Consider the following 70,983-nt stretch of genomic DNA (forward strand, 5'->3'; position numbering starts at 1 on the left):
ATTTACTGAGCGCTTAGGATGTGCCAGGCGCTGAGCTGAGGCTTTTACGGCCGTCAACTTGATCCTAATGCACCCAGCCCAACGAGGAAGGTGCGAATCTCGGCAAGCCCGCGCGTGTGCCCAGTGAAGACCAGCCACCCTCCGCGGCTTGGGGGCCGCGCTCCTACGGGGCGGGGGGGCGGGAAGGGGGCAGGGCGCAGGTGGGGCGGGCCGGGGGCGGGGCGGGCCGGGGCGGGGCGGCGCGGCTGTTCCGGGATCCGGGTCCGGGTCTGCGCCTCCGCCTCCGGGCGAGCCGAGCGCTGGCCCCAGCTGGAGGGCTCATGTGGGGGCGCGCGGCCTGGAGGCGCTGCCCGCGGGGGCGGCGGCGCGGCCGGGAGGCGCTGCTGGCGGTGCTGGCGCTGCTGGCTCTGGCCGGGTTGGGCTCCGTGCTGCGGGAGCGTCGCGGGGCCAAGGCGGCCGAGCCGGGACCCCTGCGCACCCCGCGCCCGGGGCGGCGCGACCCGGTCCTGCCGCGGCCGCCGGTGCCCGACGACGCTCTGGGCGCGCAGGGTGAGGCGGTGCGGTTGCAGCTGCAGGGCGAGGAGCTGCGGCTGCAGGAGGAGAGTGTGCGGCTGCACCAGATCAACATCTACCTTAGCGACCGCATCTCACTGCACCGCCGCCTGCCCGAGCGCTGGAACCCGCTGTGAGTCCTCAGGTGGCCGGGGGAACACTGCCCGCGGGGTCCCCGGCCCTCGGTTTCTGCATCCGTGAAGAGGCGGGGTGGAACCTGGGTCTCGAAATACCTGCGGATCGCGCGTCTTACTCAGTCTTTCTCAGAAGTGGGCAGTGGCAGGGGGTCATGTGGAATGGGGAGACGCATGAAAGTTTAAAAAAAATGAAAACAGAAAAAAAAATTTCAGAAATTGATGAATCTTTTACTGGGTGGTCTCTTGTCTCTGCCCCTCTTGAGAAGGTCTGTCATTCGGCTCTGAAAAAGTGGCGGCGGGAGGGTCAGGGCTAAGCAGACAGGTATAAGATGAGACCCCCTTTGCGTGCTCTTCCTGGTTTCACAGCACCTCCTGTCCAGCTCTGCCGGTATGGCCCTACCTTGGTGAAACTAAGGACTGTTAGAGTTTGAGATAGGGTCCACTTTCACTTATCTGTGTGTGCCAGGCCCTTGAATGAACCAGGAGGGGAGGGCGCTCCAGCAGGAGAGATAAAAGGTCGCCAGAAGGCCAAGTCGGAGGCTTCCCCCTCACTGGGAGCTGGATTCCTGAGCATTAGGCAGAGGAGAGCCGGAAGGAGGTGGCGGGAAAGGCTCCTTCTGGCCGAGGTTCAGCTCAGCTCACTCTTGTGGATGGTGCAGGCCCTGAGCAGGTGTGGTTAGAGGCCTAATTTCTCTGGGAGCTGCTGGCTGGGTGGGTTGTGCCCACTGCCTAAGTGAGAAGAGAGCAAGCTGGTAAAAGGACAGAACTTCTGGCCTTCTCTCCCCTTCGTTCCATTAGTGGGGATCTTCCACCTCCCCGCTTTGAGCCCCATTCTTAAAGACTTTGAGGAAGAGGACTCATAGAGGGGTTTCCTGGGAGTAACCGGTGGGGAGGCCTCCTCTATGCACTGTGCACTTTCCGCTCCTTCCTGTTCCTTGGCGTGCCTGCTTTAGAGATGTGGCAAAGGTCTCAGGGAGGACAGGTGACTCACCTAGGGCTCCAGAGCTGGAAAGCGGTGGAACTGGCTATGGGGGATGGGACCCTCCTGGCCCCCTTGGCATTGTGCTGATTTCAGAATTTGGGGATCCGTGAATCCTTGGGTAGAGAAAGCATGAGTACCTGCTCCAGGAAGTGATCCCCACCCCACTTCGGCAGAGCGGGGAAGGACTTGGGATTCATCGTCTTCCCTATTTTCCAGCATCTGTTCATGTCTAGCCTCATGCTTTTGCCTGAGGCATTTTGTCTCTTCATCTTTTTGAGTAGAACTTTATTAGTGCTGGTCACAGTTCCCTCCACTTTCCCTATCTGCAGAATAAGGAATGAGTAGAAATAACACAGCCTAGGAATTAATACAACGTTGAACACACCGTGTACTCAATTCTTACTAGTGTTCCCCCCTTCCCTAATGCCAACGGGGTACTCAGGAGGCCGCTTTTAGGAGTCACAGAGGGATTGGTTGTAAACTTTTTCTTTTCCGGGTTCCAGCTTCCTTCATTGTCCCAGGTTGAGAAATCTCTTTCAAGCACTGTGGATAACCTGTGGGGCTTATGGCATCCCGTCTCCATGGTGACACAGCTGCCCTGTGTCCTATCAGGATTTGCTTATAGATCCTGCTGTTGCATTGACTCTGGGAAGTTAATCCAGACCCAGCATGATAAGAAGTATGAATGCCTCCTGCCTTTAATTCCCACAGCAGGGCCTGATGGATTATTGTTGCCTAGCTGGAAAGAAAGGTGAGCCTGATCTGGGTCGCTCTCAGCCAGACCAGGCTGTGAAGCGTAACTTCAGCGTGGCCCGTAAGGTTGGGGCCTTTCATACAGTTCATACAAATGTGAGCGCCTAATCAGGTCTGGGAAACCAGAATGGCAGAATATAAATTTATAATTGGAGTGGCGCTGCGTGCCAGGAGTTGGTGGGGGGGGGTGTCTCTTGGGACTTTGATTGATAAGCAGAGGGATGGTTAAAATCCTTGAATGTCACAAAGGGAAAGGCCCTAAGGGAGATCCAGTCTAACCAGAGAAGAAAAGCCATGCCCCCAAAGTAACACGCAGATCCCGGGCAGAGCTGCTCTAAAACCCAGATCTTTGATTCTCTCCTCCTTTTTAGTATGCAGGCAATTATTTATCTATTCATTTTATTTTATTTTTTCATTTATTTTTAAAGATTTTATTTGTTTATTTGACAGACAGAGATCACAAGTAGAGAGGCAGGCAGAGAGAGAGAGGGGAAAGCAGGCTCCCCACTGAGCAGAGAGCCTGATGTGAGGCTCGATCCCAGGATCCTGGGATCATGACCTGAGCTGAAGGCAAAGGCTTTAACCCACTGAGCCACCCAGGCACCCCAATCTGTTTATTTTCATTATAAAAGCAATATATGTTCACTCTAGAAATTTTAGCATATGCAGAGAAGCAAAAATTAATAAATAAATAAAAACCATCTGTAAACTTACTGCCCTAGGAGAACCACTGTTAACATTTTTCTGTGTATTCTTTTAGACTTTTCCAGGTATAGAAATAGATTTTGAAAAATATGCCTATGGGTATGTGAATGAGAACATATTCAAACATGAGTATGTACATGGGTTCATACACGTATTTAACTGGTCTTTACACTACACTGGATGAACCTGTTACCATAGGCAAGGAGCTGGGAATTACCAAGGGACTCCGGCTTCTTCTTCTTGGTGTCTGCAAGCCTGGAGACTGCATCCACTCTCTTGGACTGGCCAGACCCATAAAGATGCTTCAGTGTTGGCTCTAATTCCTTGAAACTTGGTGTTAGACCCCCGCTCTTCTGTGAGTCTGATAATTCACATGCCAGTGGACTAGAGCACAGCTTTACTTCTGTTATTTCTGTTTCTGTTATTTGTTTTTGTTTATTTCTGTTGCATAACAAATACCATCTCCTCTGAGCTGGACGAGGAGATGGAACTTTCACTCTGAGATGGCAATAGGCCCAAGTGTGGAGCCAGAAAGCTGGATTTGTGGCCTAGGGGAGCGTTGAGACATATTGATGCTAAGGACTTTCCCCACAATTTCTGTACGTAGGCCCTAGGCTGAGGCTGATGTTCATCTAGGGTTGAAATGTACTGTCTTAGGGTCTCTGGGGTTTAAATTACTCAGAAGATGAAGGGTGGGTGCTTTTAATGCAAGTGGGAGAATACTAGAATTAGACAAAGCAGGGATTCAAAACAGATCACCTATTGTTGAAACTAGCGATGACATCACAGCCCCTTTAAGGTGTGTCACGAGGAAACGGTTGCTAATGTTGTACCAATATTTGCAGAGTTTGTTTTTATAGATCCATGAAAATCCTTGAGATAATCACAATAATGTCATTCTTGTTTGTATTCTGACCTATGTAGCCAGTGAGAAAGATGCTGTGGAGTGACTGTGCCCTTGGGGCTGTGCATTTCCACAGCCACATGGTTGGAGATGGCACCTGTGACCATCAGACATTCTCTGCCGTAACAGAAGGATTTTGAACAGCTGTTTAGGAAAGTGTGCCAACAATACATAGGTGTTTCTTGAATCCTTGCCTCAAGGTGTTAGCCTCACTAATGCTAATATTGCAAATGTGTATCTGAGTTCGGGGATCAGGACTTGGGTGCTGGGATGGTGAAGAATTTTCCAAATAGCTCTAAGTATGTAATTTAGCAAAAGAAAGCATGTCTTGCTGGGGTTGGCAGGAGGGTGGGGATTGGTTAGGATTTCCCTTCTTGCAGAGAGGTGGCCTACTTGACTGTTCTTGTAACAACAGTATCTTTGGAACAACATCACGCATGGTGTGGAGATGAGACTGATGTTTCTTGGCTTCCCCAGCAAGGTTGTAAACTGCAGGTTAATTTATTTTTATTTTTATTTTTAAAATACTTTTATTTTTCTTTTCAGTGTTCCAGAATTCATTGTTTATGCACCACACCCAGTGTTCCATGCAATATATGCCCTCCATGGGGCATCTGGGTGGCTCAGTGAGTTAAAGCCTCTGCCTTTGGCTCAGGTCGTGATCCCAGGGTCCTGGGATCGAGCCCCACATTGGGCTCTCTGCTCATCGGGGAGCCTGCTTCCTCCTCTCTCTCTGTCTGCCTCTCTGCCTACTTGTGATCTCTGTCTGTCAAATAAATAAATTAAAAAAAAATATATATATATATGCCCTCCATAATACCCACCACCAGGCTCACCAAACCTCCCACCCTTCTACCCTCCAAAACCCTTAGTTTGTTTCTCAGAGTCCACAGTCTCTCATGGTTCGTTGCCCTCTCCAATTTCCCCCAACTCACTTCTCTCCATCTCCCCATGTCCTCCATGTTATTCCTTCTGCTCCACAAGTAAGTGAAACCATATGATAATTGACTCTCTCTGCTTGACTTATTTCACTCAGCATAATCTCTTCCAGTCCCGTCCATGTTGCTACAAAAGTTGGGTATTCATCCTTTCTGATGGAGGCATAATACTCCATGGTGTATATAGACCATATCTTCTTTATCCATTAGTCCACTGAAGGGCATCTTGGTTCTTTCCACAGTTTGGCAACTGTGGCCATTGCTGCTATGAACATTGGGGTACAGATGGCCCTTCTTTTCACTACATCTGTATCTTTGGGGTAAATACCCAGTAGTGCAATTGCAGGATCATAAGGAAGCTCTATTTTTAATTCCTTAAGGAACCTCCACATACTTATCCAAATTTGACCCCTCTGTAACTTTCCCATGTGTGATATAGTTTTCCTAATGAAAGAACAAACAAACAAACAAACAAACAAAAAACCTCAGTATATATTTCCTTCCTTCCCTTTCAAGTGAGAATACATTTAAGGAAAGATATTATCCTATATAATGGTACTTATATTGATAACAGCAAATCCTTCAAATAGATTTTTCAATAGCGCATTTCTAGATTCCAAGTCAACCTCCCCCCCAAATACCCAGTGTATCAATGACCCAATTTTAAAATGTTGCCCGAACAAAGAAAAAATATAGATGTGGTTTGGCAGCTTCAAACATGGTGCCTTTAGATTTTTACAATCTGACCCATATTTCCATTAATGAAGCCAACTCATTAGTTTTTTTAATAAAGATTTTATTTATTTATTTGACATACAGAGATCACAAGTAGGCAGAGAGGCAGGCAGAGAGAGAGGAAGGGAAGCAGGCTCCCCGCTGAGCAAAGAGCCCGATGCCCGGCTCGATGCCAGGACCCTGGGATCATGACCTGAGCCAAAGGCAGAGGCTTTAACCCACTGAGCCACCCAGGCACCGTTATTTTATTAATTTTTACCAGACCCATCTGTGGTTGTCAGAGTAGCATCTTTTCTTTGAATCAGTGCTTTCAGCCTGCAAAACATAATCAGGTTTAGTTAGTGTTTTTGTGATACCATTATCCATCCTTTTACTCTCATTCATTCTGTGTCCTTATGTTGTGGGCGTATCTTTAAGTAGCATGTCACTTGATTTTGTGTGGTCGTTAAAGAAAACATCCAGGCTGACAATCTTTGATTTTTAACTAGTAGGTCCATATACATATATTTTTTTCTCATGCTTACAAGACACTTGGGGTTTGATTATTTTGATTATGCCTTCTTATTTTATACTTTCTAATTGTTTTTGCCTCCCCCCCCCCTTTTTTTTAATGCTGCTTTTTGAGTCTATAGAAGTTTTTTCTCTCCCTCTCTTATTCCACTTTTTCTTCCCTACTAATTTGGCAGTCCTGTTGTTCATTCCTAACTTCAGCGATCAGTTTGAAAGTACATATTCAAGTCCTCAGGATCTAAAGTTAATCACTCGCTGTGGGCCTTCAGATGATGCTTTAACATTGGTCGGTTTCCTTCCCGATTTCTGTGCCATTTTACTCCAGGGTTTTAATTCTTTCTTTTAAACCAACACATTAAAACGTTTAAAAAATGTGGGTTTTTTTTTTTTGTTGTTGTTGTTTATATTTACCCGCAAAGTGATCGTTTTTCTCTGTCCTTCATTCATTCCTGAACTCTGGGTGGTCTTTGGATCTCAGAGAACTTCCTGGGGTTCTTTTCCTTCTTGAAGCATGTCATGTATTCATTACCGTAGAGAAATTCAGTTTCATGAATTCAGTTTTACCTATCTGAAAATGTTCTTACTTTGGTCTTGTTCTTGAAAGATAATTTTTTTTTTTTGGGTATGTAATTCCAAATTGATAGTTTGACATTTGAAGATAATATTCTGTTGCCCCCTCACATGTACTATGGCTGTGAGATGTCAGTTCTGAATGAGATTTGCCTATCATTCTTGTATTTTTGTTATTCATTCTTTTATTTATTTAAGCATCTTAAATATACTTATGCTCTGTGTCTCATAACTCTAGTTATTTTCTTGTTGTTCCTGGACTCTGAGGACTTTTTTTTTTCCTTTTCTGTAAGCTGAGGCATGCATTTAAAAGGTTTTTCCAAAAGTATTTTATCAAGAATTTTTTCCAACAGGGTTTTCCCAGGCATTGTAGTCTTCCATATTGCCAGAAGCGGAAGTCCTATATTCACTTAAAAAAAAAAAAAAAGACCTATTTTTCTATTAGTCATATTGCTATTGTTGCTTGAAAGTGACTGAAAACCCAATACAAACTGACTTGAATATAAACGAAAATATATTAACTTCTATCACAGAAAAGTCTAGGGTGAGGATTAGGTTCAGATTATTCTGGGCCCCGGATTCAGTGACTCACCTGATGTCATCATGATGGAAAATGTTCATTGATCAGGCCTGGGGAGCATGTGACCTTCTCAGAGGGGTGTGCATACGTGTGTGTGTGTGTGTGTGTGTGTGTGTAGCCTTGCACAGACCATGTGCACTGAGAGTCCAGGAGACATGGTTCCTGAAAGAGAAATCAAAATGCAGTAATGTGGAGAAAGGAAAAAGGATTTTGGGTGGGCAAACACACCAAGGTACATTATGACCTTGCTGGCCCGTTCTGCAAAGGATATGGGTTTTCCTTTTTTTTTTTTTTTAATTTTATTTATTTATTTGACAGAGAGAGATCACAAGTAGAGAGGCAGGCAGCTGCTGAGCAGAGAGCCCGATGCGGGGCTTGATCCCAGGACCCTGAGACCATGACCTGAGACGAAGGCAGAGGCTTTAACCCACTGAGCCACCCAGGTGCCCGGGTTTTCCTTTTTTTTAAAGGACATTTATGTGATAACTTGAATATAAACATAAAAGAAGATTAGGAGGCATTGATCTGCAGAATATCCCATTCATCCACACCCTTATAATACCTAGATTCGTATTGTGCTGGTGGAGATTATGGTCTCCACCCAACAGGGTTGGAGGGCGAGTGGAGTAATGTAGGTGAGATGCTTAGCAACACTACCCATGATGTCGGCAGCACGCAATACATGTTATTATTACCAGATACAGTACAGAGCATGCAGAAAGTACAGCAGAAACCAGAATTCAGCCGCTGCCCTTACAAAGCACATGAATTATACCAGAAAGTTAAGGAGAGGACGACCCACTATGATTTAGCAGTGAATTTGGCTGTGGGCTCCGTTTTGTCCCCTAGGCAAAAGTGGAACCCTGAGTGATGCATGTGTAGCTGTTCTTGTCTAATTAGAGGCTGCACCACTTTTTATCAGTCAGGAGAGTGAGAATGAGCAGTGCCATATAATCATTTTATATTTCATCATAGTGCCTAGGATAGGGATAAGCATATAAGCATTGTTAATAATTTTTTCAGTTAATTGATTCAGACTGAAGAGTTGGATAATTGAATCAAAGACAGTTAATTCACAATTCTAGAAGGTTAGACTTGTACATTTGTAAAAATCTTTCAACTTGTTTTGGTCATGCAATGAAAGTAAATTGCATATTTTCTTTTCAGGAGAGCATTTGTTTTGCAATCTGAACTTTTGGGAACTTGCTTTAAAAAAAAAAAAAAAAGGAAAAGGGGAAAGTATTTTTCCTGGAAATAAACTTAGACATTCCAGGATATATTGAACTTCATGAAGGAGAATGCCTTTAAGGTATGTTTAAAGAAAGAAGGGGAAACTCTATCAGGCCAAGAGAAAAGGAGCGGTCAAAGTGTGATATTATTGTCCAATGAGGACATTTGCTATGGGAAGCTAAAGAAATAGGATCCAGCCTTTTAAAAATAATCTTTCTTTGTGATTATAAAAATAATGCATGTTCGGTGTAGAACAATCTTAGAATGCAGAAAACTGCAAAGGGAGCAAAGAATCCCACTGCTCAGAGATCTCCATTGTTAACATTTTTGGCATATTTCTTTCTACTATGTATTGTTTGTGTGAGAGCGCGCTTGCTTTGCACGCCCACTGCTGCTTATAGATTTGTACCCTGCTTTTTTGATTTACCGTTACAGTAATTATTCTCCTTTACTTATGGTCTCTGAAAATGTGGTTTGGGATGGTCTCATAGCCTTTCTTCAGCTGCCCCGTGTGTCACATTTTCTTGTTGGACTGTTGGAATTGTTTATAGCTTTTTGCTGTTATAAATAATGTTACAAAGAAAAATTGCTACTGTGGGCTTCCTTCAGGGTATCTCTGATGGTTCCCTTAGGTGAGAAGTTCTTCAATATGTTGATAAGAGATTAAAGAGAAGAGGAATGTTTTGAAGCTCTGTGTAGGTTTGCTAGCTGGTACCCAGAATTTTTGTGATTTAAAGGGACACAAATAGAGAAAGAACCTAAACATTCTAGAACAGTGGCCTTGAGCTTTGGGGTTTTGCAGAGCAGTGAAAACATATAAACAAAAACATTGAGGAGGGACAGACATCTGGTCCTGGCGTTATTTGGTCCAGCAGAGCTTTTTCCGCCCTCCTCCTTATTCCCATTCTGGAAGAAATACATTTTAATACCAAACAGTAAGGATGTGATTTCACACGAAAGGACAGTTGTTTAAACTGAATAAAACTTCATTTTTGAAAAACCTCGGTTTACTGTCCTTATTTCCATTCATTCCTCCTTGGACCTGTGTACATTTGGATCTAAATTTTTGCTTTTTTTCTTAAATAAAAAAGTCTTTATTTTTAGGTTGCACAGAAACACATTTTTTTTTTCATGGAGTATAAACAATTAATTCTTTCCAAAGCTTCTAGTGGGCTCTGGCTCAGCGCTACATAGCTTTTCCATGCACCCTGGCTACGAGTCAGGGGCTTTTAAAATGCAGATACACTTATTAATATGTTTATACATATATATGTTTTCCATTTGTCGTAACATGTATTTGGAGGAGGGCCGTGATTTTGGAGGAAATGGGAAAGAGTGAGGTAGGAGAGGGACTTAGGGCCACTAAGCTTAAGATACATATTTTGAGAATCAGAATTGGCTTGGTGTTTGGACATACCGTTGGCAATATTAACATTTTTTCCTCCTTATTGTATTACACGTTTGATTTTGAAAAAATTCAAAGCCAGAGAAAATTTAAGAATAGCATAAGAAACTCCTGTTTGTCCCTCACTGAGATCCATTCATTATCTTGTTCCATTTACTTAATTTCTCTCTCTGTGCTACAGTATTATATACATTTGAGTGTAAATTTCAGCAGTAAACACCCTATAACCTTTGTTACTTCTGCATGCATTTTCTAGGGACGGGTTCATTCTCTTATGATACCATGACGTAGTTATCAAATTGAGGAAGTTTATACAACACTGCATTTTTTTCAACTGTGCCAATTTTTGGAGCATCTTTTTCTTCCTCACCCAGTATCTAATCGAGAATCAAGGGTGATGTTTAGTTCTTGTGTCTGTTTAGGCCTCTGTCTGTCTCTTAGGACACTGGCATTTTTTAAGAGTACCAGGCCTGTTGGTTTATAAAACATCTCTCAGTTTGGGCTTAGCTGGGAGATTCCTTGTGATTTATTTCGGCAGATGCAGTACCATAAACTTAGTGACTTAAAGCAACAATAAACATTCATGATTTCACATAATCTCTGTGGGTCAAGAATTCGGGAGTGGCTTGGCTGGGTGGTTCTGGCTCCAGATCTCTCATGAGATCACAGTTGAAAAAATGCTGCCCGGGCCTTTCATCATCTCAAAGCTTAACTGGGGCTAGAGGATCTGCTTTCAAAAGGACTCATCCCAGGGGGGATGGACAGTTGGGACTGGCTGTTGGCCAGGGGCCCTTGCCGCAGAGACGTCCCCATAGGATGCTTGAGTCTTCTTGCTTCACTGCATGGAGCTGGCTTCCCCCAGAAAGGGCGGTCCATGGGCGGGAACAAAGAGTAAACCTCAGCACCTTAGGACCTGACCTTGGAAGACTCATATTCTCACTTCTGCTGCATTCTGCACAGTGGCTTTAAACATATCCACAAAGTCTTTGCTCTCCTTCCCTTCAAAGGATGGAGCCTCCTTCTCTTCCCCTAGAGTGTGGACTGGATTCCCCTCTGGGGGGCGCTGTGCTAAGTGACGGCTTCTGTGCATTGGGCTGGAAGTCTGTGGTGTTCAAGGACTCAGGTTCTGTGGCTGGGGCTCCTGGGGATGCCCTCTCGCTTCACGACACCAGAGCTGCCATGCTTCCAGCCTCGGCTGACTTTTCCTCAAGTGTCCAGAGCCAGGCCTGCAAACACAGCAGGAATAAGAATGTGAAGGGGGTTGAGAAGAGCCAGCCTCCCACGGAGTCTCCGGGAGAAGCCTATGCGAGAGCCATCCCAGGGACAGCCGCGCTGTAGGAAGAGGACTTGCAGCGGTACCCGGAGAGGAAGCACAGGAGAAATGGCCTATGGCTTGTCAGAAGGAGGGCTAGGCAGGGAGGGATGGTGTTGGGATCTTTAGCTGAGCGCCCTGGTGGGGCAGGAGCAAGCCAGAATCCTGGGACAAGGGCCCTGGGCTCAAGGACCTCAGCCAGGTACAGACTCTCAGGTGTTCTGTGAACTGCCCAAGTTAGTCACCTCGCTGAGCCTAGTCTCAATAAATGCCAACGTAGCATGTGTTTTTGAGTTTAGGTATTACCTGTCATTAATTATAAGTCATTTTTTTTCATATTTAAACATTTCTGAGATTTGTAGACATCTTAAAATCAAGACATCCTGAAGGTAGGCGACATGTGTCCTTAGAGATTCTTTAAAGAATGCTGTGTCTTCCAACCATGGGCATCTTAATTTTTATGAAATATTGTAGATTGGAGATATGGTAGCACTAAGGAATCGCTTGTTTTTTTTTAAAGGGTTTTCAGTTTTATTATTAAAAAAAAAAAGAATCCTTATCCCTTAGGTCTGTTGAAATATTTATGGATGCTGTACTGTGCTGGGTTTTGCTTAGCACTAGTCTGGGATGGAGGGAATGAGGGAGAGCTTAGATGAAGCAAGATGGACTGTGCATTGAGAATTGTTGGTGTCAGGCAAAAGGTCCCCGGAGTTTCTTACAATATTCTCTCTACTGTTGGTATGTTTGAAAATGTTCATAATGAAATAAAAGGAGAAAACCCACAAAGAAACAAAGTGCATACGTAAAGGGCTTTTTCTGTGCTTTCTGCAGGATTGGGTCCCTCATTATTCAGATCCCATCCTCGATGTCACCTCCTCTAAGAGGTCCTCCCTGATTACCTCTTCGGTGGTTACTCCCCTCCTCCCTTCCCACTCCCCTCAACAGTTGCTCTGTTTCGCATCCTGCTTTTCTTCCCAGCACCATCGACTCCTGAAATTATTGATATGTTTGCTTACTTGATTATTGTCCCCTTGCATGTAAGCTCTGTGGGAGCAGGGAAGTTGTTGTTTTAAATCCAGCACACAGTAGGCAATCAGGAAATATTTGGTGACTGACTGGTAAGGGCCCACTGGTATATCGCCTGGTCCCTGGTGGACAGCCCACACAGCTGGCTTCGCTCCTCACCCTGCTAGCTTCTGCGTCTCTTGGATGTGCCCACGGCCTGTCTTTGAGGACTTCCCTTTCTGTCCAGGCCGCCTGACTGGTCTTCAGCCCATATGCCCTTCTTGCATTGCCAGCCCCCCCTTCCAGCACCCCCTTGCCAGCCCCCCTTCCAGCCCTGGGGTCCTGCGGGTGCCCCTCTTGGGTTTCTGTTCCTCCCCTCTCTGGGCACTTCTTGCTGATGAGTTCCAGTCACAGCCCAATCCCTGGGATGACCTGGGAGTTTGTCATCAGCTACTCTGAGGAGAGAATTCTCTGTCAAGTAGGGAGACTTCCCTGTAAAGTAACAGGAAACCCTACTAAAGAAAGAGGAAGGAAGCTTATTGGTTCCTATCACTGCCAGTCAGCGCACATCCCCTCACTCGTACCCTCGAGGCCACCACAGAGTGGACTGAGGGGTGGCATGGGTACTAGATGGGGAGTAGTCAGGGTCCTCTCCGGAGCCCTTCCAGACTGTTCTAGCATTCTAGCATTCTAGCGGCGGCTCCAGTTTCTGCATTCCACACAGGGCCTCTGGAAGCAGAGGTGTGGTCGGGGTGTGGGAGGGTGCTGGGGAGGGCAGTGAGACTCCAGCCAGCGGCCAGAGTGCAGTGGCACCCGCTGAAAGGGATGCCTGGCTGGGGCCCCTCCTGCAGCCAGCAGCTGCCTGCTCCCACGGGCCTGGGGACAGAAGGAGGACAGAGAATTTGCCAGGTAGAGAAATGAGGAAAGGATGTTCCAGGCAGAGGGCACAGTCTGAGCGCAGGCCTGGCAGTTAGCCATGGGGTCAGAAGGGAGCCGACAGGCGAGAGAGTGGTTGAAGAAGGGAGGTGACAGTCTCCCTCTCTTCTGGTCTGCTTAGCTTGTGTGTCGCTCAAATCTGAAAATTCCTCTAGAGCTTAAAAACAGCGTCCCACAGTTCAAGCTTATAGGGTATCATTTTTGAACCTTTCTTAGAATCTGTTAAGGCTCCTAGTGGAACACGGGGGCCTCTGGAAGATGGCAGCAGATGATTTCCCATTCCCAGAAGGAGGCCTCGAGACCGTGACCCATGTCCCCTTGGCGCCTCCCTCCCCATCAGCCCTGGTATGCAGTGTGTTCTCGATTCCTGTTCTCAATTGTTCTTGATACAAGCGATCTTGTATCTGTAGGTGCAAAGAGAAGAAATATGATTATGATCACCTTCCCACGACATCTGTCATCATAGCGTTTTATAACGAAGCCTGGTCAACCCTCCTCCGGACAGTCTATAGTGTCCTCGAGACATCCCCGGACATCCTGCTGGAAGAAGTCATTCTTGTAGATGACTACAGTGATAGAGGTAAGCTCCTGCCACGGGCTCCTGGAGGGGCCTGGTGTTCTGTGGTGGTGCCTGGGAGGCCAAAGCGTGACTTCAGAGGGGTGGAACGGGTCTGGGCAGAACAGGCTTCCTGTGTCCCCCTGGACCCGGCTCTTGTCCTCAGGGGGCTCAGGGCCTGCTGGGGCTGGAGGGGTGGTGACAGCTCTGCCACACGGTGCTGCAGGAGACAGGGTACTCGGGAAGAGGGCCGATCTTATGTCTTGAAGGGTGAGCAGTTTGTGGGCAGCAAAGGTGGAGGGAGGGGGTTCTGAGTGGAGGCACAGAAGGTAGAAAGCCTCGGAGGCATGGTGTCGCCTGGGTTGTGTAGCACCTGCCACTCATTCAGGAAGGCGGGAGGAGCAGCTGCTTCCTGGGGAACAGGCAAAGGAGGAATGTGAGACGTGGGGAAGGATGCAGGCATTAGACCTGAGGTCAGATCGGGACTTTGTCCTGAGAGCAGGTAGAGCAAAGGTGGGATTTTAAGCAGGAGAGCAGTTTTGCCCTTTGAGGTATCTAGGCCCCAGATACCTGTGGGTGGAGAACGGTGTGCAGCGGAGCTCTGCAGGGAGGCCAGGAGCTATCGGGCTGGCCCAGGTGAGAGAGGGAGGCTGGGAGTCAAGTGGGAGCAGAGGGGAGGGGCAGGAGGAACATTTAAAACATGACGTCTGCAGGATCTCTGGGTGAGTGGTGGTGCTGTCCCAGAGCTGGGAAAGCCATCCAGGGCAGGAGTGACGGGTCTGGGAGAGGAAGAGGGGCATTTGGCTTTGGATGTGTTGAGTTTGAGATGAGATCAAAAACGGTCAGCCCTGGGGGTGCTTAGGTGGCTCAGTTGGTTGGGCGTCTGACTCTTGATTTCAGCTCAAGTCATGATCTCAGAGTCCTGAGATGAAGCCTGGCATGAGGCTCCACGCTCTGCAGGGAGTCTGCTTGGGATTCTGTCTCTCCCTCTCCCCGACGCGCCTCTCTCTCTTTCTCTCAAATAAATAAATAAATAAATAAAAATCTTTAAAAGGTGGGAGGGGCAACCCAAACAGGAGAAGAACTGAAGCCAGGGAGAAATATCCCATTGAGAGGCTGGCCAGCATCCCTACCAGTAACCTGGGGTCCATAATTCACATGCAGTCCTGGACTGGCCCTTATTTATTCAGGAAACACTTTCTGAGTTTCTCCTGTGTGCCAGGCACTGTTCTAGGCACCAGGGATTCTGTGGGAAACACAGGTCCCTGCTCTCATAAACTCACATTCTGGTGGGTGGAGATGGTCCAGGAATGTCCAGGATAATGTAAGACAACACAATGTAAAATAGCATAGCGTGACATAATAATATAGCAAATGTAATGCAGCAAGGTGGAGAGTGCTGCTAAACAAAAGTGGGAGCAGGAGAGGAAGTGGAGCTTGGGCACAGGCCCTACTCCAGCTGATGGAGGCCAGGAAGCCTCCCGGAGGAGGTGGTCTTAAGCCAAAATCTAGGATGTAGAGGAGGCAGCCCAGAAGCCGCAGGTGTAGGCAGGAGCTAGGGTGAGCAGGCATTCTTCGGGGCGACCATCGGCCATTGGGGAGGCGACATGGGAGATGCGGTTGCAAGGGTGGGCAAGACCAGGCCATTTGGGCCCTTGAAGCCACCATAAGGGTTTCAGGCTTCAATATGAGGCTGATGGGAGCTGTCCGAGGGCTGTTGGAGGAACACGAAGGTCACTGGATCTTGGGCTCTGTCTGCCCTGTGGGGCATCGCCGATGGATGGTTGGGGCGGAGAGGCTGCGGTCGTGCCATGTGCCATGTGATGAGCTGAGTGAGGGCCCCTAAGTTCAACTGAGGGGAGATGTCAAGGCCGTAGCCCATTTCAAGCCAAATGAACATCCCTGGGCTACGCAGAAGGGCATCTTGCTCCTGCTTCCTGGGCATCGGCTGCCTTGGGCTCTGGGCCGGGGCTGTCTGACTTCAAAGCCTGGAGTATGTGTCCTAACTTGTGGGTGTGTTTGGCTGCTTGCACAGAGACTCAAAATAACAGTAATTTCCATGGGATAAAAATTGATGTCTCTCGGGGCGCCTGGGTGGCTCAGTGGGTTAAAGCCTCTGCCTTCAGCTCAGGTCATGATCCCAGGGTCCTGGGATTGAGCCCTGCATCGGGCTCTCTGCTCAGCAGGGAGCCTGCTTCCTCCTCTCTCTCTGCCTGCCTCTCTGCCTACTTGCAATCTCTGTCATATAAATAAATAAATAAATCTTTAAAAAAAAATTGATGTCTCTTATATCACACATCTGCGAAACGGTCGAGGGCTGGTGTGGCGGGCTTCACAGTGTCATGGCCCCAGCTGCTTCCGTCCTGTGGCTCCACTTTCTCCAGGGTGGTTTTGTCTGCATGCCCCCTGCTGGCTCTTTGCCTTCTGCTTGCTCTCACTGGCAGAAGGGTTTCAAGGGGCTTGGGAGCCAGACCTGGAAGCTGTCCTCATATCCCACCGAGCAGAACGGGCTCATTTGGCCGCACCTAGCTGCAAGGGAGGCTGGGGACAGTAGCCTATGTGATGGGTAGCTGTGTGCACCCACAGGGACCGTGTGTGTCAGGCCTCAGCTGGCTTCCATGACAGCATGCAGGCCAGGCTGGGGCTTCATGCTGAGTGATGCCCAATGGGCCCTGAGTTCTGGAGTCAGGGTACCTGGGACTGAGGTGAGCTTTACCAGGAACCTGTCATGGCACCTGGGACGAGCCACTTGTCTTTTCTGAGCCTCGATTTCTTATCTGTTAATGGGTTTCTCCACGCTTATATCAGAGAGCGGCGAGGAATAAATGAGATTGTGCACAGGACAGAACCCCATGTCAGCTGGCACTTATAGGTGCACATCTCCGTTTCCTCTGGTCCTTTCCTCCCAAGGCTGTTTTAAATCTGCTCTGGTACTGGTTCTGGATCGCATTGCACGCGCATCCCAGCTCCAACACCTTGCAGCTACACAGCCTCGAGCAAGTCCAGTGTCAACCTTGGCCTCAGCCCCAGTCAAGTGGGGTAACATTTCCGACCTCCTCGTGGGGTCATTTCGAGGATTGAGATAAGGGCGGGTCACGGACTAGGTCAGTGCCTGGCATATTGTTAGTGTTTGTTAAATGGTAACTTGTAATTTTATGAAATATTAAAAAACTGCAGGGTGCCGAAAACATTTCAGAAAGGTATTCGTTCAGAAGCAAAAATCAGATTATTTATTTTATTCTCATGGGATGGAACAGCTCCTCAGCGGGCCGGGGTGTGGGATGAAGCCCTCCCTGCACGGCTCCGTTCTCTCGCAGATGCCAGAGAGGGCGCCGTGGGGCTGAGGCTTCCCTCCCCATCCTGGTGACTTGTAGAGTGGGCAACTTGCCCCCCAGCCTGTAAAGTGATAGGAGCCCTGCCCTGCCCCTCCTCTCCCTCCTGCCACCCTCTCTGCTTGTCCCTCTCAGCGGGAGGAAGGGGTGTCAGCCCTCCAGGGCGTGGGAAGACAGTTCAGACAGACGTAATCCATAAAGGTGCAGGGAGGCTACACATGCATTTTCTTCCTTCCTTCCTTTCATTCTCTCTCTCTTTCTCCTTCCTTCCTTCCTTCCCCTTTTTATTGCACCTGCGATTTCGTGTGTTTCCTGAGCACTGCCACTGATCAGCTTCGCTTAGAAGTCACCTCCCTTATTTGTGCTGGCAGCTTATTTGCAGTTATATTTAGGATTTTAAAAAAAAAATCAACCATTGAATGCTTTATTTATTTATTTCTTTTTGCGTGTCAGGAATATTTAGAGAAACATTTTTACAAACTCTGAAGCAACCTAGAATAGTTCATAAAATTTTCCCTTTTGGTGATGACTGAGAACTTTCAGACAAAGCCCACATTGAAGTGGGGGGATTTTCTTATTTTTCGTTTGCCCAATGGGTTCCCACCTACCTCCACGTGACCCATGGAGGGGTGTGAACCAGGGCCTCCAGCCCCTTAACGTGTGTGGAGACAACAAGTCCTGGGGCCAGTCCTCGCTGTGGGCACGACCTATTGAGTTTTAATTTTTTAAAAAGATTTTATTTATTTGACAGAGATAGAGAGAACACAAGCAGTGGAAACCACAGGCAGAGAGAGAGGGGGGAAGCAGGCTCCCCACTGAGCAGGGAGCCCAATGCGGGACTCGATCCCAGGATCCTGGGATCATGACCTGAGGTGAAGGCAGATGCTTAACCGACTGAGCCACCCAGACACTCCATGACTTTTGAACATCTAAAGCCTTATTTCCTCTTCTGCAGAATGCAATGAACACGTCCTCCTAACAAATTCTGAATTTGTTTCACAAGGACGAGAGAGTATACAAGAAAGCTCTGGGAGGCAGCGTTAAGCCTGTGGATCAAGCCAGGGCCACCGGGTTAAAATCCTGGTTCCTTAGCTCACATGTTCTGGGAATTTGACACATTACTTAGCCTCTCTGGCCTCAGTGTTCTCATCTATAAATGGGGATCATTGTAGTACCTACCTCATGGGAAAGTTAGAAGACTTGCGTGACTTTGAGAGAAAACGGTAATTTTCTAGACGGTAGACGTCTAGACGGTAATTAGCACAGGAGGTTCTCTGCTGTGAACTGCAGTTATTATTCCTATTACTGTGTCCAGGGAAATGTGCTACTGAGAAAATTTACATTAACAGAAATATAAATAAAATTTGTTAACATCATTCCATATAAATTAAAATTTTATAACATATTACATAATTAACATACGGAAACCAAATTTATATTAAGCCAGTTTTTCTGAAAAATTGTGGTTGGGCAATTTTTGTTTTCTTTATTTTGAATGTTCACAAGTCAGGGTGTGATGTGTTCTTGAGGGGGTAATGACTTTCCTGAGACACATCCACATACCACGTGCACCCATTTCAAGCACATAACTCAGTGTGCGTGTGTGCTGAAGGGGAGCATTGGGGGAGCTCTGGAATTCTTCTACCCCTTTCTCTCTCAGCCTCCCCTGGCCTTGCTGTGCGTCCAGCCTCGGTTCTGGGTGAGCTGAGGGCATCCCAGGTGCAGGGCAAAGGAGGCTTCTGTCTGAACTGTTCAGTTTTCTTTTTTGAGATAGCGGGGCCCCGGAAGGGCATGGCACAGGATGTGTGGGCGTGACCCTGCTTCTCTGGCTTGCCTCCCCAGAGCACCTGAAGGAGCGCTTGGCCAGTGAGCTGTCCAGCCTGCCCAAGGTGCGTCTGATCCGCGCCAACAAGAGGGAGGGCCTGGTGCGAGCCCGGCTTCTGGGCGCTTCTGCGGCGAAGGGTGAAGTGCTGACCTTCCTGGACTGCCACTGTGAGTGCCACGAGGGTTGGCTCGAGCCGCTGCTGCAGAGGTGAGCAGTGTGGGCGGGGGCCGCACATGGTGCAGAAGCAGAAACTTCTTACCTGGGCATAGGGGGCTGCCGGGCACCTGGGTTCAGATGGCCCTTGGGCAGTCCTCTGTCAGGGGGCATGATAACAGCCCCTGCCCCACAGGGCTGCAGAGGCCATTCAATGAATTAATACATATACACAGTCCTTAGAACATGCTAGCATATAGGAGGCCCTATTAGTGTTTCTTTTATTCCTACTTATTTTACATGTTTACTGTGGAAGAAAAAAAATATCAATCACATAGAATCATGTGGTTTAAGAATATATATTTTGGCTTGTTTCCTTCAAGCAAGGCTGTCTTATCCATTATACCCCATGCCTACGTTGCTTAGGACCCATGAACCTTTAACAGACCCCAAAAATGTTTTTTTTTTTTTTAAAGATTTTATTTATTTATTTGACAGAGAGAGAGATCACAAGTAGGCAGAGAGGCAGGCAGAGAGAGAGAGGGAAGCAGGCTCCCTGCTGAGCAGAGAGCCTGATGTGGGACTCGATCCTAGGACCCTGAGATCATGACCTGAACCGAAGGCAGCGGCTTAACCCACTGAGCCACCCAGGCTCCCCCACAAAAATGTTTTTACATTAATTTTTTTTCAATCAGAAGGAAAAAAAATGAGTATCAATAATGACTGCACATTAATGAATTTAGCCTGGATGGTGTTTGTCCTTATATCAACATAGTCATAAAAGAGAGTTCTTTCTTTCTTTCTTTCTTTCTTTCTTTCTTTCTTTCTTTCTTTCTTTCTTTCTTTCTTTCTTTATGGAGCCATGAAAAGTCATAATACAGCCCTATCTTCAAGGACATGTCTCCTGCTGTCCCATGGCATGTTCCCCTGACCCTCCCAATCTGCCTGTCCTCCAAAACTACTGTCACTGGGCCCCCGCTTTTGTTCTCATCCCTCTTTCTCTCCCCGTTCTCCCGATTCTGCATCATAGCAGTCAGGAGCTGGACTGGCTGACTCAGAGCTCTGCCAGGTTGGGGGGGGAAGGGTCAAGGTTAAGGTGGGGGGTCTGTCTCTGGTCCCTCCCTGTGGAGCAGGTGAAGGGTTGGAGGACCAGGGTCTCCACAGTTGGCAGACTGTGGCCTTTAGTGCTTTGGTGCCAGAGTCTGTCTGGAAGAACTGGGGGCCCACTGACCTCCCTTCCTGTGCGAGACCAGGCTCCCCCCTATTCTGCTACTTCTGCTGTCCTTGGTCCTGTCCCCTGTGGGTGCCACAGCTGCCTCTTTCTCCTCCTCAGCTCTGCTGAGCTTCACTAGCAGCAGGAACCCAGGGTTTCCCTGGCCTGTGATGGAGTCTGAGGGTGTTTAGAACATGGTGACAGCTATGAGTTTCCTCTGGAACCTGGACCGGTGGGTTTGGCTTTCACCCCCTCCCCACTGTGCACACAGATGGCTACCTTGAGGCCAGTCTAAAGGCAGCAATGTGCTAACGCTTCCCAGAATTCTGCTCCTGCCCATCCCCGGGAGGCAGCAAGGCAGCCCTCCCCATAGATAAGTCCTTGTTCCATATCTCTAGACAAAAGCACCCCACATGGGGAATTTGTAAAATATACTAGCTCCTGTTCTCATGGCAGACTCTTTGGATCTGAATATCTGAGGGTAGGCCTGGGCTTCTGGGCGTTTCTGAAGCTCCCAGGGACCTAGGTGGGCACCAGAGTTGGCACACACTGGTCCCTTAGACTGTCCAACAGGAACAGTAACCCTGTTCCTCTGGGGCTTTTGGAATAGATCTTTGGTTCCCAAGCTCCTGGTGATTTCTGAGCTGTGGACTAGGGATGCTGGACAGCCCACGGCGCGCAGCTCAGCCCTACACAACAAAGAATGGTTTAGCCCCAGATGCCAGTAGCACACCCCCTTCTTCCCCCCGCTTCCCCCACTGTGGTGCACGCTGCTACTGGGCCTGCTCATTGTGCGACTCTACTCCAGGGACCTTTCTGCCAATGCTGGCTCTCCCCAGTTTTCCTTTTCCTGTAAAAATGTGGCTCCCCTTGGTTCCGACCAGCTTGATTGCAAGTCACAGGTTCTTGTCTGTGCCAGGGGCTAAGCAGCTTCTTTGAACCTGCCCTGTGGGTCTGCCATTGGTCCCCTCAAACCTTTTAGGAGCACCCTCAGTTTATTGAAAGAATTGGGTGTTAGTAGTACCTGGTCTGCGTCTTCCTCGCTTTAGAGAATTCTCAGATTTTATTCATACTGTCTATCCCGAACAGTGCAATTTCACCTAATACCGTAATACTTACTTAAGTGTGGTATTCACACCACCGACTTTCTGGTATTATTCTAAGGACTCTTAAAGCTCGAGTCTGCTTTATCTCTGTTTCTTCACACCATTATTCTGTGGGATTTAGGATTTTTAGGTCTCAAACTCCAGAGAAAACCCCCCAAAATGGAACCCAGAGAAATCCAGCTCAGTATCACAGCTCAGTATCAGTACACACAGCTCGGTATCAACTCCTTTTACCTGATGTGTCGTCAAATGCAGAGTACCCACACGATGTGGCAGCGTGCTGAAGGACGCTGAAGGACGCTTGGGTCTGCAGTCATGACTGGGGAGAGCAGCTGAAGCAGAAACGTGGGCTGATACCCGCCGCGGGAAGTCAGCGCTTCTCACTTTAATACCGTATAACATTTCACAATAACAAGAATTAAAAGAATAACAGTAGATCCAGGCTCTCTGTCAGTCATCTTTTACAAACATTCCCTCAGGGAGTCCTTCCATTAACCCATTAAGAGTAGGTATTGATGCAGCTGTGTTACCTATGGGCAATAGACTCAGAGAGGTTAGGTGACTTGGCTAAGGTCACATAGCAAATAAGAGGCAGGATTCAAATTTCTTTTCTAACTCCAAAGCTGATCCCCTGGTCTGGGCGCATCTCTGTTCTGAAGGGGGATAATTATTTCTTGACATGAAGATGTTTCATTGTGATTACAACCTCTTGCCATCTTTAGACACTGGAAGTCTATTTTCTGTTCTAAAAGTGATCTTTGGTTTTTCACATGTCTCGACTTTCACGGAGGGACTCAAGTTTATGCAGCAGAGCCATAGACAGAATCAGAACATAAAAGCTGTGGGACCTTCCGTCTTCAGGCCAGAATCCTTTCCTCAGCTTCCCCTGTCACCCGAGCATTCCCTCTGATGATCGCCTTCTAGGGTGTGATGTGGCCACAGGCCTTTCTCACACAGGTGCTCCTCTTTCCTCATGGAAGGAGGAAGAGATCTCATCCCCAAGCTCCCTTCTCATTTCCCGGCCACCTGTCTGCGCAGAGAGGCACACGGGGCGTACTGGTGTTCACAGGATTGGCGAAGAGGAGTCAGCGGTGGTGTGCCCTGTGATCGATGTGATTGACTGGAACACGTTTGAGTACCTGGGCAACCCCGGGGAGCCTCAGATCGGCGGCTTCGACTGGAGGCTGGTGTTCACGTGGCATGTGGTCCCCGAGAGGGAGAGGGTGCGGATGCGGTCCCCCATCGATGTCATCAGGTGAGGGGGGACTTCCAGGCGCTCACTCTTGGAGCGGGCCTTGTTGTGTCTGGCTATCGTGTCAGGGAGGGCCCTTGGGAGGGCAGGTTGGCTCTTGCGCCCTCATTTTCTCCAGAGCATTTGTTTACTTTTATTAAAAAGCTTTGCTGCAGGGCACCTGGGTGGCTCAGTTGGTTAAGCGACTGCTTTTGGCTCATGGTCCTGGAGCCCCGGGATCGAGTCCCGCGTTAGGCTCCCAGCTCCACAGGGAATCTGCTTCTCCCTCTGACCCTCTCCCCTCTCATGCTCTTTCTCACTCTTTCTCTCAAATAAATAAATAAAATCTTTAAAAAAAAAAGCTTTGATCCACACATGAATTTTATATTGGCATACTTTATTGATTGATTTACTTATTTAAAAAACTGTGGTAAAATGTGTGTATCATAAAATTTCCCACTTTCACTGTTTTTAAGTGTCAGTTCAGGGGCATCAAGCACATTCACAATATTGTACAACCATCACCTCTATATACTTCCAGGACATTTTCATTGTCCTGTCCAGAAACTCTATACCCATCAAGCAATGACTTCCCTTTCTCTCCTTTAACTCCTGGTAACTACTTTAATCCTGTCCCTATGGATTTCTCTAGTCTAGATTGCTCATATAAGTGAGATCACACAACACTTGTCCTTTTGTGTCCAGCTTGCTTTACTTAACATCATGTTTTCAAGGTTCTCCTAGAACTCCATTTATTTTTCATGGCTGAATAATATTCCACTGTATATACATCCATGTTTGATTATCCATCCACCTGCTAACGGACCCTTGGGTTGTTTCTACCTTTTGGTTATCGTAAACAGGGCTGCTGTGAATGTTGGGATACTGTTATCTGTTTGAGTCCTTGTTATCAGTTTTTTGGGTTGTATACCTAGGAGTGCAATTGGTGGGTCATATGATAACTTCAAGCTTAACATTTTGAGGACATGGTGTCAGGCGCTTTTTCAACTGGGCAGACCTGGGGCTGAATGGGCCACCTTTGACCAGTGAGTGAGCCTGGGTCTGAGTAGAGTGGGCTTAAAGGGGGCTCAGTTGCTCTCTCCTTCGTTGAGGTCTTGATATGATAACATGGCTTCTTCTTCCCCTTCCAAGTTCAGGACCAAATGGGAGGCAGATATGGGAATGAGGGGGATGGAGGTCAAACATCAGCTTACTGCTGGTGAACGGAACTGGAAGTGGTGTCTTAGATCAGCACCCTTGTTTGGCAGGTGGGCTTCTGGATCTTCCACCTGAGCTCTGACCCTGAGGTGACTCACTGCTGAGCAGAGGGAAACACCTGTGGGAATGGTGTTGAGAGATGGGGGAAGAGAGATGAATGGGGCCAAGTCATGCCCAGCCTGGAAGGCCAAGAACAGGGCTTTGGACTTTGAGAGGGTAGAAGCTGCTGGAGGGATTTGAACTGGAAATGACCATTGCCTGTTGCATTCTTTAAAGGTTGCTGGATGCCACGTGGTGAGGGGCCTGCAGGGGGTGGGGCAGAGGGCAGCAACATCATTAGGAGGCATCGTAGTCTTCCAGTCAGAAGGGATGGTGCAGGAGAAGATGGAAGGAAGTGAAGGACTCTGGGAATGTTGCAGTGGAAGAATTGCAAGAGACTGAAGGAAAATGGGGGAGGGAGATATTAGGTGATGCCCAAGCTTCTGTGGGAGTCCTGAGGGACATCCTACCCAAACTTTCACTGAACAGATTTGTAAACTGAGGCTCAGAGTAGGAAGGATCCTATCTAGGTTCACCTAAACAGCTTGGGACGCTGACCTGAACTCCCATGGTCCCCCCCCCGCCCCATTACCTGAGTACACACAGGTACTCAGGGATGTCATGGCCAACTCCCCTTCCCTTCCTGTAATATCCCTGGGCCTCAGTTTCCTCACCTGGGAAATAGATACCAGCATATCCACTCTGCCTCCTTCTGAGACTTTTAGGATGAACACACATGAAAGAGTTGTGTAGTCTAGAGCCTTCCCTTCCACAAGGATCTTGGTGTCCTTTTCCCATTGGGCCAGCGCTTGGAGCACAGGGAAAGCCAATACCTTGTCGGGGCCATGATTGCTGCTGGAAGACCTTAACATTTGTAGACAGTCAGGCTCTTAATGAAGTTTAGTTCTCCATTTCCAAATGCGTCCTTTTATATCTGCGTCTCCTGATGTGTTGACCCTACAGCTTTCTGCTGTGGTAGGATGGAAGCCTTGGGCCCTTTCTGGAACATCAGGCCGGGTGAAGAAGCAGGCCAAGTGCTGGCCATCTGGGTCCTGGAGGGGAGGCCACTCATGCAGGAGAGGAATGGGCCCTGGGAGAGCTTTAAGATGACAGCGTTGCCTTCCATGGTCTTCGATAGCCCTAAGGGCAACCATGCTTGCCCTCCCTGTGACTGTACGGCCAAGTCCACCCAAGCAAGGCACTAGCCATCTTCTTGGGGAGCATTTTTCTCTCCTTGACTCTCCTTGTCTGTGTTTCTAGAAGGACGAGGTTTTCTCTCACCCTCAGGCCTCTGCTCATGCTGGTGTCTTTTTGAAGAACCATTCCCTTCCTCTTCTCTGCCATCTCCCCTGTGTTCTTCAGGCTGAGCCCTACCCACCTGCCCCAGGCCTCCCTCTGTGTGCCCCCGGGGCTCTGGCTTGACCAGAGTGCTCTCACACACAGTGCTGGTTGAGATGTCCATGAGTTTCCCCAGAGCAGGGACCGTGAGGCACATCTCTGCCTCCAGGCTCAGCTTAGTGCCTGGCACAGATCGTGAACTCAGGACGTGGTTAGAGATGGATGGGCAGCCAGAGGGCTTGGGGCGGGCAGGAGTTCAACTGTGCTGGCTTCCTGCCATCATTCACATCACAATATGGTTCTCACACTCTTCTAGGTCTCCAACGATGGCTGGAGGGCTGTTTGCTGTGAGTAAGAAATATTTTGAGTATCTGGGGTCTTATGATACAGGAATGGAAGTTTGGGGCGGAGAAAACCTGGAATTCTCCTTTAGGGTAAGTATTCCAGTTTTCTCTTTGGACTCATTTTTAACCTGTTCTCTCCCTCTCTCTCTCTCTCTCTCTCTCTCTCAATCTCTCTCTCTTGGGGAATAATGGGATTTGCTAGGAGACCCTGGTGGACTTTTCCTTCATGTTGGCAAATTTTATCTACCAGTCCTGAAATATGATAGTAGTGGCATAGACATCCTATAAACATGCTTGTCTTCTTGTTTGAGCCTTAAAAAAAAAAAACCGTACTTTTCATAGATTCGGGGCAAGGAAGCCTCTCCCTTGAGAAGTCACCTAGTTCTTTTCTCCCACTAAAACAGGGAGGAACTGGGGCCCAGACAGGGGAGGTGATGGGGTGAGGATCACCCAAACAGTGAGTGGCAAACACTGGGCTCAAACACAGGCCCCTGCCTCCCAACCCCATCTTTGGGAACCTTGATTTGCTTAATTACCCTGTTTGGTACAGTAACTTTCGAACTTGGCCACACATGAAAATTGTTAGGGAGACTTGCTAAAAAGGCAGATTTATAAGTACAGTCCCCAGAAAGTCAGCTTTGATGGATTTTCAATTGTGACCAGGAATCTGCTTTTTGGAACAAGCCCACCTACTTGTTCTGCTATGTGTGACCCCTAGATGCCCCTTGGAGAGACCGCTAACATTTCAATGAGGTTTCCAGTTCACCAAATCCTGCATTTTAAAGTGTCAAAAGTTTAGGTTAGTGTCTGTACTTTTTAATAGAAAAAAGTTATTTTTCTGTAGATTTTATTTATTTGATAGAGAGAGAGATCACAAGTAGGCGGGTGGGGGGGGAAGCAGGCTCCCTGCTGAGCAGAGAGCCTGATGTAGGGCTCTATGCCAGAACCCTGAGATCATGACCTGAGCCGAAGGCAGAGGCTTAACCCACTGAGTCTCCCTAATAGAAAAATTTTAAGTTTCAATAATGTTTCCTGCTTTGAAAGAGTTTATAAGAATTGGCCCTCCCCCCAAAGACTCACATCCCGCATTTTAAGTACCAGATCCTATCCCTGGTCACACATCTTAGGGACAGCGGGGTGTTTCCAACCATCTGCCCTCCCCGGCATGAAATGCTCTCAGACAAGGCAGCCTGGTCAGGTGTTGGGTGTGCTTTTAATGGTCTTTCTGCCTCTTCCCTAGGTGTCAGGCTGCTCTGCCTACCTCTAGAAGTTCTTCCTTTCTCCCTTCCAAACCTCTCTTCTTACTTGCTGCTTTCCTATCTTCTGTGGCTAGGAGACCAGGTAAAGAGCCTGTGTTTTACATGATGAGTAAATGGGTTCCTGGTGAGGTCAGCTATGGGGGCTCCTTGGGTCAAGTGCATGAGCTTTAGTGCATGGACTGCAGGGTCTCACTTCTGATGGTTTATTCATCTTCGGGGCTATGTTCTTGCTCTTTGACTGTGTTCTGCATGTGCTGGGGAGGTGGCCTCCTGTCCCGTAGAGGGTGAGGCCCTGGCTGTGTTCATCGTGATGTCTATGTGCCCAGCCTCCTGGCTGCAGGCATTGTGGACCCACAGCCCGTCCCCCACTCACCTGCTGGCCTCCTCCCTGCTCTGTGCACAGATCTGGCAGTGTGGTGGGACCCTGGAGACACACCCCTGCTCACATGTTGGCCACGTTTTCCCCAAGCAAGCTCCCTACTCCCGCAACAAGGCTCTGGCCAACTGCGTCCGAGCCGCTGAAGTGTGGATGGATGAATTTAAAGAGCTCTACTACCATCGCAACCCGCACGCCCGCTTGGTGAGTTCCCCGGCCCACCTGCAGCCACCACCTACCACCCCCCCTCCCCGCCCCGGCTGGCCGTTTCCAAACCAAAGCAGCTGATTCTGGCTTCCCCGCCCCCAGCAAACTGGTTCCAGAAATAGAGACTAACTCAAGCACCCATGATACAAGTCTGGGAACCCTTTATTCCTCCCACTTAGAATAATACCGACTGCTGCTTCTCATTAGTCACAGTAATGATGGTCTGTGCTGTCATCACCAACCCTGATTTCCAGACTACTGAACCACACTGCAGGGCTAGGTTCCCACATGCCTCCCATGGCCTGACGTTTTTGCCAGCTGATCAACACCTAACTTGGTTTCATGTGTATTTCTGTTGAAAGACATTATGATGTATGTATTGTCGATTCTTTACACCAGACTCATGGCCAACAGCACTGTAACACGTGCCCAAGTGAAGCCCATCCCACCCATGTAATTTCTCTGTCAGGCCCAGCATGGCCTTCTTGAACCTAGGAATGCTAGCCAGCCCTCCAGCATGGTGCTTGGGGGTGCTTTTGAACAGTGATGTCACCAACACAGAGCGGCAAAACCTTGAAAATGTGGCACTAGGCAGATCCCAAACAGGACACTTGTTGACAGTATGGGAACTGAGACGTGACCTCAGCTAGGAGCGTCCTGTGGGGTGACTATGATTTCTGGCCACTCTGCTCATGTCTGCGAGTGACAGAGAAGGTGTGGATCCACAAAGACATTTCAGCGAGTAGGTCCACTGCCTCTGCACGGGCCAGTTCTCTACAGGCTACAGGCCCCGGCACAGGGTACCCACCTGTGTCAGCATAACTCAGAGGGCTGCTTGGCAAGATGAGATGTGCTGTAAACACTCTCGATTCTGGCCACTTGAGGAAAATCTCTTCTTCTGAATCCTTAGCGAGCCCTTCAGGATAGCTGTGAAATTCTCATTTTTTAGATGACAGAGGGAAGCTCAGAGAGCTTGCGTAAGGCCTTGTGGGTGATGCAGACAGATCTGGGCCTGGGGTGTGTGCCCTCCCATGGATCCCTCTCCCTGCTCTGCTGAGCCCTGTGAAGCTGCCCCGACCTCCCCCTTGGCCCTTCTCCGCCTCTGGACGCCAGGGTCACGGCTTCCTCTGTCCTGCCACGGCCACAGGATGGAAACATCAGCTCCTTTCTCTAACCCAGGCTGGAAGCCCCAGTTCCCTCTTCCTGAGGATTCCCAAGGAATAACATAGGGTCATGGCCTATGCCTTTGGTCTGGATGCCTGGGACCCAGCATTAAAATGGGCATCTGGTTGAAGGGGAGGACCCCGTGACTCACCAAAGAAAGAACTGCTGGGAAATAATAAGTAAAAATCTGAAATTTTACTCAGCCAGTTTTCTATCATTACCATTTTGCTATCTAGCTTGTCACATTTTGATACTCTAGCATCATGAGGCAGGGACAGTAACATGTCAGCCCTTGGCTTTGTGCCTCTGGCTGTGCTAAGTAGACACTTGCTTTTATTCAGTTACAGGGAAGTTCTCAATCCTTGATCTGGTGCAGAAAACTGACCTCCCGTCAGTATTTATCATCGTGGAGCTTTGCGCTCGCCACTCCAAGTATATGTTCCAACCTCAGTATGTTGAGCACACGAGGTCTTTGAGCGTGATGACATCGAGGACGCTTGACCTGTGTTTGAAAGTGCATGCTCAGGGGCGCCTGGGTGGCTCAGTGGGTTAAGCCTCTGCCTTTGGCTCGGGTCATGATCCCAGGGTCCTGGGATCGAGCCCTGCGTCGGGCTCTCTTCTCAGTAGGGAGCCTGCTTCCTCCTCTCTCTCTGCCTGCCTCTCAGCCTGCTTGTGATCTCTGTCTGTCAAATGAATAAATAAAATCTCTAAAAAAAAAAAAAGAAAGTGCACACTCAGGGATCCATCGTTCAGAAGGTCTTGGTGGATGTGCTCTACAGATGGTTGCTGGTCTGGGATCACACGCTCACCGACGTGCAGGCCCAGGACCCAATGCGGCCCCAGGACCCTGCGGCTCCCCGACTTCATCACCAGGCGCTTTGTGTTGTGGAGCTGGCTGAGCCTCCCTGAAGTGAGGACCCCCGAGAAGGCAGTCGTTTGTGTGACCGTGTCGGCTGCCAGGGAGTGGCAGCTGTGTCTCTGGTCTGAGCCTCTGAGCCTGTGCGGGGCCTGGCGCTCCGGAGGTGCTCAGTGCTGCTGAGGAAGGAGCGTCCATGGAGAGGGGGCCGCAGGGACTCACTGTCTTTGCTGTTTTCTCAGGAACCCTTTGGGGATGTGACGGAGAGGAAGCAGCTCCGTGCAAAGCTCCAGTGTAAGGACTTCAGGTGGTTCTTGGAGAACGTGTACCCAGAACTGCACGTGCCTGAGGACCGGCCTGGTTTCTTCGGGATGGTGAGCGAGCATGTGGCGGGCTGGGAGTTTCCTGATCAACAAATCCTGGCTAAGAAAGGCCCCTTTACAAGGACTGCTGGCCTTCCTCTCCCTCCCTCCCCTCCTGCATTCAGGCACTGTCTTTCCTTCTCCCCATCTCTGGGCCTTGGGTCCAGAATGTCAGTACTAGAAGCCACCTCCAAACTGGTGAGTATAAGCCTCCCATTTTATAGATGAGGAGACTGAGGCTCACTTAGTGCTTCCATGTCCAGTGTTAGTCACCTTGCTTCAGTCTTCAGTGGCTGGACCAGTTAATAATTTCCTACTCAGGGATTCATAAAGGCAGTAATGGAGGGAGATGCGTCACTTCTGTTATTTTAAAGAACCTGAAAGAAATGTTTCAGGGATGAAGTCAACTAAAATGTCCAGTGCCTTCGGCTTTTGGGAGGAAATACACCAATTTAGGGAGGTCTCCTGTGTCATGTTGATCAGAAGTGCCTGTGTTCTATTCTGGAAGTCTTTGATAAATGCAAATCAGGACACCCTATGACCAACTAATCTTAGACGAAATAGGAAAGGATATCCAGCGAAAAAAAAGCTATTCTCTTCAACAAATGGTGTTGGGAAAATTGGACAGCCACATGCAGAAGAATGAAACTGGACCATTTTCCTATACCATACATAAAGATAAACTCAAAATGGATGAAAGACCTCAATGTGAGACAGGAATCCATCAAAATCCTAGGAAACAACAGGTGTTGGCGAGGATGTGGAGAAAGGGGAACCCTCCTACACTGTTGGTGGGCATGCAAGCTTGTGCAGCCACTTTGGGAAATAGTATGGAGGTTCCTCAAAAAGTTAAAAACAGAGGCACCTGGGGGTGCCTGGGTAGCTCAGTGGGTTAAAGCCTCTGCCTTTGGCTCAGGTCATGATCCCAGAGTCCTGGGATCAAGCCCCGCATCAGGCTCTGCTCCGTGGGGAGCCTGCTTCCTCTCTCTCTCTGCCTGCCTCTCTGCCTACTTGTGATCTCTGTCTGTCAAATAAATAAATAAAATCTTAAAAAAAAAACACAAAAAACAGGGGCATCTGGGTGGCTCAGTGGGTTAAAGCCTCTGCCTTCGGCTCAGGTCATGATCTCAGGGTCCTGGGATCGAGCCCCATCGGGCTCTCTGCTCAGCAGGGAGCCTGCTTCCTCTTCTCTCTCTGCCTACTTGTGATCGCTGCCTATTAAATAAATAAAATATTTTTTAAAAAAGTTAAAAACAGAGCTACCCTATGACCCAGGAATTGCACTACTATTTATCCGAAGGATACAAACGTAGTGATTAGAAGGGGCACATGTCCACAAAACAGCAGCAATGTCCACAACAGCCAAACTATGGAAAGAGCCCAGATGTCCATTGATAGCTGAATGGATAAAGCAGATGTGGTGTATACATATATATATTGATTGGAATATTACTTGGCCATCAAAAATAGTGAAATCTTGACTTCTGCAATGAACTAGAATGTATTAAGCTAAGTGAAATAAGTTAATCAAAGAAAGACAATTATATCATTTCACTCATATGTGGAATTTAAGAAACAAGATGAACATGGGGAAGAAAAGGAAAAATAAAGTAAGATGAAAACAGGAAGGGAGGCAAACTGTAAGAGACTCTTAACTCTAGGAAACAAACCGCGGGTTGCTGGAGGAAAGGAGGGTTGGGGGATAGGGCTGCTGGGTGATGGACATAAAGGAGGGCACATGATATAATGAGCACTGGGTCTTATATGAGACTGATGAATCACTAAATTCTACCTCTGAAACTAAAAAGAGAGAGAGATAGAATTGCAAGCACATTGCATGGAACGTGAGTTCTCTGTGACTGTGAACTAAATCAGAACCAATTACATCTTCAGTCACCTAAAAAACATAAAAGAAACACCGTGAACAATGATCTCCCTAATAGGTGGGGTCTCTTGACTGTTTCTAAATCTCTGGCTCTTTTGATGAAATTTTCATTCACCCAACATATTTGTATTTCTCAAGAGTGTCTGTAACTTTCAGAATACCCCAACTTTAATATTTACATGGAGTTTACCCTGTGCTAGGCACTGCTCTGGGCATCGGGGTTTGATGGTGGAAGGACAACCACTATCCCACCTTCAAGAAGTGTATTGTCTATGAGGGAGGTGGACATTGAATAAATAATCACACACAAAAAATAAATACAGAGCAGGCCATTAATGCATTAAATTCAATTTTCATTGCGAAATGTCCAAGCAGAGAGCATGGTGTAAGGAACTCTGTCCTGAAGAATCTAGAATCATCATGATTTCGCCTCTCCTGCTTTCTGGCTCCTCTGCTCCCTCCTCTCACAATTTTTCTTTGCTCAGGCACACCCTGGGCATCATGTCATCTCAGTCCTCGTCACTGTCACATGCATGTCTGTGTGGATATGATCTCACACAACCACAGACCATTATCACACCCAATCTGAGGAGCAATCATTTCTTCATTTCCTTTCCTATCAAGCCCTTATCAGATTCCCCCAATTTTTCACATCTTTCTCGGGATAGTTGACTTGTTCTGATGGGGATCAAACCCGGTCTACCCATTGTGTTTGGCTGCCATGTCTTTCCTCCCAGGACTCTTTGAGCTAAGGCAGACCTCTTCCCTTCCTTCCCCTCCTTTAGCTGATAACTGTTAAAAAAACAAAGCAAAATAAAACAAAACAAAAAAAAAACAAAAACCAACCAGCATCTGTTGTCCTGTAGAAAGTCTCACCCTTGGGGTTACCTCATTATCTCCCTGTGGGTCTTAAATGGTGCCTCTCTCACCCACCCTTCTTAAACTGGAAATGAGGTCTAAAGCCTTGACTGGAGTGGGAATAGACCTTTTATGGCAAGGACACTTCCTGGATGCACTCTGGGTTCCAACTGCATCAACAGCGGGAGCACCTCACTTCTGGTCTCCTGCCTCTAGTGACAAGGGAGCCTCTCAGCTGCTCTCAGGGGCCATTCAGCCTTCTGTCTCATGTTTCTGGTGGCTGTTGACAATCATGGCCTAGGCTCATATTTCTTCTTAAATATGGAAGGTTTCACAAATTTGCTTGTCATCCTTAAGCAGGGCCCACCCTGATCTTCTCCACATCGTTTTAATTTTAGCATATGTGCTGCGCAAGCGAGCCCTAGACCCGTATTTCAAATGGCATTGCCAATCAGGGCTTTTTCTAGTGCTTTCGTTCCTTCTGCACCATGAGCCGAGATTCTTCTGTAAAGAAGAGTGTTCCCTCGCTAACCAGGAAAGTTTGGTATCTACGAAATTTAGAGTTCATTCAGAAAAGGCGTAACCCATTTTTCAGTCTTTCTCTTTATTTGCCTGTTTTCAGGTAAGAGTTGGTGCTCCAGTTTGCTCCAATGGGGCGGAATGGGTTGTTTTTGTTTGTTTGTTGGCTCATTTGCATTTTGGCTTTTTTTTCTTGAGCAACATTGTAAACCAACGGGCTTTTATATAGTCAATGTGCTTCAGTCAATTAGTCTGGTGTGTGTGTGTGTGTGTGTGTTTCTTTTAACTGCTCAGGTTGCCTGTCTTTGGCTAGTGAGAATCTCTTTATTTTGGCTTCTAGGATCTTGACCCCTTCTGTTGGTTTGATCACCTCCTTGATTCTGTCAACACTTGTCTTCTCCATCTGCTGCCATCCTTCCCAGAAGCCCCAACACTTTCTGTGGGGGGCAGTGGTCGGAGCCCACAGTCTGGATGCTAGTGATGGTCTGTCTCTAGAGCACACACCACAGCCGAAACCCAATGCTAGCCACATAAGTAATGGGACATTTTTTAGTGGCCATGTTTTTAAAAAAGGAGCAAGTAAAGTTTATAATATATTTTAATTCAGTATACCCCCAATATTATTAGCTTTAACACTTGTTTTCACACTGAGTCTTGAAACCTGCTGTGTATTTTATCTTTACAGCGTGTCTCAGTGTGGACTTAGCCCCGTCAGGTGCCCTGGGCCATGTACCGCCTGTGGGTACCATGTGGGACAGCCCAGCACTATAGCTTTTCAGTAGGCAGAGAAAGGAAATGTGTATTTTTGAGAAACAAATTGTGAGCTCATATTGATATCTCAAATTCAAATGTAATCTTACAGGATTTTTTTATTCTTTGATATTACACTTGTATTTCTTCTTCTTTTTTAAGATTTTATTTATTTATTTGACAGATAGAGAGAGAGCGCGTGAGCACAAGCAGGGAGAGGGGCAGAGAGAGAGAGAGAAGCAGGCTCCCCACTGAGCAGGGACCCTGATGTGGGGCTCGATCCCAGGACCCTGAGATCATGACCTGAGGCTTAACCCTCTGAGCCACCCAGGCGCCCCTATGTTAAACTTTATTTAAAGTAGTTTCAAAACAATAACACACTGACAGTGTGATACTGAATGAGGTTTAAGATTTCTTTGCAGATCTATTTGTTTGTAGAATATAGTTCACCAAGGAAATGTAATCAAATATGAGATAGTCTAAATGGTATGTTCTAAAGTCACTTAATATCATTTTTTCTGTGTCTCACCAACAGGATACAGCTGGCTTATTTAATCTCAGTTTTAATCATCAGAGGCTCCCCCCAACCTCCTTTAGTGTTTTTGTAGTTTCTTCCAAATCTTTCTGAACATAGGGAATTCATTTGAGGTCAAGGTCCTTTGGTGGTCAAGACATAGCTAGATGACATTTGAACCCTTCCAAGCCTAAGATGCTCTGATTATTCTAAGCATCTCCTATTCCCAGATTCCTTCACAAAGCAAAGAGACTCCAAGAACATGGAAGTCTATGACTTACGAGCTGGTGGATTGTGGAAACTTCTTTCTATATGGCTGAGTCTTGTCTTCAGAAACAGCCTAGTCAAGGGTGGACAAGGGCCAGGGCAGGGGTGGGGTTCACAAGGAGTTCATTGAGGGGTCTTTGAACTCTCCAGAAAGGGGTTTAAAAAGGTGCGTGTCTTTCCCTAGAGGCTCCTGAAAGGGAAGAGGGAGCTTGGTTTTTTGCTCTTAGAATGTTTGAAGGGTTTTAGATCTAAGAGGTATCTTAGAGATGACATTAGATAGACAGCATCAAGTGATGGAGAGAGCACTGGACTTGGGAGCTGAGGTCCCGGATTCAGACTCGGGTGTCTATACTTGCGTGACTTTGGGCAAGTCATTGGCTCTGTATTATGCTGTTTCTTGTAGCCTAGAATCGTGCACTTCTAATCTGGGGGCTGGTGAGTCTCTCAATCAGGGTATCTTTTTGCAGATGCATTCTTTCAGGAGTCCTTGGTACATGTGTGAGGCAACAACCCAGCTATGCTTGGACTAGTGTAGCAATAAGGCTGCACTAACAAGAACTGAAGAGATAGGAGCTTTCAAGCCATAAAGAGTTAAACTGTCTGCAACTCAGATCTAGCATCTTAAAATGGGGGTTATGCTTCTTGCCTATGGCATAGAATGGGAAGGCACTTTCAGACCTCGAAATGTCAGGGGCTCTTCCCATTAAATCCAGTCTCGAGGCAGACACTGCTTTCTAATGGAGTCAGTACCCTCAGAACCTTGGGTGGGATCTGCTGTTGCATATAAATCTGGACCAAAATGCCACCTTTGTGTTTTGTTTAGCTACAGAACAAAGGACTGAAAGACTACTGCTTTGACTATAACCCTCCCAACGAAAGCCAGATCATGGGACACCAGGTCCTTCTATATCTCTGTCACGGAATGGGTCAGAACCAGGTAGGTGCTGCTTCTTTCTAGCTGGACATCCCAGGGCCAGCGGGCAGCAGACAGCAGGAGGCGCTGTGCTCAAGGGACTCTTGGTATGAATCTCTCCGTTTTATAAAAATTAAAAGTTTGATAACAAAGATCAGAGTAAAAAAAATAAAATAAAATAAAAAATTAAACATCTGATTTTTTTGCATGATCCAGGTAATATATGCTTATTGCAGAACATTTGAAAAATACAAAAAAAAAAAAACCAACCCCAAAAAACAAAAAACCCAACCCAGAAGCAGTAAGTGAATGACAGGACCCAGCAACCGCCTTTAGAATGAAGACATATTTACTTCCTATCTCTTTGGATGCAAGGCCTTTAGATTATTGTTTGAAATAGTTATTATCATCATGTCTATGTGTTTTCTATCTCATTATTTCCACTTACTTTATCATACTTTTCTTGTGTTACTAGACATCCTTTGAGAATATCATTCCCAAGGGCCTCTTGATAACCCTTCATGTGGGTAGATTACCATTTAGTTATACCTGAGTCCCTACCTGCCTGTCTTTGTGGTTGTAAGTGCTCCTGCCACTAACTTCTTGTCAGAAAAAAAAAAGAAAAAAAAAAAAACAAACCCCAACAGATCTGCATTTCGGATGAGTTCCTTAGAATTAATGCTTAAATGGAATTACACGTTTTGATGCATGGTGCCACACAAAGGAGTGTTTAGAGTAACTACCAGGGGCCAGGGCAGGGCTGTCTGGGTGACGTCTGAGTTTCAGGGTGGGCAGGTGGAGACAGGGAAGGTGTGTGGCCTGGACCAGGATCCCAGCCCAAGCAGGCAGATACACCAGCAGGGCGGGGCCTGTGGAGGATGGAGGAGACGAGGTGTCAGACATCTGGAGACGAAGTGGTGGGATTAGAATTTCTTCCAACCTGGAGTTCCCCCAGGTTCTCGCCCAGTGATCTCCCTCCTTGTGCATGACTTGTGCATGTTGGCTGCTCCGTTTTTAGTTCTTCGAGTACACGTCCCAGAAGGAAATACGCTATAACACCCACCAGCCAGAGGCCTGCATCGCCGTGGAGGCAGGAACGGACATTCTCACCATGCATCTCTGCCAGGACACTGTCCCGGAGAATCAGAAGTTCATCTTGCAGGAGGTAAGCAAGCTGTCTCCTGCCTTCCTTGCTGTCGGTCCGGGGGCCGCCGATGAAGGGAGTAGAGGGAGAGTTCTCTGACCTAGTCCTCGCGGGTCTCAGGGGGGCAGCCACATACAGGAGACTGAGGGCTTCCCTCAAACTGCTGGCAGTGTGGTGGGGGTCTGGCATTCAGCGTCAGCACCCATCATCAGTAGCATTATGGCTCCCTTCTAGTCATCCTGCCCTCCTCCAACCTGTGGCCATGGCCATGGAAAGAGGAGCTGTGCAAACACAATCGAAGATGAAATGGGGTTTAAATGAGTAGAACAAATAGCCAAAACGTAAGGGTGTGAGGTTAGGTTAAACCCAGGTAGAAGCTACTCCATGTCTTTAAGCCTCATTTTCCCCAGCTGTAGAATGGGAACCATAACAGTGGACCAGATGTGTGGCAAAAATAGTCCTTGAAAACCATGAAGTTCTACAGAAATCAGCTGTTACTTGTAGGATAAGAATGAACATCAAGAAACACAGGATAAGAAAACACCCCTCGGAGGGAGTTGGCGCTCCTTCGGAATAGTTACTGGGGGCTGGGAACTGGGTATTATTTCAGGCCTGAAAGGCACCAGCCACACTGCACAGCCGCAACGGGACCCGTGAATCAGTCAAATCCTTTGAGTCATGAAAAAGCACTTGAGGGAATAAATCCAAAGCAAATAATTCAAAAGAAAAAAATCAGTTCTCTTTTATCTCCATGGGAAGCTTTCATTCCCAGCCTGACCCCAGGGATGGAAAGATTGGTCTCTGTTGCTTATAAATGGGTTAATTCTAGGTATGATTAGAAGGTGGAATCCATTTTCCCGTGGACAATATTATGATTAGCAGTGAAATCCGCAGGCTCCCTAGACAAGCCCTGCGCCGTGGCACTATGCATCTGATATAAAAAAACAAGACAGAAGACACCCCCGGTCTGTGGTTCTCTACAGCGCCTGCCCCCGCCTCCTTCTCTTCTCTCTTCTAACTGAAACCTGTTTGTAAGCCCTCGAGGAAGAGTCATAAAAACGAGAAATCATAAAATTGGTTTGAAATGTCATTACAATTTTATCTTAAATTTCAGTGACCATTTAAGGAAAAAATAAGTTTCCTTAGAAGGGTGGGAGAAGAGTGGCTATATTTAGTCATTTCCTTTCCTGGTGCTCTGAGGGCAACTTGGGAGCTCTCTTAAGGGTTTTAAAGGTGAATATTTTTTGCGGTTCTTCTTCATATAATTCTATTTCCAAGGTTGGTCTTTCCCTAGAACAGATATGCCACTTGTTCTGCCCTTCTGGTCCTCAGACACGATGATGTTCCCCTGGGCTGTACAGTTTATGATGGAGAGAGGTGGAGGGAAAAAACAAACTCCAGGGCCAGAGGAGAGGCTTGCTGAACTAACTCAGCAACAGTTGGGAAAAAGAAGAGAAGGAGGGAAGCATTAAAGAGGACCGTGATTTTTGGGGCTGGGGAAATGGTCATGGTCCCGTAGAACCAATGTCTTCGCAGGTGACTTTACCCTCTCATCCAGCTGTTCTCTGGCTGAGCTGGGATTACAGCCAAGGTTCCTGAGTCTGCCTTTAAAAACCTAAGAGAAAGAGATTGCCAGGGATGGAATTAGTTGACCTGAGGGACGTGAAAGAGGTAATAAGGGATCTTTGATCCTGATTTCCCTGAAGGAAAAGAATAGTGGGTAGGGAAGGAGGCAGGGAGTCTGATAGATCCCTAGAGCGGCCAGCAGGTGGCACCACCGGCCCTGATGGTGGAGTAGTGGACCCTGGTGCCAAGCTTCAGGGACGGGGGATCCACACCTGTCCACACCTGGCCCTTCCTATGTGCACACAGTCCTCCGTTGCCTTAGCACAGGGCAGAAACTCCATGCTCAGTAACTGCTTCTGAAATGATAAAAAGTCCCCTGAGCTCTCAAGAATACATTGTAAGGAAAAAGATACTTTCTGGGGAATTATTTGGGTTTCTCTTAAATATCCGTAGTTTATCATCTCTTGTAGGATGGTTCTTTATTCCACACACAGTCCAATAAGTGCGTTCAGGCTGAGAGGAAGGCGTTCAGTGACAGTTTCGTACCCCTTTTGCGGGACTGCACCGACTCAGAACATCAGAAATGGCTCTTCAAGGAACACATGGGATAAACTGTCACTGTATGAGGAGCTCATGGAAGGAGCAGGAAGGCCCTGGACTGTGCCCGACAGAGACTGAGCTATATCTAGTGACAGATCCGCCCCCAAGCCAGCTTCTGTCCTTTGATAAGGAAGTCACTTTACAACCTGTGCAGGTGATGTTGGATTTGATAAGCTTTGTACTGATTTTGAAAACCTCAAAATTGCTCCCATATACCCTATTTTCAAAGGGTAGTCATAAATTGTTAACTCTTGGTATTCAGAGAATTAAAACCTTTAAGTATTTTTCTATCAAGATGTGTGTTCTACTGTCATGCCTTTCTATTACAATCCCTAGCAAAAAGGGGAAGGTTCTATTTTTGGTGTTTGCAGGGATTACCAACCATTAAGATGTTTGCATGGATGGAAATCAGACTCATGCAGTGTGCTCTACGTAAACTGACAACGCTCAGACATTGGGTTAGTTTTTCTCAGTGTAGACAGATGAACACTAGGATTGTTGTGTTGATGATCACCCAGAACAACTCCAGCTGTCCTGGCTACCATCAATCTGAACTTCGGTTTCTTCTTCTGTAGAATGAGAATAATGAAACCAAGCATGGACGGGAGTCTCGAGAATGAAATAACAGAGCAGATGTGGGGTTAGTTCAGTCCCGGGCATGTAGTACGGGCTCATTAAATTTCTAGTTTCATAAATAACATGTTCTAATATGTGAAGCACAACAAATTCATCAGTGGGTGTTCATCCAAAAATAAATACTAAGTAATCTGGTTATTTTATCTTTATGGGATTAAATAGCCCATCGGGAGGCGGGACTGTGGTATGAACTCCTTCCAGCATGGCTCAGTTCTCTTGTAAATGGTTAAAGCGAGAACTTTTATGTTCTCCATCTTTTCCCCTTTCTGTGTGTCCATCTGAGCTGGATGAAGGGGTGTCAGCCCCCTCCCCCCACCGCCGGGGCACGGGAGGCAGTTCAGGCAGATGTAAAACGGATGCTGACCAAGTCCATAGGGAGTGCGAGGAGGCGTTTGTGCACGTTCACAGGCCACTGCCACGAATCCGTTTGGCTTGTGAGTCATCCCTCTTACTCCTGCAATCAACTGACACGTGGTCATTTTTTAGGGTAGAGAACTAATAAGACATTTCTTAGGGTGTCAAGGGAAATATTTTTATGGACTGGGAGGCAATTTACATTTTGAGGAACACTGCCCTTCTCCGAGGGGTTGGGGAGTCTGAGCCTGGGTGTCTCTCCCTGGCCCACTGGAGGTGTGAGTTGGCCCCCAGCCCCAGGACGTGTTGCCAGGAGCCCATTGGCCGGCCTTAGCTAAACCGTGGTACGTCATCCCACCTTCCAGGACTCATTTCCTCATCTGCGTCACGGGGATAAGAATGTCCTTCAGAATGTTGATTTCTTAACTGCATTTTTTCGTCACCCTAAGGATTACAGTATGCTTCCTGAATTTATCACACTGTTTTTCAGCGGAGTATCGAGTGAATTCCAGTAAAATCTGGCAAGTTTGTATTAGTGTAGCTCTCTTTCCTACCCCCTCCTCTGGGCTATTGTGGGTGTACATGTATGTTATAAACTCAATTGAATGGTATAAATTATTACTTTAAATCATTTTAATTATTAAAAGAGTAACAGGAGAGAAAAAGCATATATAGGTGTGTGTATAAATGTGTGTGTGACACACACACAGTCTGTTATATTTACCCACGTCTGCATCATTTCCACGCTGTTCCGTACGTCCTGTGACACGGAGTCTCCTCTGGTGTCATCTTCTTTCAGCGTAAAGACTTTCTGGCATTTCATCTAGGATGAGTCTGTTAGCAACACAAACTCAGTTTTTATTTATTTGGGAATGTTTCTATTCTACCTTCAGTTTTTTGGAAGATAGCCTGGTTGAATAGAAAATGCTAATTGACAGGGACACACACACCCCCGCCACCTTCAGCTCTGTGAATCTGAGATCACACCCCCTTAGTGTCACCTTTGTTTTGAGTGAGAGCTTATCTGTATGTGGTGAGAGGTTTTTCTCTTGCTGCTTTTGAGATTTTTCCCTTAGACCTTAAATTCTCTTTCTCTTCAATCTGTCTCTGGCTTTCAGCAGTTTGACATATGTCTAGATGTGGCCTGTGTTTATCATACTTAGGGTTTGTTGAGCTTTGGAGAATGTTAATGTTTTTAAAATCAGTTTGGGAAGGTCTACGGCCATTATTTCTTCATTATTTTTCCTGCCCCTCAGTCCTTCAAGTTGGATAACGTCTATCTGCCTTCTGTCTTCTTCTGCTCAAACCTGCTGCTGAGCTTATAGTCACTTTACTTCAGTTATTAGACTTCTCACTGCTGAATACCCATTTGGTTCTTTCCGTAGTACCCGTCTCTGTGTTTGAAATTAGATTCATTATAACAAGCACATTTTCATTTAGTTGTTTGAATATAGTTTTAAAAAATTCTTTGAATATATTTGTAATAACTGCTTTGAAGCCTTTGTACCATAGCAATTTAAAACATTAAAGACATCATCTTACCGTCTCTGTAGGTCCAATCTGGGGCATGGCTTCACTAGCGTCTCTGCTCAGGGGCTCCCAAGTCTGCAGCGAGGGGTCCACCTGGGCTGTGATCTCTTCTGAGACTCAGGGTCCTGCTCCAAGCCCCCTGGCTGTTGGTGGTATTCAATTCCCTGGGGCCACAGAACAGAGGACCTCAGCTCTAAAAGGTCACTGTCTGCTCCCTGCCATCTGGCCCTCTCCACGACGTGATAGTTTGCTTCTCGAGGGCCAGTGGGAGAGTGCATGTTGCTGATTCTTGGCTCTTTTTAGGGCTCATTTGATTAGGTCACGTTGACCCAGGATAATCTCCTAAATCAAAAGTCATCTGACTCGACATGAATTTCTTCAGGGCAGCGGTATCCCGTCACATTCCCAGGTCCTGCCCCCACTCCAGGAGTGGGGAGGAGACTGTCCAGAGCATGTTCACCAGGAGGCAGGAAACTCGGAGCTCATCTAAAATTCATAGCCTGTCCTCTCGCCCCCAAGTAGTTTATGCCCCTTCCATGTGAAATATATATTCACTCCTTCCCCGGGTTCCTGAGTCTCATCTCACTACAGTATGAGTTCAGAGCCCCAAATTGCATCATCTGAATCTAAAACTCATCAGCTGAAAGTTCAAAACCTAAGTCAGGTCCTGGTCCAGATGAGGCTTCTGGGTGTCCCCCAACAGGTGTGGCAGCCATGACACAGTTCCCCTCTAGCACGGGCCTGATAAGCCAAGGGGACAGGTTCTTAGCCCTGCCGTGGCCAGCACACGGAAGTGGGAAGCTGGTTACAGACATTACATCTCAGACAGGGGGAAATGAAGGTTAGAAGGAGCCTTGGGTCCATAAGACTTTTAAAATTGAGCTAGATAATGTGAAAATTCTCACCAAAATACTAGCCAGTAGGATCCAACAGTACATTAAAAGGATTATTCACCATGACCAAGTGGGTTTTATTACTGGGCTGCATGGTTGGTTCAACATTCGCAAATCAATCACTGTGATACAATACATTAATAAAAGAAAGAACAAGCGCTTTATAATAACTCTCAATAGATGCTGAAAAAGCATTTGACAGGGGTGCCTGGGTGGCTCAATGGGCTAAGCCTCTGCCTTCGGCTCAGGTCATGATCTCAGGGTCCTGGGATCGAGCCCTGCATCGGGCTCTCTGCTCAGCAGGGAGCCTGCTTCCTCCTCTCTCTGCCTGCCTCTCTGCCTACTTGTGATCTCTGTCTGTCAAATAAATAAATAAAATCTTAAAAAAAAAATCATTTAACAAAGTACAGCATCCTTTCTTGATCAAAACTCTTCACAGTGTAGGGATAGAGGGTACGTACCTCAATATCATCAAAGCCATCTATGAAAAACCCACAGTGAATATCATTCTCAATGGGGAAAAACTGAGAGTTTTTCCCCTAAGGTCAGGAACACAGCAGGGATGTCCACTATCACCACTGCTATTCAACATAGTACTAGAAGTCCTAGCCTCAGTAATCAGACAACAAAAAGAAATAAAAGGCATCTGAATCGGCAAAGAAGTCAAACTCTCACTCTTTGCAGATAATATGATACTTTATGTGGAAAACCCAAAAGACCCCCACCCCAAAACTCCTAGAACTCATATAGGAATTCAGTAAAGTGTCAGGATATAAAATTAATGCACAGAAATCTGTTGCATTTCTATGCACCAACAGTAAGACAGAAGAAAGAGAAATTAGAGTCAATCCCATTTAAAATTGCTCCCAAACCCATAAGATACCTAGGAGTAAATCTAACCAAAGAGGCAAAGAATCTTTACTCAGAAAACTATAGAATACTCATGAAAGAAATTGAGGAAGACACAAAGAAATGGAAAAACGTTCCATGCTCCTGGATTGGAAGAACAAATACTGTGACAATGTCTATGCTACCTAAAGCAATCTACACATTTAGTGAAATCCCTATAAAAAGACCATCAATTTTTTTTTCAAAGAAACGGAACAAATAATCCTAAAATTTATATGGAGCCAGAAAAGACCCCGAATAGCCAGAGGAATGTTGAGAAAGAAAGCCAAAGTTGGTGGCATCACAATTCCAGACATTAAGCTCTATTACAAAGCTGTAATCATCAAGACAGTATGGTACTGGCACAAAAACAGACACATAGATCAATGGAACAGAATAGAGAGCCCAGAAATAGACCCTCAACTCTATGGTCAACTAATCTCAACAAAGCAGGAAAGAATGTCCAATGGAAAAAAGACAGTCTCTTCAACAAACAGTGCTGGGAAAATTGGACAGCCACATGCAGAAAAATGAAACTGCACCATTTCCTTACACCACACACAAAAATGCACTCAAAATGGATGAAAGACCTCCATATGAGACAGGAATCCATCAAAATCCTTGAGGAGAACCTAGGCAGCAACCTCTTCAACCTCAGCCACAACTTCTTCCTAGAAACATCGCCTAAGGCAAGGGAAGCAAGGGCAAAAATGAACCACTGGGACTTCATCAAGATCAAAATCTTTTGCATAGCAAAGCAAACAGTCAACAAAATCTAAAGACAACTGAGAGAATGGGAGAAGATATTTGCAAATGACATATCAGATAAAGGGTTAGTATCCAAAGTCTATAAAGAACTTATCAAACTCAACACCCAAAGAACAAATATTCCAATCAAGAAATGGGCAGAAGGGGTGCCTGGGTGGGCTAAAGCCTCTGCCTTTGGCTCAGGTCATGATCTCAGGGTCCTGGGATCAAGCCCCGCATCAGACTCTCTGCTCCATAGGGAGTCTGCTTCCTTCTCTCTCTCTCTCTGCCTGCCTCTCTGTCATATAAATAAATTAAATAAATAAAATCTTAAAAAAAAAAAAAAGAAAAAGAAGATATCCAGATGGCCAACAGACACATGAAAAAGTGATCAACATAACTCGGCATCAGGGAAATACAAATCACAACCACAGTGAGATACCACCTCACACCAGTCAAAATGGCTAAAATGAACAAGTCAGGAAATGACAGATATTGGTGAGGATGCACAGAAAGAGGAACCCTCCAACACTGTTGGTGGGCATGCAAGCTGGTGCAGGCACTCTGCAAAACAGTATGGAGGTTCTTCAAAAATTTGAAAACAGAGCTACCCCACTACCCAGAAATGTAGTGATCTGAAGGGGCACGTGCACCCAAATGTTTATAGCAGCAATGTCCACAATAGCCAAACTATGGGAAGAACCTAGATGTCCATCAACAGATGAATGGATAAAGAAGATCTGGTGCAAGCACGTGCGCACGCGTGCGTGCGCGCACACACACACACACACACACACACACACAATGGAATATTATGCAGCCATCAAAAGAAATGCAATCTTCCCATTTGCAACGACATGGATGGAACTAGAGGGTACTATGCTGAGCAAAATAAGTCGATCAGAGAAAGACAATTATCACATGATCTCTCTGATATGAGGAATTGGAGAGACAGGGTAGGGGGTTTTGGGGCCAGGGAAGGAAAAAAATGAAACAAGATGGGATCAGGAGGAAGACAAACTATAAGAGACTCTAAATCTCACAAACAAATGGAGGGTTGCTGGGGGGTGGGGGTAGGGAGAGGGTGGTTGGGTTATGGACATTGGAGAGGGTATGTGCTATGGTGAGTGCTGTGAAATGTGTAGGCCTGATAATTCACAGACCTGTACCCCTGGGGAAAATAATACATTATATGCTAATAAAAATAATTTTAAAAAATTGAGCCAGGTAAATGTTTTGCTTCTCTGGATTCAGTTTCAAGACCTGGGGAGAATCCTCTGGAATTCTTGCCTCTTTCTTCTGGGCACACAGCTCCCCAACTCTTGCCTTCCTCCCTTTTTAATGAAAGGTGACATGGTTGCAACGGAGGAGTTTTACCAAAGTGCTCCCCCCCTGTGGAATTTTGGGGGGTCCAAGAGTCTCATTTTGTACTCTCACTGTCCCTTTTTAGTCCAAGCTGGCAGGATTTCTGCTGAAATAATTTTCTCAGAACTTCGGGCATCTTGTATGAGTTCACTGCTTTTCACACCACTAGACAGAAGCCACATGCACAGATCTCTGTTTTTCTCTGCAAGCTTTCTAGGAACCCCTGGCTCAGTTGAGAAGACCTTTGAGGTGCCCACACCCGTAATCTCTTGAAAGGGCCTTTGGTGGGGCTGAACGTCCCGACCTTTCGATCACTTTGAGGTTCTAGCAAAAGGTGGTACAGTCACACGCACAGCCTTCTCTCTGGGCCGTACGTTCTGCAGCCCTTCTGAGTTTTAGCATCTTTTGCCATCTGAAGAGACCGAGAATTTTAATCCTGCTTCATTTTTGTGTCACTCTATTTCTCTTTCTTCTCTTGGGTTCTACTCTGAGTAGCAGGAAGAGAGAGTAGGCAACACCTTTAGGACTGCTTGGAAATCTTCGCTATGTAACAGGTTCATCCCTTAGCAATTCTACATACCTGTGGGGAGTTTTGCTAAGCTTTCTGCCACATATAACAAGGGTCCCCTCGCTCCTGTTTCCAATAACGTTGTCCTCACTCTCTTCTAATCAATCCTAATGCTTCACCAACAGTGTCCTCAACATCTGTATTTCTACAGTCTGCTCAAGGAAATTTAGCCTTTCCTATCGCATTCTGCAAATTCCTTCCAACTTTCTCCCGCTGTTCGTTGCCAGAGCTGGACCCCCATGCAAGGTATTTGTTACAACGGCAACTCACTTCCAGGTACCAAAATCCGCGTTAGTTTCCTATTGCTGTGTAACAGATCGCCAGAGATTTACTGGCTTACAATAGCCCTTATTTACCTGTGGGTCATTAGCCTGGTTGTCACTCGGCTGGGTTCTCTGCTCTGAGCTCATGGGCTCAAATCAAGCTGTCTGTGGGGGTTGCTGTCTCTCCTGAGGCCTGGGGTCTTCTTCTAAGCCCACTCTTTGTGGGCAGAATTTGGGTCTTTGTGATCACAGGACTGAGATCCTCAGCCCCTAGAGGTGGTTTGCTGAGAGATTTTCCGGCAGCCTCTAAAGAAGTCAGCCACCCTGTCGTGATGGGGCCATTTGGCTAGGACTGAGACCGAGCAGCTGAGGACTGAGCCTCTGGGAGCTCAGAGGGGCAGAGTTCATATTAAATTTCTAGAAGCATGCTCCTCAGTGGGATTAGCACCCCAATGACAATGTAGATAATGCAGGTACATCTGAAAAATCAATTTCAGGGATGCCATTCTTGTGATCAGAGGCCTACTTACCATTCAAGAAGGCTCCTTCCTGGGGAAACTGTGTGGCTCAGTCAGTTAAGCCTCTGCCTTCAGCTGAGGTGTGATCCCAAGGTCCTGAGATCGAGCCCCACATTGGGCTCCCTGCTCAACGGGGAACCTGGTTCTCTCCCTCCCTCTACCCCTCCCCCAGCTTGTACTCTTGCTCTATCTCAAATAAAGAAAGTTTCCTTTTTGAAAACTTATAAAAATTCCCCAGAAACTAAACCTTCATCACGTGAAGAGCTTCTTAGATATCAGCTGGGAAGGGCTTGTTTTATTTATATGCATCAATTTTGAATTTCCTTACAGGTTGAGTGTGTGTTAAACTTACATTACCTGCACCAACTAGCTTCCTTTTTCCCTCCTGTGAAAGCAGTGCTTCTCACACTTGAACGGGCACAGGGTCCCTTGGCGTCTAGTTAAGAGCCTGATGCATGTTTACTAGGTCTGGGATGGGCCTTGAGAGTCTGCATTTCTCCGAGTTCCCAGATGATGCCAGTGCTGCTGGTCTGTGGGCCATATTTTGAGTAGCCGGATATCCAACTGAGAAAAAGGAGAGAAGAAAGCTCCAGGTTGGCTAGCTACCAGTGTCTTACCCTCACACACACGCCAGATGGTGTTGTCAGCTCAGGAAACGTAACAGGGCTTTCTCTGAGGCCCAGTCTATTGGTCTAAACCATCCTCCACATCCTGGGTCCTCAGGAGGCAGAGCTGGAAGGCACCCAGAGATCACCCCCTGCCCAACATAGCTGATGGGGGAACTGAGGCCAGGGAGGAAGGGGGTTTGGCCGAGGTCACACTGCAAGTTAGGGACAGCATTTTCTTTGTCAATCCCTGTCATTCCATCTGGCCACCCGTATTCTAAATTTGTTTTGGGTGTGTTTTCCTTGAAGTGTTCAGCTGGGACTCTTTTTAAAAAAACATTATATCTTCAAAAACTGGCCTTGCCATATTCTGTTAAATTATAAAATAAAATGAGTTACCAATTTTCATAGAAAGTTCTAAAGACCTTGCCACATGGCTCGTCACAATATTTATTTAACAAGTGGGGCTAGAAATACTGGCCTCCTCAGTCTCCTGATGTCTGTGAGCGTTAGTGCGCTACACACTAAATCTCTCACACTTCTACACAACTTTAGAGTTTTGTTTTCAAGGGTTTTATTTTGTTTGATCTTATGAAGTCAACCGGATGAGTGTGGCTATCTCCTGTTGCTACAGCTGTTGCTGCTAATAATAATAATAATAATAATAATTATGATTATGATTATTCCATGAGTTGGGCAGTGCTCTAGGCATTCCTGTACATGATCTAATTTAATTCTCAAAACAGCCAGTGAGGAAGGTGTGAGTCCTCCCCTCCCCACCCTCCACCCCCCCAAACTCAGGTGGGAACACTGAGCCTCATAGAGAGGAGGGAACTTGTCTAAGGTCACACAGCTTGTGGATGGCAGTTCTGGGATCTGAAGGCAGATGGTCTTAGGCCAGATCTCAGCGATAAGGGCTCTGTCCCTCTGTCTCCTGGAGGGTGGGGGACAACCAGCCCAAATCTGCAGCCCATACTACCCCCCACCTTCCTCCCCCGCCATGCCCCTTCACTCTTGATCTGGTTACGCCACACTGCCATTTATGGCCCGAGGATGACTGAGTGTGTCCCGCTTGGAGAGCTCAGGAGGTCACGGTGGATGCCTGTCTCTGGGCAAACTCATTTCTGTCGAAAGCACCACGTCTGGGAGCAGAACCAAGTACAGAGTGGCCAAGGGTTCCGGCCTGCTCTTTCATGGGCGGCTGTCCAGGGACCATCCCTTCTTGCCCACACCCAAAGCCTGCAGGAATGGGAAGGCAGGATTTGGGAGGTATATCTGAAGCTTCTCCCTTGAGATTCTCACTGCAGAGCAGGAGACCTGAGCAGTCCATGGCCAGGTCAACTGTGATGACTCCGTCCAGCACCAATCTGCCTTCAGAGAGTCTCACACCCGTGGGATGGAGAGTTTTGTCCCATCTGCTGTGTCATTATTCCTCTGTGAATCATCTTGAACCTTCTTTTATGAGGCAAGGGTCAATGGAACTGATTGCTCATTAGAATTAAGATGGTTATTTTAGTATCTCAAAAAGAAATTGCCAGAGGGGTGTGTCTATTGGGCAACTCTGGTTATTAAAACAAGAGTGATTGCACAACAGCACTGGAGTCTCATTGGCAACTGTCAGAAAAGGAGGCAAACTACTGGGTTATGGGATTTGAAGGGACTTTAGAAGTCATAGGTTCAACTCACTCATGATGCAGGATTCCCTCCTGGTCCCCAGTCTGTGGTCAGCGACCCTAGCTTGTCCACTGCCACTGGGAGGGAGGCTCCTCCCTTTCCAGGAGGTCTGTTCTGTTCTCAAATGGCTCTTGAAGCTGAAATCCGTCTCCCTGAAGTTTCCCATATTGCTCTGGATCCCCTAGGAGGCCACCCAGCGTGTCTGCTCTCTTTGCCCCTCGGAGATTAGGGGAGAGAGAGATGCGTCTGAGTCTCCTCTGCTCCAGGCCAGCCAGCCTCATTTCTTCAAACCATTCTGATGGGATGTGGTTTTCATTGGAGTTCTGGGAGCAGAGCAGAGAGATGTTTGCAGCTTTAAATCTGCTTCATTTGACCAAAAGTCAAGAGTCCATTCTCCATTGCTGCAGGCTAGCTTAGGCTAGCTTAGGCTGCCCCAGATGTCCGGAGGGCAACAGAAGGACAGGAGGGCGGCTGTGGGTAGGGAGGGGCAGTGTGTGTGTGTACGTGCATGTATGGTCTGTGTGTGTCTGTGTGCCTGTGTGGAGGGCAGCAAGACTGGGAGAGACGGTGTAAGTGAAACTTCATTTTCCATAATGGGAAGTCAGTAATAATGATCTAAAACAGAAAACTCAGGAGGAAAGCAGGGCTGATATATTATCTGAAATACAGGGGCAAATACTGGAAGAAATAGCTTGAAATGTTGCATAGAGGCTCTCTTGGGATCCAGATCTAGATGGGGTGGGGATGGGTGGAGCAAGGGACTGCTGATTTTATTATAAACCTTGAGGACGATGAGGCTTTTTCAGCAAAGTACATGTACTCAAACTAACTGAGTACATTTGGTTAAAATTATCTTTAAAAATTTTCCCAAATGGAGTCTCAGTCCAAGCTCTTGTTCGTAGGGAAATAATTAGGGACCTAGATTTGGCTTTATTTAGCAGATTTAAAAGAGGCTGGAATTTGCGGAAGGACAGATCTGGATATAAATTCTGATGGCCAGCTGTGTGACGTTGGGCAAGTGACCTGACCCCTCTGAACCGCAAGTCCTCATCTGTAAGTTAGAGGCAGTGCTGGGACATCACTCTTAGGGGGTTGAACATTCCGTGAGATGAGGTGGGCAAAGCTGGGAGCCTCGAGCACCCAGCAGAACAGGTGCTCAGGGACCACTTACTGGCCAAATATTCGGAGTTGCTTGCATTCAGTCCTGGGTGCCAGGGTAGTCATCAGAAACAAGGAGTATCTGGGACCTCTGCCCATGGAACAGTTGCTCTTCATAAAAGTCAGTTTCTGTGTTATTTTCTGCCTTGTGGCTGAACAAACGAGCAAAAGTCCTTGGAGGCGCCCCCCCCCCCAGCTTCCTTCCCTCTCCATTTGTAGAGAAGTTATCTTTTCAACTTGTATCTTCTTGTAATTATTCATCTGTGGGAAAACTTTGAACTCAAGAACTGCAGGGGACTTGGAGGTGGGGGGGGTCATTTTAGTCCAGTCTTTTCGCCGTCCAGTGAGAACACCGCTTCCTACCTAAGAGGGGCTGGGAAGGGGGCTCCCAGGCTGGTTCATCCTCTGTGCCCACAGGTAGGGAGGGGATGGGAGTATGACCCTGGGCCACTTTGCAAAACCCCAGCTGGCCTTGGGACTGGGGAGACCTGGGGAGCCTGCTGGGACATGGAATGGGCTCCGCAAACTCCTTTTGGAGCCAGAAGCTGAAGGGAAATAAAACTGCCCTCCCTGGGTAAGTTCTGGAGAGTTCTGGGAACTGGTCTGCAGAACAAATTGATTTATGGGGATCCAGCTGTGAAGAACTGTACAAAACAGGGATCAGAGGAGATACACTCCAGATGTGGCTTTATTAAAGGCAGGGATAGAACAGTGGGATTGAAAGACTTTCTGAGGTCCAGTGGACCGTGGAGACTTCAAGAAAGTATGGCCAAGAGCTTGCAGCTTCCAGCTGCCAATCCTGAGCAGGAAAACAGCTTAAAACCCGTTGTGTCCAGCCTCTTGAAACTGTAGGTGGGGACCCCAAGGTCCAGGGAGGGGAGGGGCTTAGCCTGCATCATACAGTGAGGGGAGAAGAGACTAGAGCCAAAACCCACATCTGTTACTGTCAGTTCCGATGTCTGTCCCAGCACCAGCACTTGCTCACCTGCCTTTTAGCTCCAACTCAGGCTGTTTTCTGAATTGCAAGTGGAGGGAAGGCTCTACCCTGCCCGTCTGATGGTGATTTACACTGAGAGGGAGACCCCTAAGGCTGGGGTGCAGAGCTCCCTCCCCAACTCACGGACCTCTGAAACCTTCTCTTAGAGCCTTTGGTCCCTGAGCTCCCAGAGCCAGAGCGGGACTCAGCGGTACTTCCTTAGCTCTCTGCTCTCAGTCTCTGAGGGAAGGGCGGGCGTGTCCAGTGCAAGGAGGGCCCTCCCCTGCTGCATGGCCTCTGCTGGGAAAGGACTTCAGGGTTTTGCGGACTGGGGATGAGATTCGTATTTGGTAGAATCTCAAATGAATTCAAGACTCCCTTCTCTACTCTCGTGTACCTGACACACACTGTCTCTTCCCCCCAGCGCTTCCCATTTTTTCCAGATTATTAGAAAGATATATGCTTAGCTGAATATTTAGAAACTATGCAAGAATCTAAAGAAATCACTTAAATTCTCACTACCCAGAGACAGCACCACTTGGAATGATTTCCTTCCAGTTCTTTTTTTGTTACCACCATCCCTTTTACTAGGTTGGAACTGGCTCAGTGTTAGCTTTTGCCAAGTGAACGTGGTCCTGTCCTTCGGGGAAATGCAAAATTAGTATCTTCTTTGGCCCATACCAGGGCTCAGACGTGTGAAGACAATATGTATCCACATATTCTTCCCACCTCGGGGAGAAAACCTAAACTCCACTTTTAAATGCCGGGGTTTGTCATTACAAGTAGGATCGCCATTTATTAAGTGTGCGCTGCTTGCAAGGTATTGCACTAGCTATTTTTCATACATTCCTTCGTTTAATCTTTACAACAACCTTTCTAAGGAGATATCTTCTAGCTCCAATTTATAGGGGAAGAAACTGTGGCTCAGAGATTACGGATCTCATTTGGGCTGATGGGAACTGAGTTCAGAAAATTATCACCTCCCTTCATCTGGCCTCCTTATCTTTATTAATATATCCAGAGGACAGAGTACCTTTTCTGACAACCTTACTAAAGCTGCTTATTGAATGCTATACATGCAAAGCAAGCCTTTATGGTCGTCCCTGACAAATCCATCTCCTTTATTCTGTCTCACAAAGACCTTTTTTTCCTTATAGCAGTCATGCTGAGGCAACATAATTCATGTAGAATTCCTGGCAACAATGTTTAAAAACAAAAAAACAAGCAATCAAGCTCCTAGCTCAGCTCCCAGCACACAGTACTCCCCCAGTACCTGGTTGCTATGATTATTATATGAGGTGGGTGATACTGTTTGTTTGGTTCCCTGGGTTTCCCTCTGTTCCCCACAAAACACAGCAGAAAAATGTGCTAAAAGTAGCATTTTGCAAAGGAGGGGCCCATCCACTGTGGTCGGTCTCTGAGGTGGCTTCCAGAAGCATCCTTCCTCCCCAGCAACTGGCAGAAATAAGAAGCCAAGAAGATGCTTCCTTGAGTAGCGTTGCTTCTGCCCCATACCCAGCCCCACCTTCCCTGGGGGTCTCCCCATCCCAGGCGTGTGCTGGTGGGGCAGGCCTGTGTGTCTTTGGTGGGAAGACCCTCCACTCCCTGGCAGCCTCCAAGCCTGTGACATCCCAGCCCGCCTCACTGCTGCTTCTGAGGCTGGTCCCTCATGCACGTGGCTCTGAAGAGACACTCCTTTGAGTGGGGTGGAGCTGTCAGAACGGATTTTAAAATATGGGTTGTATTTTATTTTAATTTTTGGTTATTTTCTAAATTTGGTCACAATCACATCGTTTTGTTCTAAAATGAGAGAGGATGCAGCTGCCCTCTGGGAAATCTCCAGAGAGAAGGGAAGAAAGCCCATGTACATCTCTGCTGAATGTTCCTGCTTCCTTCCTGAGCTCTCCAAAGTCAGCTATGTGGGAGTGGAAGGGACAGATGTGGACCTGAGAATGCCTACATATTCCCCTTGAACCTGGGAACTCCACGGAAGGCATCCTGTCGCTGGTCCAGGACCACTCACTAAGGCTCCTGACCCCCACAAGTGCCAGACAACCAGACCCTGTCCCCACCCCAGGGAGCAAAGCCCATTCAGACCCCAGCAATTATGATTCAAGGAGGACAGAGGGAGATGGGAGGAACCTAAAAAAAAGGGGAGGATTGATCTTGTTGTCATCATGGAAGGGTGACATCTGTGCCATCTTGGAAGGCTGAGTAGGCCATGGATTGGCAGGAGAAGGTGGTCCAAGGGGAAGGTGGCAGGGCCAGGAAGGGTGGCTGGTGGTGTTGCTGGAATGTGGGGAAGGGAGGCTGTGAGGGAGCGCCAAGTCCTGGGTGGGTCCCGATCTCTGTGGGCTCAGATGCTGAGCTGAAGAGTTTAGACTCCATCCTGGAGGCAAGGAGGGGAAATGGTCTTTGCAGCAGGACAGGAGGGGACAGGCTGAGGAACTACTTCCCTACATTGCATCATCCTCCAAGCACCATCCCCCACGAGTGAGCTGCTGACGGCTGGGAGTCTATCACACTGTGCGGTTTGGCGTCTTTCCCAACCCGGCACTGAACCTCTTCTGCCGAGGTCAAGGGCCTCTCCTATACAAAATCCTTTGAAAAAGTGACTTCCGCGTGTCCCTGTGTCCCAGCACTGCATTTGGCCTGCTCTAGCCCTGTCCCCTGTTGGAATTCTCTCCCCAGTGGTTCTGGCCACCCCGCCTTGTTTCTTAGCTCGCCACGCACCCCAGACTCATCCCGGTCACTTCTATGACTTTCTTATGGCTTTCCTCTCCACATTCTTGAGCCACATTTCTCAGGACCCTGTGGGGCCCTCTTGCGACCCTTCCCGTTCCCCCTGGGAGATCTCAAACACGAGCGTGCCTTTAATGCCACAGTTCCTTGGGTCTATGAGTTAGGATTTATATTCAGCCACAAGCTGAGAAACAGTGACTTAATAAAATTCAAGGCCTTATTTTCCTCATGTAGGAAGATGTCCAGAGTTAGGCATTCTAGGGCTGCTATGGCGGCTTCACGGTGCCGTGAGGGAGAGAGGCTCATTCGTCCTTCCATACGCTCTCGTCACACTGTGGTTACTGCTGTCCCCACGACCCCCAGAAGCATTCCGTTCATCTTCATTCAAGGAGGAGAAGAAAAGGCAAGAGCGAAAGGCCTGCCGGCTGGAGAGAAGCAAGAGGAGTCACCACCATGGTCCGTCTTTGGAGTTATTTGTCCCTCTGACTCTCAGTGAGATGTCGGCCTGGGACTCCCCGCACGCACTCGTCAGCCCAGAGGGACACGGGCTCCGTCACGTCGTGGCCTGGCACCAAGGCCTGGCATGGATCTCGTGCCTTTGCGGCCTCTGGGGCTCATGTTGCTGTCAGATAGACTCATGTCCTGGTAACAACTAAGGGAGAGGAAGGTGCAAAGCAATCTAGTTTTGGAAGATGGAGCTGGGGTGTTGCCCAGTGCAGGAGGGCAGGGGCTTCTCGGCTGCCCAATCCTGGCATCCAAAGGGAGGAAGAGGCTCTCATACAGCTGGACTTGCTGTTCCCAAGGCAGGGAGTCCAGAATGACTCCAGAGTCCGCAGGATTATCTGCCTCTTAAGCTTGTCCCTCATACCCTGCACACTGGCAATGTGCAGGTCTGTGCGGTCCAGGGCTTCCCCCATCCTGCTGCCAGCTGAACATTTCCCTCTGGTTGTGCCACTGCTGTTACATAACCCATCCAAGCCTGGACTCGAGACTTGTCTTTCCCCAGCCTGCTCTTCTGTCCGTGCTGTCCGCAAAGCCGGAAGATGCGGTTTGTCTCCTTGGCATCTGTTTCCCTTCACTCTGGCGAGAGCCACAATGTTTCTTTAGGATCTACCTCTTTTCCCTCTTAGTTTGTGGTCCACATGGCTCCAGCAGAGCTCTTGGATCAAGTCCAAGCCCACAAGCACAATCACAGTGACTGGTTCAGGGGTGAGCATGTGATCTAAGCTGGTCCAACCAGAGTGAATCTCAGCACTTTCATGGAAATGCTGAGACACCAGCCCGTGTTTGATTTCCATTTGATTTAAACCTAGAAGGATATAGCTCAGAGAGGCATTGGCAGCCATCTTGTGACCATGAGGCTGGTGGTCATCCCGTGGCAATGCAAGAAGAGCCATCAAGAATGGCCAGCACAGAGTATCTGAGGCAAGAGAAGGGGAGAACATATACTGATGATATGGATTGGGCCCTGGATCCAGGTGTGACTAAAGTGAGAGAAATTCACCCTCACACCGTTCCATCATAGGAGCCAGCACACTCCCCTGTTCCTTTTCATACAGGTCAGTTTGTCACCAAGGTCAGCCACTTGTAACCAAGTGTTCTGCTACACGTGTCTCCCTGAATGGCAGTACCATTTACTCAGCCACTTAAGCCAGAACTGGGGTCACCTCCAGAGTCACTCCCCATGCCTCGGGAGTACTGAAAGGCCCTCAGTCCTTCTGGCCATCTTCCAGGCCAGTCTTCTCCCTGCCCTCCCCATTTCTATTGTCTCAGCTCAAACCCATATCCTCTCTTCCCTGACCCACAGCATCGCCCATCAAGCAGCCTCCCTTTCAGACTTCCCATCTCAATTTCTCCTTCTCCCCACTTGGCAGTGTGGTCTTTCTAAAAGCAGATCTGACCGGGGCAGTGTTCAAACACGCCCCAGGCTCTGCTGGGTCACATAAAGAATGACCTGGCTCTGACCACTGCCGATGGCCCTGGGCAGAGTGGGTGTGAAATCGTGAGGTTGCCAGAGTGTGTCTTCAGGGCCTCCTTCCCCCTTCTTGGCGCTGTCTCCCAATCCTGTGCCATCAGCTGAGCATGGTCCAGAACTGCTGCTGGGCCAGGCCCACAGAACCAGAGGAACTTTCAGGCCTGGGAGAGGTCAGGTCAGGCTTCTCTTGCCTAGCACTATGGAACCAGAGACCTTGTGAGGAGCCATAAGGCCCTCCCCAGCCTTCCCCACTGCCCCCGGAACCCCACCACCAGGCTGTAGCCAGATCTCCAAAACCAGCCAGGCTCAGAGGGCAAGGGTGAGGGGATGGGATGTGATAGAGAAAGGGGGCTGGGGATGGGGTAGGGCTCAGGAGGCCTGAGATTTAGACTGAATGACCTTCCAACTCGCTGTGGGACCATCTCTGATCAGTCAGGGTGTTTGACCTGTTCCCTGTGTATGGGAAGTCAGACCTGTTTATGTGGGTCACATAAAAGGGACCCACTTGGTTTAATTCTGTACTGTTACCATCATGAAATTCTCAATACCCTTTGAAAGAGGGGGCTTCGATTTTCTTCTGTCATTGAGTCCCACAAATGATGTGGCTGATCCTGCGTCAGTCCCTGCACCTTGTGTGTGACAACGGTAGGATCCCTGGACCCCTTGCAGTTGGGGTCCTGGGACACTCCAGCCTCAGGAAGGGGAGGAGTGTCTTCTCCAAGTTTGCCACGTAGAGGCTTGTATAGTTGGATTTCATGGCATCTCCTGGCAGGGGAGGGGGGAACTCATGGTGCCATCTTCAGTCCTGGAGACCCCCTATTTCCTTCTGCCACTGAATTCTTCTCTATCCCTCCTCACTGGGGATGTTTGTGCACCTACACTGGGGTGGGGCATCTTAGAGTGGGCAGGGGCCCTGGAGATGCCTTGTGGTCCAGCCCACTGAATCTTGCTTGGGTCACAGACTAGAGAATCTCAAGGAAGCTATGGCCCCTGTCCATAGGCAAGCACACATGTGTGCCCTGCACACGTACACATCTGACTGCACCTGCCCTCCGGAGCTTCCAGGTAGAAACTTCTGCCTTAGAAGAATCTTCCATCCCTGGTTGAGAGCCCTCTGACAGTGAGGCCTCACCGTCGGCCACACCTGCCACATCTGCCGCACCTGCCATACCTGCCATGCCCGCCACACCGGCCACAGCTGCCATGCCAGCCACCCCTGCCACAGCTGCCACGCCAGCCACACTTGCCACCCCTGCCATGCCTGCCACGCCAGCCACACTTGCCACGCCTGCCATGCCTGCCACACCAGCCACACTTGCCACACCTGCCATGCCAGCTACACCTGCCACACCTGCCATGCCAGCCACATCTGCCACACCTGCCATGCCTGCCATTCCAGCCACACCTGCCATGCCAGCTACACCTGCCACACCTGCCATGCCAGACACACCTGCGTCATTGCTTCACTCTCTTTACCTCCTTTTCTTTGCACGTGCTTTGCCTTCCACTGACTTTCTCCCAGTGGCCCTTGTCCTTCCTCAGGGCCACCCAGAAGAGATCACTTGGTCCTCGCTGTGACAGAGATGAGAAAATAAGGAATTACTTCCCCCAGATTTTGCCTTTCTCCATGGTATTCAGCTGCGATTCTTCACAGGACAGGGTGTCCAGACCCTTCCCAGACGTCTAAGCCCCCAGACATCTTTCCGTTACTCAGTGTTCCCGTTAAGGGCTGGCCTCCAGAACGCAGCATTCCAGGTACAGTTCGGCCAGCTCAGGGAAGGATGACCGCTCACCCATTCATTCTGGACCTTAGCCTCAATTAAGGTAGCTCTGGGGACAGACATATAACAGCAGATACACTGAGCTGGGGTTCACCTCAGAACCCCAGAGCTTGTCCATATAAGCAGCTGCCCAGCCGTAATTTCCTTTTCTTCTTCCTAGTATTTGGGCAGTTTTAAATCGAAACGCCAAGTTACACCATGTAACCTGTCCCAGTCCTTCACTGCTCACGGCGCCCTCACGCAAAGACGTTTCCCCCCTTGAGCGTCAGTTTCTTCCCGGGTTGGTCGGCATCGACAAATACATAATGGACACGCTGGGGCTTTTTTTTTGAAATGTATAAAAAATCCTTTCTGTCAGTTCTTATTTTGGGAAAGATTTCTGGTTGTTTCCAAAATCCACTTCCCCGCCTCGAATACCGAAAGAGGACTTACACCTTGGTACTCGAAGGCGCAAGACCACAAACCCCAGCCTGCCTTGCGCTGGGCGTGGCGCAGCGGGCCGAGGGCTGCGAGGCAAGGGGTGGCAGGGGGCGCGAGGTGAGGCGGGGCGGGGGCGGCGAGGCGTGGCGGGGGTGTGGATGTGGGTGGGGCGGCGAGGCGTGGCGGGGGTGTGGGTGTGGGTGGGGCGGCGAGGCGTGGCGTGGCGGGCGTGGCGGGCGTGGCGGGCGTGGCGGGCGTGGCGGGCGTGGCGGGCGTGGCGGGCGTGGCGGGCGTGGCGGGCGTGGCGGGCGTGGGGCGGCGAGGCACTCAAAATTCAGCCATGCTCTGGGGGCAGGAGCGTGCCTTCCCTTGCCCTCCGCCCGCGCCACGGCTGGGGACGTGGTGGTACACCATCTCGAACCACCAGTACGAGGACAACACCCCGGAACAGCGGAGCAACAGGACAGAGCGGCCTGGGCCCAGGACGACTTCGAAGAGCAGCCTCGCCATGCCCAGTACGACTTCCACGTGAGTGAGGCACGATCCCCTGTCTCCTTTAAGCCACTAGGGTTTGCGGTGCTCAGCTCAGCCTTAGTCCAGCCAAATGGAGGGATTTCTGGGGGCCTCTTCATTCTCAGAGGCAGGTGTTGGCTCAAGTTGATGAGGAAGCATTAAGGGTTTGCAAACATCCTGCAGAAATCCATATTTCCTCCTTTTTTCTTCCTACATCTTGCATTCCGTTCTTCCATTTCTTTCTCCCCACATTTATCCTCCAAGATTCTTCTGCACCAGACCCTTTGCTTGGCCCTGCGGACGCGAGAGGGTTGAGGCGGAGCACCTGCCGGAGGCTCACGGGGGAGGCAGGTGCAATAACTCCTCGCCTTCCAAGCCCAGGTAGCATAATAAGATGGCTGCTGCGGAGATGTTTCTAGGGTGAAGGGGGAAAGAGGAGGGGCCACCCTTGGGGCCTGGCAAGGTGGGAGGCAGGGAGCCTGGGCTGGTCCCTGAGGGTTGAGTAGAGGTTCTCCAGAGGAAGAAGGTAAGGAAGGGCACTGCAAACAGAGGAGCAGCCTCTGGAAAGGCTCAGAAGTGGGCCAGGACCTCGTGTGCAGAGCCGGGCTCCCAGCTCTGGGCACCCTGGGGTGCCGGGCTGGAAGCTGGGGCTCGCCAGGGACTCTCTGCCAAGCGCCCTGCTGGAGCTGGACTTCCTTCTGAGGATCCCCAAGCAAGGGAGGGACAATTGCTTTGCAAACAAACACCTGGTGTTTTATTTCCTTCGTTTTCCTCACATAGCTCATCTCCTCCCCTGAGTGAGATACCTCCTGGTCTCACTGAATTTCCACAGGAAACTGGAGAGAGCAGCATCTGGCCAAATTCCCCTAACGCGCTCCAGATTTCCAGGGTCGGGATGGGGACCCCGGGGAGACACGGTTCCTACGGGGTTAGAGGTGGCCACCCCAGACCTGGGGGACTTGTGGTGAGCTCCTGGTGGCAGGCCAAGGTGCCCCCTCCCCATGCGCTGCCACCACCACCGAGGTTGGGCCAGAATTTCGCTGGGAGGTTGATCAGCAGCTGCCTCTGGAGAAGGGAGCACAGGACGGTTCCCACGGGCTCCTGCCCAGCGCGCGTTCCTGAATTTTCTGTTCCTGGGAGAGGGGGTGATAGGCAGCAACTCCAGCTCCCATACCAGCTGCTGGGGAAGGCAGCTCTCCTCGCATGGGCCTTGGGCTGCTCCCCACCACAGGGCCACTGATTGGGACACTATTTTGTTCACAGCCATGTGGTTGTGGCCTTTATCCGGGGGACATTTTCTTTTCTGCCACCCTCCTTCGGGCTTGGAGCATGTGAAGAATCAGGGGCAGGCTTCTAGGGATCAGGTTCCAGCCCTTGAGCGTCCACTTCCTAGTCGCTAAGACAAAGCCAGCTGGTCCAGGTGGCATCCAAAGGTGGTGCATGGACAATGTGAGGACTTTGGAGACAGGCAGACAAAGTTTTGGTTCTGCCTGTGCTGCTTGCTGGAAGTATGACCCTGCCTGGGCGTCCCTGCAGCTGGCTAGCCTCGGTTTCCTCATCTGTGCACTGTGCACCAAGGGCCCTGTGGGCTTCTTAAAGATACGAGTGCTTGCCCTCCATGAGGAAGTTGAGGAAAAGGGTCTTATTCCTTCCTCTGTGGCAAAATAGTTCTGATTCTACCCCTGTTGGAAATGAGTAGGATCAGCGTAAAAGAACTGGCCTCCCCATGTCCCCAAATTACCCTTCTGCCCCCAGTGCCCAACCCCCTCCACCAACCGAGTCTTCACAGATCAGCAGAGTATATTTTTTTGGATGCCTCCTCGGGGTATCTTCCAAGTGTTGTGGGATCCAGCCCTGCCTGACCTTCTGCCCATTGCTCTGCCTTTTCAGTCACTCTGGTCCCTTGTAGGCCCTGAAATGGTCCAGCTGCAGCCTCCTTTGGCCCTGGCCCCAGAGGCGGTGACACACGGTGGGTTGGGTGGGGATGGGGCTTTAGGTCCTCCAGAGTCTTCATCTGCTTCCCGGAGCCACTAGCCTTCAGGGAGATTCAAATCAAAACCACATTGAGATCCCACCTTACACCAGTTAGAATGGCCAAAATTAGCAAGACAGGAAACAACGTCTGTTGGAGAGGATTTGGAGAAAGGGGAACCCTCTTACACTGTTGGTGGAAATGCAAGTTGGTGCAGCCACTTTGGAAAACAATGTGGAGATTCCTTAAGAAATTAAAAATAGAGCTTCCCTATGACCCTGCAATTGCACTACTAGGTATTTACCCCAAAGATACAGATGCAGTGAAAAGAAGGGCCATCTGAACTCCAATGTTTGTAGCAGCAATGGCCACGGTCGCCAAACTGGAAAGAACCAAGATGCCCTTCAACGGGCAAATGGATAAGGAAGATGTGGTCCATATACGCTATGGAGTATTATGCCTCCATCAGAAAGGATGAATCCCAACTTTTGTATCAGTATGGACAGGACTGGAGGAGATTATGCTGCGTGAAATAAGTTAAGCAGAGAGAGTCAATTATCATATGGTTTCACTTATTTGTGGAGCATAAGAAATAACATGGAAGGCATGGGGAGATGGAGAGGAGAAGGGAGTTGAGGGAAATTGGAGGGGGAGACAAACCATGAGAGACTATGGACTCTGAAAAACAATCTGAGGGTTTTGGAGGGGTGGGGGGTGGGAGGTTGGGTGAACCTGGTGGTGGGTATTATGGAGGGCACGTATTGCATGGAGCACTGGGTGTGGTACATAAACAATGAATTCTGTTACACTGAAAAGAAATTAAATAATTAAAAAAAAAACAACCAAAAACAAAACCAAAAAACCTCCCTCTAAGTAAAAGCAAAGGCTGTTGGAACATGATAAGGCCAAGTCCGCTGGGTCTCCCTTTCAAGAGGCCACCCCCAGCCAGACCCCACTGGGGGGTGTATGTGCTCTTTCCTCTGCCTGGAGTCCTCCCACCCTCTCTACCCTTTCTGCCAACTTCTCCTGTCGTCACTCTCTCCCAGTGGCACTTGCCCACATCCTATTGGTCCCCCTTGTTCCCATCTCTCACAGCACCTGGCATTTTCCTTCAGAGAACTCCTCATGTTTGGAAATATACATCTGTCTCTTGTACTTAGCTGTTGAATGCTCGAGTCTCCCACTACATTATAAACGTTGAGAGGGCAGGGGTCGTACTGGTCTTGCTCTACCCCCATTGCATTACATAGCGCTTGGTAGAGAGTTGGCTCTTGACAAATAATTGATGAATGAATGAATGAATGAATGAATCACCTAGAAAATCTAGAATCTGGTGGTAAAATGATCCCGGTGAGAAAGCAAATCCCTCCAAATGGTGACGTGGTACCTACCCCATTGAGGCCCAGGCTTTGGCACTAACATCATGGGTACAAACCCTGGCATTGGCCCTCAGGGCTCTGGGATGGCAAAGTCATTTCCCCCTCTCAGCCTCAGGGTAGAGAGTGTCTCGAGAAAGAGAGGATGGTCCCTCACGGTGAAATGTTTCTGAGAAGTCGAGTGAGGAAGCGAAGGACTGGGACACATGCCTGTTGATTCCACCATGGGAGGTTATGGTGACCTTGACAAGAACAGTTTCAAAGACCTGGGGAGTCAGAAGCTGGACCGCCAGGCGGGGGGGGTGGGAGTCGAGGAAGTGGAGACTGTGAGTGTAATGACTATTTCTAGACACTAGAACAGGAATGGGAGGAGAGATGACATTAGCTGTTTCTTACCGCACAGGATCACGTCAAAATTAATTTGGAAAAGTTTCTGAATAATAAAAATGATTCATCTACTGGGTGGCTAGCAAAATAAGATGCCTCAATTCCCGTCCTCTTTTTCACAGAAAAGAGGGTGTCAGAACCCAAGGAATCTCAGAGGGCAGAGGTTCCAGCATGGCCCCCTCATTGGGTAGATGAGGTGCCTGAGGCCTGGAGAGGGACAGGGCTGTGCCTGAGTCACGCAACAGATGAGGGGCAGAGCCAGGTTTTGAATCCAGCCTCAGGTTTTCGTACTCCATGTCTTTCTTTCCTCTGTTCTTTCCAAGCAGTCTTTATTAGCTCCAGGGAATGGGGAGGATCGTTATTTTTAGTTTTTTTCAAAACGAGTGAAATGGGTAATGTTTTCCCCCCATATATCAGATCCAAAGTATGTCTTATGTAAGCACTAAATGGGATGAGAAATGGCTCCTCAGCGAGAACAAAGATTCCTTTGAATATTAAAAGCTCCAGAGTAAACCCCAGACGAGTCCAAAGGACTGCGACCAGCTCTCTGCGCCTCGCTCAGATAGAAGGCTGGCAGCGCTGTGTGCGTGTGCGGGACGTGCATGTGTTCGTACGTGCGTGTGTGGTAGCATGCTCCCACTGCCTAATGATTGCTTGAGTACCAGGGCAAACCTCAGTACCTCTTTTATTATTATTATTATTTTAAAAACACTTATTTTTTAGGGGCACCTGGGTGGCTCAGTGTGTTAAAGCCTCTGCCTTAGGCTCGGGTCATGATCTCGGGGTCCTGGGATCCAGCCCCGCATCGGGCTCTCTGCTCAGCAGGGAGCCTGCTTCCCTTCCTCTCTCTCTGCCTGCCTCTCTGCCTACTTGTGATCCCCGTCAAATAAATAAATAAAATCTTTAAAAAAAACACACACTTATTTTTTAGAGATTCAGAACCAGGTTGAACAGAGGATCTAGAGATTTCCCATAAAACTCCCACCTCCACACCTGGAACGCCTGCCCCACTGTCCTGTACCTTCGTGGGGGCATGAGCACCTAAAGCCCATCGTTTACATGAGGCTTCTCTCTTGCTATGGCACATTCTCTGGGTTTGACCAACTTAAAATGACATGACCCTGAACCTCCTCAATACGTTATTATTATTATTATGGTAAAATACACACAAAATTTACCATCCTGACCATTTTTAAGTGCACAGCTCAACGGTGCAAAGAACATTTGCATTATCGTGCGACCATCACCACCATCCGTTCCAGAGCCTTCTCCCCATAAAACACTGACATTCCATTCTTCCCACGCCCTGTCCCAGGCAGCCCACCTTTGACTTTCTGTCTCTGCAAATCTAACTGCTCCAGGTGTGTCATAGAAGGGGATTCCTCCAGCTCTTGTCCTTTGTGACTGGCTTCTGGAACTCTCAGTACTTCTAAGTGTGCTGCTTGGGCCCCCCCATGCCCCCGCTACCATTCAGAATCCTACCTTCATCAGAGAATTAGCTTCTCTGCTGAGAAGGGTCAAGCATCCCCAGGGCAGAACATGCTTCCGGGTTTACTGGCAATGCCAGTCAGGGGGTGATCCCTTGAGAGCAGGTTTTGATGGGGGTGACCCTGCTGGAAAGGCTTGGTTGACTGAGCTGAGACAGGGAGAGACATTCATGACAGAGAAGAGTATCATTTTCCTGCTTGAAAAAAAATGTTGGGATGATTCTAAGTCAATCTGTGTAATTAGTTTTATAACATAGTCACCTCCTAGATTTATGTCTCCAGCGCTGTTAACCTCGTGGCTTGCTCTGACTTGATTCCGTGGGGTGTTATGGCTGGGTGCCCACTAAAGACTGCTAGGAGTAATTGTAACACCCCTCTTATGTTGGGGTTGCATTCTACAATTTAGGAGGTATTTTTATTTCTGTTATTTTATTTGGTTAAAATGGTAGCAGGATGAGGTAGTTAGAATAGGACTTATCATCTACATTTTTCAGGTGGGGAAACTGAGACTCAGTGGGGTGAAGGGAACCTGCTCAGGGTTATGGAGTCACTTGTTGGTAGAGCTGGATGGAAAACAGAGTCCTCCAGGACTCTGTCCATGTGTCACATTGCACTGGCATTTACTAACTCAAAATGTTAAGGGTAACATCTAACTGCAGATGCATGGTCCTCTCCCCACTCCCAACAGTTGATTTCGACCCCATCCTTCTCCAAAAGTGGTATGTCACCACCCAGATGCTCAAATTAGAAACACAGGAGTTGTCCTTGACATTTCCCTCACTCTTGTTCCATATCTAATCTTCAGTGAAGTCCTGTGGTCTTTAATTCCTAGCTATGCTGTCACCACACCCACTGCCCCCACAGTTCTGGCCTCCTGTAGTCCAGGCTCTGGTCTCTCCTTATATTGGGGTTAACCGTTTGTATCATTGAGCCGTCCTTTCTGTTCCTCTATGATTTCTTGAGAATTGTGGGTTTGAGCAACGTTAATCAAGTTTCCATATTGTGGTTTCTCAGAGGCTTTGGCATGCTAATCATGGACCCAGGGACTCCAGCCGAGGTGGGGGTAGGGGAGATGGGATTGGATATTGTGCACACCCCAAACTCACTGCACCCTGCAGCCCTTCTCTGCCCTCTCACCACGCCCATTGGCTGTTCTCCACACTGAAGCCAAACTGATCTCTGCAAACGGCAATACTGGTCGAGTTGCCCCCCTCACACCTGCCATCCAGCCTTTCAGCCTCTCTGATGCATACGGAGCACAGCAGGGGGCCCCATGCAGCTCCCCCTCACCAGGTCCCCACTCCCACATCCAGCTGCAGCACCCTTGACTGCTGACACTCACAGCTGCCTCTTCTGGGCAGCTACCTCCCCGGGAAGTGGCGTTCGCCACCCTTCATAGGCATCTCATGGCCAATGTCTGCTTTGGTGGCTGGGGTCACAAGAGACCACCCACCCTCGCCTCATGGAGGGAGTCTCTGCTGCGCAGGTCATGCTCTGGAGCTGGCAGGATCAGGACCCAGAGAAACTTCGCAGGAGGATACGTTCTCTTGCCATTGCTTCCCTTTCCCTTTCTGCTTCCCTCACTCTGTAGGTTTTTCCCAAAGGGCGCTCCCTGCATACCTCCCCATCTCAGCCTCTGCTCCTTAGGAACTGTCCCCAAGACTCGTGCTCTCAGTCCTAAGAGGGACCCTTGCATGCCATCATTCTCTCATGAAGCGCTTTGTCTCCCCTACGGGGACCACGTCCATATTTGTCCACCTCTCCATCCTCCATGCTGGTGGGTGCCAAATGAATGAAAATTAGCCCCATAAATATCCAGAATGCAGATGAAAAGTTTCTGCACAAGATGGCAGGCAGCACGTGAATGTCTAGAATGTACGACAAGCGTTGGCCAATGAGAGGAGGCAAATATCTTCATACAAAAATGAACATGGCACCCAATTCACACATACAAATGGAGATGATTGTTGTGTAGATGGGAAGGCATGTTCATCCAACGCTAGCAAATGAAATCTATAGTTAGAAAAAGAACATCCGTAGACTGTCGGATTACCCAAGGTTTACTCAAGAATAGATGGTCACACTGGTGGGGGTTGAGGGGGTCTGATATGGCTAGTGGGAATCTAAGTCAGTACCATCACAAGGATACAGCTCCAGAGGACAGAAAGTTTGTCTCCCATTCACTGGGTGTCCAGAACCACACTTGGCATGTAGGCACCCAGTGAATATTTGTCGAGCAATAGCTATAAAGGACCTTCAGTTTTTCATACCCCTTGGTTTAGTAATTCTACTTCCTAAGGAAACCCTTGGAGAGAAGGACAAAGACAGTTGGATAAGAACATTCATACATTCATTTCTAAAATCAAAAGACTGGAAGCAACCTGAGTTTCCCTCGGCTGGTAATTAGTTAAATTAATTATGGCACTTCCACACTGAGCAATCTCCTAGAACTAATAAAAATGGTATATTTAGAGAAGCTTGGGTGTACAGGGTTATGCTACTTATAAGTGATTAATAAAAAAGGAACTTCAGGTTTTATATACAGGGTGACCTCAATTTTTGTTTAAAAAAATCACTTGTTAATAGTGGGTTGCAGTGATTTTTATCTGTTTCTCTCTTTTCTAGAATTTCAACAATAAGTATCTCATGCTTTCATAGTCAGAAAAACAACAAAAAAGCTTTGAGAAAGAAAGCATGGTTAATAACAAAATTGTGGGCAGCCAGGAAAAGTAGGAATAACTTGTAATACTATTTTTTCCATTAATATTTCATAACACATCATTTTATGGTGGGTTATGGAACACAGCCCCCTGATGGAGTTGGCCTGGTTTTATTTAGACAACAATGAGAAGTAAGTTTTGTGCCATTGGAGACACTGAGTGTTGTTTTCATGTTCTTACTGTATATTTTTCCGTGACTTGGAGAATCTTAAAATACTGGCTCCACTCAAAAAAATAAATCCGCAACTTGTTTGACTGGAATTCATTTCTCCTGTGGCTCCTGGGGTCTGTAAAAGGCATCAGGATACGACATCGTGTTGACCTTTATTCTTTGCCTTGACCAGAGAATTTCCCTATGGCTGGCTCAAGGTTTCCAAAAGGAAGGCAATTAAATGACCTAGCACAATTGTCTGGATTCTCGGCCCTGGGCTTATCTTGATTAGGAGGAAGTCGGTATCTAGTTGTTCTCAATTTAGAGCATAGGAAAGAGCCAGATGTTTGAGACTATCACGTGGAGAAAGCTTTAACCCATGAGGGCTTTTGTCCCACTCACCACTTCTCAGATATCTGGTTGTATGGCCTTGACACAGAGCAAAGGAATTTAGGGTTCCATTTATCTCTTCCTAGGAAATCTGTGCTGGCTTCAGAGCTCATGGCAAAGCTCACGGTAGGAACTAAAAGGACTGGCCACATGTGCTGGCTTGTGTTGAACCTTCCTTCATCTGTAAGGTCCAGGCCAGGACCCTACGCCTAGCGGCCAAGGCTCTTTATGAGCTGGCCCCAGCCTCCTTCACCCACCATTCATCCCCCTTAACAGTGAGAGAGCAGCATTTAAAAGAGCAAAGTCCAGGAACTAGACATGGCCTTGGCCACTAGGGTAGCGGAGAGATGGACCTGAAGCAGGAGAGGACATTCATCTGACAGAGACCTGGATCTGAAGATCCTCTTGCCGGTTGTGGGGGGCCCTGTGTCTTCGTCATCTCCTCTATTAAAGTGGGATGGGATGGTTATAACAATAGGAACAATAACAATAATACCAAATCCATACGATTTATTTCATGTATGTAAAGTACTCACTAGGGGTGCCTGGGTGGCTCAGTGGGTTGAAGCCTCTGCCTTCGGCTCAGGTCATGATCCCAGGGTCCTGGGATTGAGCCCCGCATCTGGCTCTCTGCTCAGCGGGGAGCCTGCTTCCCCCTCTCTCTGTCTCTGCCTGCCTCTCTGCCTACTTGTGATATCTGTCAAATAAATAAATAAAATCTTTAAAAAAAAATAAAGCACTCACTACAATGCCTGCCATGGAGTTAGTGCCTAATGCATGTTAATTCTTCTTTTCTCTTATTCATTTGGAAAAAGTTTGCTGGGTTCTGACTAGATGCTACATACTGTGCCAGGTGGTGGAGATTCAGAAGGGGATAGGCCCTAGCTAACCCCAAGAAGCCCAAATTTTATTGATGGAGACGCATGGGGCACAGGTCCACATAACATGGCTCCAGGGACCCCGGTTTGCCTCCCTTTCCTGAACACACCGTGTTCCTCGTGCTTTGTGCCTTTGCGCACCTACTCATCTGCTCCCTATGCCGTAAGAACTCTCCCCCCACTCTGCCATTTGAAGACTTTCAAAATGCAGCTTAAAATATCATCAACATTGGGAAGACTTCCTGACCCACAAACCAGAATCATGATCTCTCCTGTCTCTCCACGGTGCTTTGCGTAAGCGCTCTGACCCTCACCTTTCCCTTCTATCAGGGGCTGGTCATGTAAGGAGCATCTCCCAATAGATCGGGAGCTTCTGGAAGGCAGGTTTATGCTTAGTTCATTTCCATGTCTCTGTGTCCAACACAGGGCCAAGCACACTGTCGATGTTTAGAAAGTGTTTGTTGGTGGAATGGATGAATGAATGGGTATCGGGCAATGTAGGAGAAACTGCTTCATTGACAGGGGAGACGACGAGGAAAGATGCTTCCTTTCTGCTGTAGGATTTTATGAGACTATCGGATTTGCTTTGCAGGTGCTTGGGTCCCTCCTATTCATTCCATCTGTAGCTATGAACAAGGATAATTTTACTGAGTCCTAGAAAACTTGAGGAGGTATATGTTCTCACAGTGTCTGCCCAAGGGCCTGTTCTGAGATTGGGCTTTCAAACTGCTATATTGTCGGGAGTATGCTGAAAGGGTTAAAACCCATGTCCTGGTGCTGGGCTTGTGCCATTCCATTGCTTTTCACTATGTGGGAGACCATTTAATTGCAACTGGAGTTACTAAGGCCAATATTGCAACAGAAATAATTGGATATACAACCACATGGGCTTTGGGGACTGGGACACAGACATTTAACTTAATTCTAGTTTCCTCACTTATCTGTGGGGGTAAACTGTGGATGGTTCCTTCTCCTTTCTGGACCTCATCCATTAAATGTGATTGTAGGAGGCGGGAGTTAGGGTAGTCAGACTGATTATGTCTGAGTTTCCTTCCGGCTCTGATAAGCCACGTCTGTAACTTACACGATATCCGACGGACAAAAGGCCCGCTGACACAGAGTTGCTGGAAAGTGATGTGGATGGAGTTCTGGGAGGGGATCCCAGTCCTCATGAGTTCAAGGCCATAGTTTTGGAACTAAAAGCTCAGAAATGCTCTGAAACTACAGATGGCCAAATCCACCCACTGGAAGTTTGGACATACTTAACTCTAATTTGTAAACTGAAAGCAGAATTTCTTGAGTTGTTTAGAGGATGCATGGATAGATGTAACCTGGTAGTGGGTGTATGCGTTGGCTCTTCCTGTATGAGGCCCACATCATAGAGTGAGGAGGCAGGTCCCCATCTAGCCCACCCTGGCCATCAGGCTGGAAAGACCCTTTCAGTGAGCTTTGCTTAGGCACCAAATCTTAAAGAACCCAAGGGAGTTCTTTTAACTCACTGTATTATAGAGGCAGTAGGATCAGTTGAGAAGATCGGAAGCCACTCTTGGTAGTGAATTGTAGCATGCACTTTTCCTTTCTTTTCTATTTTATTGAGATATAATTTTCATACCATAAACTGAACCATTTTAAAGTGTACAACTCAGGGTTTTTAGTATACTCACACAGTTATACAATCATCATCAGTAATTCCAGAACATTTTCCTCATCCCCCAAAGATGCCCCCTATACATCAGCATCACACCCCATCCTCCTGCTCTCCTCAGGCTCAGCAACTGGTAATCTGCTTTCCAACTCTATGGTTTGGTTTATTTTGGAATTTTCATTAAAAAAAGAATCCCCGGGGCACCTGGGTGGCTCAGTGGGTTACACCTCTGCCTTTGGCTTGGGTCATGATCTCGGGGTCCTGAGATCGAGCCCCACATCGGGCTCTCTGCTCAGCGGGGAACCTGCTTCCCCTCCTCTCTCTCTGCCTGCCTCTCTGCCTACTTGTGATCTCTGTCTGTCAAATAGATAAATAAAATCTTTAAAAAAAAAAAAAGAATCCCATGACATGTGGCCTACCAGATCTGACTTTCATTTAGAATACTGTTTTCAAGGTCCACCCATGTTGAGCACATACTTTTTGAACAATTAAAAATCATATTGATGAGGGAGCAGGAGGCTGGCTGAGGACAAAGCAAAAGCTGGCACCTTGCACCCCCTCTCTACCCGCTCCCCTTGGTAATATGTGTGACATTCCTCAGGCACCCCTGACTGCCCTAAAAGAAAAACAAATAGTTAACTTGTAGAGATCACAATCCTTCAAGATAGGAGTCTCCCTTGGTTTACCAATGTCCTAGAGATTTACAACAAAGAAGAGATCTTAACAATAGCACAATTTCCAGAGGCAAATAACTCAGTTCCTCAAGCCCTAAATAAAGTTAAATCTCTTCTAAACCCAAATCTCATGCTTGATAGGAGAAATGTGAAACTTCAGATCTCCAAGATAGTGTCGAGAATCATTCCCAAGCATATGGCCCACTGATATACATCTAAAGGGTCTCACAAGAAGATTTTTACTACTAGTAATAAGTAACCTTTCTCCCAACGATAGCTAGCCCCTTAAGGTCCTGAAGATCTTGCTTCCAAAATTCCTTAGAGACTAACATCACCCGCTTTGTTCTTACCTACCCAACTCCTGTGTATATAATCAGCCGCTCCTCAGGATAACGGGACAGCAGCTCTTCCTGCCCACGGGTCCTGTCCCCGTGCTTTAATAAACCACCATTTTGCACCAAAGATGTCTCAAGAATTCTTTCTTGGTCATCGGCTCCGGACCTCACCCCATTGAACCTCACCTGTGTTCCAGAACTTCATCAATATATGTGTATCAAATTTCAGCTAGCATACAGACAAAACTATAGTGTCCATTTGGTATGACCTACCAATGCTTCTTCACGGACCTGATGAAGAACTATGCTAGTGTAGCTAGGCCTGTCCCAGATCTTTCTTACTTCCCTACTCCAGTTCAGTTTTGGCCTTTTACAAGAATCATACCGATCTTTAAAATTAAGAATAGGGGCACCTGGGTGGCTCAGTCGATTAGGTGTCTTCTTTCAGCTCAGGTCATGATCCCAGGGTCCTGGGATCCAGCCCCTTCCTTGTAGGATTCCCTGCTCAGCAGG

At 48.0% G+C, this 70,983-nt stretch overlaps 1 protein-coding gene and 1 non-coding gene across 3 annotated transcripts; one reads left to right on the forward strand and one right to left on the reverse strand.

The window, feature by feature from the left end:
* The first annotated feature begins 305 nt into the window (after positions 1 to 305).
* On the forward strand, positions 306 to 39,143 carry GALNT12 (polypeptide N-acetylgalactosaminyltransferase 12). 2 transcript variants are annotated; one of them, XM_032860693.1, is made up of 10 exons: positions 306 to 685; positions 13,665 to 13,834; positions 18,985 to 19,174; positions 22,509 to 22,694; positions 25,582 to 25,699; positions 27,272 to 27,448; positions 29,714 to 29,845; positions 35,450 to 35,563; positions 36,558 to 36,704; positions 38,720 to 39,143. In XM_032860693.1, exons 1-10 carry the CDS (start codon positions 321 to 323, stop codon positions 38,858 to 38,860), a joined length of 1,740 nt encoding a protein of 579 aa, XP_032716584.1. In that variant the 5' UTR covers positions 306 to 320; the 3' UTR covers positions 38,861 to 39,143. The 2 variants fall into 2 exon arrangements, with proteins under 2 accessions (XP_032716584.1, XP_032716585.1); XM_032860694.1 differs by lacking the exon at positions 22,509 to 22,694.
* On the reverse strand, positions 32,892 to 32,998 carry LOC116869598. The gene has a single exon (XR_004383069.1). It is a non-coding gene; the product is annotated as a U6 spliceosomal RNA (small nuclear RNA).
* Positions 39,144 to 70,983: the final 31,840 nt, after the last annotated feature.

The sequence above is a fragment of the Lontra canadensis genome, unplaced genomic scaffold (genome assembly GCF_010015895.1).
Source record: "Lontra canadensis isolate GAN:19392208 unplaced genomic scaffold, GSC_riverotter_1.0 scaffold19, whole genome shotgun sequence".
Taxonomy (NCBI): Eukaryota; Metazoa; Chordata; class Mammalia; order Carnivora; family Mustelidae; genus Lontra; species Lontra canadensis.

Excerpts from the sequence above, each read along its gene's own strand:
- GALNT12 (XM_032860693.1), top strand. The coding sequence starts at position 321 with ATGTGGGGGCGCGCGGCCTGGAGGCGCTGCCCGCGGGGGCGGCGGCGC. Across the intron at positions 27,449-29,713 it reads GCAACCCGCACGCCCGCTTG|GAACCCTTTGGGGATGTGAC; the intron begins GTGAGTTCCCCG and ends CTGTTTTCTCAG. Across the intron at positions 36,705-38,719 it reads AGAAGTTCATCTTGCAGGAG|GATGGTTCTTTATTCCACAC; the intron begins GTAAGCAAGCTG and ends CATCTCTTGTAG.